A 62,450-nucleotide genomic window follows, 5' to 3' on the forward strand; every position below is an offset into this window, starting at 1 on the left:
CCTGATATAACAGCCATGCATGACGATGTAATGTGCACGACGCTGTGTCAAAACATTATACTTTGCTCCGCTTGGTTAATCTGCTTCAAACCAAATGGAAACACCACAAATTTGAATGTCCTTTTTCACAAACTTTTAAAACTTTGCTTCAAATTAGAATTTATGTTGGATGGAAACTGGGCTAATGGTTTAACTACATGGGAACAAAATGATTTGCTCACTAGTATGAAAAGGTACTAGCAAGGAAGGACATAGAGGATTAGAGGAGAGTGGCGGCCTAGTGATTAGGGCGTACAGCTTGGAATCCTGAGGTCCTGAGTTCAAGACTGCCACTCTGGGTCCCTGAGCAAGACCCTTAATCCCACACTGCTCCCCAGGCGCCACACAAGGAAGCCCACTGCTCCCCAAAGGGATGGGTTAAATGCAGAGAGTTCATTTTGTTGCTCTGTACTTGTGACAATGTAATGACAATAAAAGCTGGAAAATATATATATATAGCTAAGCATGAGTATAGAAATTCCCAAAGAGGCCCTTTGGAGTCATTTAATCCAGTTTCCTTGCAGCATAAGTAAAATTTTGAAAATTGCTTTAAGATTTTGCAGCAGCTGTGAATGAAGGTAAGGTAGAAAGTTGACCAATAGGACACAGAATATGGCTGCATTCACAATCAGAACCCTTAGCTTCAGATATCAAGTCTTTGTCTGTTATTCTGATCCATTTGTTTCTTCTTTGTTTTTTCTTTACCATATGAATCAAAGAACCTTTATCCCCTGGAGCTGTGTAACCGTGTGCATGGACATGATGGGGACGGGCTTAACGATTATTTGATGACCTCTTATCACTTTCCCCTGCCACACCTATCACTAATCTTTCACATGCCATTCACACCCAAACAAACATGAAAACCCCTCTATCTCTCTGGCTCCCTTTCCAATTCTAGGAATGAGGTTTTTTCACACAGAGCCCCCACCCCCCGTTCCTGCATTCCACCCCTCAGCACCTCCACATAGCCTCCGTCACAGCTGACGGCCCTTAAGCTTTTTGAGCTGCTGCCTTTGAATCATGTGTAACTATATGTAAAAGAGCGCTTCTTTGTGCCTTTCACCCACTTACATATGCCTATCCCATGACAATGCTGTCCTTAAGCACTAAAGAGACACATTACACTGAAGAAAGTGTCAAATGTGATGACAGGGGAAGAGAAGACGACGAGCCTACGCCTCGTCACCGTCCTCCACACCGTCGTCATTAGCATCACACAGAGGCAGAAGGTTCAGAAAAGAAGAAGAAAGGAGTGCTTGATCGAAGTGTTAAAAAAGAAAGAAAAAAAAAGTTAACCCTGATGGCATCTCTCCAGCTGCTCCATAACCCCCCCTCAGGCCTGAATTACCTCAGGCGTTGTGAAGAAGTCCATTCACTGCAGAAGATGGCTTGTGGAGACGGGAGGGCCTGCGTGCCTGGCATTCCTAACTGCACAGAAGACACATTATTATGACATTTACATGGCCAGCTTGATAGATACAGCGTGATTTCCGAGTTAGCAAAGATAAGTCTTCGCCATGTGACTGCAATGAGGTGAGGTTAAACCACAAGGAATCAGAAAACATACAAAAGAAGATAAAAGTAGAACATAATTAGAGCATTTTTTATTAAGCTAATTTTGCAGACAGATGATTTTCTTTTTCTCCAAAAAGAAAAAAAATGACTCATTACCGTTTGTATTGCATAATTGAAACTGAAGGATTAACAAACTTTGGTAATAATGTTTTTCTTCTCGCAAATCACTTCATGACAGTACTTCCCAAAATGATTCATGCCCTTCGTTTCTAAATTCTGTGCATTTCCTCAGGATTTTAAATAACAGTAAAAACACCAAGTGCTGCAGAATTATGACATGAAATGGAAACTATACATAGTTGTAATTTTTTTTAAAGAGAGAATACCAAACAAGTGTGCTGTCCGATGTTTTAATAGATTGTAGAAGTATCTGTTGCTACATCCAGAGACCAACATTTGTAGCAAATCTTTGTTTTAAACCGAGATCTAAACAGGGGGCAATCTTCCACATGAGCTGTTGAGATCTGCAGCACATCCAGAGACACAGTAGGGATGATGGCTGTTTCTCTAACCAATCTTCTCTTTGCCTTGTCATCTGTTTTTAAAATATTTATCAGGCATCTTAAGGTGTCTTGATACAAATCTGAAAAAAAAAATTATCAGTTTTTTTTATCTGAAGCAGATATTTCATATCAGCCCCTTTATAAATATTGTGTTACACTGTGTTGTAATTTGTTGTGAAAGGTGTGAAACACGGTATAGTTGAAATATGTATGCAAACCGACAAGCTGACACAGAGACAATGACTCCCTTTCAGAGTCATGTCATCTGCTTCTTAATCACCAGAAACTGGAATTCAGTCACTGAACCCGACCGAGAAATGGTTTCATTTACAGCTTGATGATCTTTGATGTTTTTCACCCACATCCCAGGGTTACAGGTTATTTGAGGTTAATTCCACCAACAGCTGTGAATGCATCAACCGGTTTTGTAACAAGGGTTGTGGTCAAATAGCTTCTTTCTATCTTTTCACTGTGAGGAGCTATGGAGGAACATACTTAGTGCTGCATAAAGGCACAACTATGTGATTAAAGATGCACAATAACCGATTTCAATAAACTTCTCCTTTCAATCAGAATCAAGTTAGCTATATACAACATAAAACATACAAGATACTATGTAATATAGAGTATGTAGCTATATACTATATACACAATAGGCTGTGCGTTAATGTAACGCAGGAGGTCTGGAGATGCTACGTAAGTGTAGCTTCTATTGGGAGAGGAAGAGAGGCTGTGTCAGCGTCATGGGGGTCTCTGGGGCTTGTTGATAAGGCTGGTAGCAGATGAGAAGAAACTGTTCTTGTGGCGTGAGGTTTTGGTCCTGATGCAGCCTCCTGCCAGAGGGAAGTGACAGAAATAGTTTGTGGCTGGGGTGCAACGGATCAGCCACAATCTTCCATGCATGCCTTAGAGTCCTGGAGGGGTACAGATCCTGGAGGGTTCATCCAGTTTGTTGGGCAGGGAATGTACGTTACACAGGTTTATGCTCAGTAACAGTGAGCTGAGTACATGCTGGTGACGTCCACAAGTGCATTGTACATCATCTTACTGCGGCGTCTCGCAGTGGGAGCCATGGAGAGCACAACTTTGACCAGAATGTCCAATATTTCCAGTGTCGGGAGAAGAAAAGTGGGGAATAAATCCTCTAGTGATGTCGCCCTGATGTTCATGAGCTCTTCTCTGGTGAAAAGGTTTCGGTATCATCACAAAAACAAGAGTTAAATTTAAAAAAAACACAAGAGTGTGAACCAGCACACCGACGCAGCCGTCCCTGGCACCATCTTAGAGCAGATTGTTTCGATGAAATGGATTCAAACGCCGATAACCGTTATTAAAAATACCCGATACAATCCCTGGAGGTACAATTGACTCAATAAATAATGGTGGAATTGAAAATCTTCTAGCAAGCCAACCTTTTTAAAATAAAATTCATACAAAACCATATGCAAAGTTGATATTAGATTAAATAGGACACAATACCTGTTAAAAGTAAAAGGGAATTCCCCTGTTCAGGTTTTCAGTGCATTTATTTAATTATATGATTAATATAATTTTTACATTTTTTATTTTTTACAAATATAGAAACTAAAGTAATGCAAAACGGACAACTTTGGAACTGTCTTTGCAAAAAAACAAACTGAAAAACTCCCTTTTTTACAAAAACGGAAACTAAAATAATGCAACACTGACTATTTTAGACCTCTGTGTTAAAACCAATCAAATAGACAAAAAAATGCATTCTTGAAATGACACTATAAATTAGGATCACTACTCCTCTACCGTTTAATCTGATTTTTTTTTTATGGCTTGAGGGGGTAATTTTTCTCTTCTTTTCAGAAAATAGAGCATCTCTGCCTTCTCAATTATTGAATTATAACCAAATTGTTTCCTCGTATAACAGGACATATATAACACAGCACTAAAATATCTCATATTTTAATGTTTTTATTTTACAAAAATGTTTCTCCTTTTATAACAACTTTATTTAAATGTAAGGGTGAGCATTTAATGAAAATAAAAAAAAAACACTCTTGCTATGCTGACAACCATATATCAGTGCTACATGTTGTGATATCAGACAGATAAAAATGACCTCATACTTCATCCGTTATCTTAGATTACAATGTGTGATATATTTGGCTCATTTGCTGTCTAGATGGGACTATAAATCCTCAGTCAGCTTTCTGGCAATAAAGGTAAACATGGCTTGGTCTCATCTTCAAAGGTGGGAGATGTGGAGTTGACAGGTCATCCCTATGTCATGTATTTGTTCCACCCAGCCACTGAACCAGGTGACTCTGCAGATAGGACTCACTTGGTTCAATAGCTTAGTGGAACAAATACATGACACAGAGATGACTTGTTTACTCTACATCTCCCACCTCCGCTTATCTCTTCTCGTCATTAATTTTGTCCTTGTCAATCTAAAGTTATTTTTTACTATTACGCAGTAGCAGATTGCTTAGTAGCGAAGGGTTGCCATTTTCCATTTGGGAAGCCGTGAATCAGATTCCACGCCTCCCTGGGCTCCATGTTGAAATTTCCTCAATCAAATCTCTATATCCAACATCACTTAACCTCTTATCTACAAATCAGTGTATAAATGTGTGTTTCTGCTTGTATCACTAAAGAGATTTTAAAAAGCGTCAAAGTCAAAAACACTTGTTTCTTTAAAGCAAAACTGAGCTGTACCCACCCTTTGGTGCAGCAGTGCTGTTGATGATTAACGTTTACAACCAAGTGATTTGTTTCTTACAATAGCTCATATAGCCCAAGCCAGTGAATAGTCAAACTACTGTAAAGTTGTCTGACTGAGGACCAAATAGTAAATGGTAGCAATTAAGCACCTTCTAGCATAAGTACTTAACAGTTATCGGCATACCTCTCAACATATGTGAACGGTCATACTGGTTATTGTTCAGTAGAGAGGGGGCTTGGAGGACAGTAAACTGGTTTATACACTGTCCTCTCATAAGAGGAGAACTCAGAACAACTTAGAAAAAAGTATAAAGTGCTTTTTTAATGAAAATTGTCCTGTTGTTGGGAAAAAGGCACATCTGCCCTCATTGTGTTTCTTAAAAAATTAGCATGGTTGACATAGTTTTGATAATGATTGAATATGTATCTGATGTGTAGTTGGTCCCACCGTCTTTGTATCTAGAGATGAGTTATACGTGCACCAATTTGAGTGGACTAGACACGAGCACCATAGAAGCTCTGTAGACATTTATAATAGACATGGTTGTAGGTGCAGTATCCTAGTGGGGGAGTAGCAGCCTAGTGGTTAGGGCACTGCGCTTGGGTCCTGAGTCCAAGCCCCACTCCCACAGACTGCCACTCTCTGTCCCTGAGCATAGACCCTTTACCCCAAACTGCTCCCCTGGGTGCCACACAATGGCAGCCCACTGCTCCCCAAGGGGAGAGCTCAATTTCATTATGTGTGAGTTAATTTAATTGCTCTTGTAATTGTGACAGTGTAATGGCAATAAAAGCTGAAAAAAAAGAGACAGCACTGGAAGACAATCACTGGAATTACCGTCATACTTCCAAATTGGCCATGCACGGTAATTAATAGAATCATGATGAACTGTTGGTGTGTTTGTTGCAGCTAAACAGCTATAAAAAGAATGCCAAAGACTTAGAAAAAGATGCTATGTTCTCCGTTTGCATACAGAAAGACCTGAAGATGGGTAATAGAGCATTTTCTTTTAAATAAAATTCCTAAATATGTTTCTTTGTGTCATTGTCCTTAGCTTTTAATGTGTGTGTGCATGGTTCTATGTCTTTTTTTTTGTGTTTTGCTCTAGTGACCTGTCCATGGTGTACCCAGCCTTACGCCCATAGAATGCTGGGAATAGACACCGGCCCTACTGTGACCCTAAGCAGGAAAAGATGGTTGGTTGCCACCATCAGTGTGTGAGTGTGTGCGTGAATGGGTGAATGACTGAATATAGTGTAAAGCGCTTTGGTCAGGTCTCCTGACTTGTAAAAAAGCGCTATATAAGTACATGCCATTTACCATTAAAAGAAAAAACACTTATTATGCTGATGGCTTTGCATACTATAAGTGGTTGTTTTTGACTTGATTTATCTTGTAAGTGATTGATACAGAGTGTAAAATCCTTGTTTGTACTTTTGATTGGGCCAAAAAAGTCACACCTGAAAGTATACCAGTAATTTGCATATGCCTTTTTAAGTCTACTAGAAACTTCTGGGTTATTTGAGGTCAGTACATAAGAACTTATTCAGCGAGGCTTCATTTGAATCCTTCCATTTTTTAATAAGGCTCAAGCACGCAGTTTGCAAGCCTGGGTGCCATTCCGAACTTAGTCCCGCCCACAACGTTTGAGGTCGGGAAGTTCGGTCTGGCATTGCTCAGTAGTAGCGCGAGTATGCTCGCACAATATCTGGCGGCCCAATCAAATTGTCAGGGCGGGCTTTATACGATGATGGACAGATGATCAACAGTAACGTAATCAACCACGTCACCAGAGAGCGCTTGGGTGACAACAACAATGGCTGCCGCTGGACAGTTGAGGTGTGTAGATTCTGCTATTAGGTCTGTTCTAGAAGAAATCGACAGCAAATTAATTTTAAAAGAGGAACAAAGAAACGCGATCAAGGCTCATCTTCTTATTATAGGCGTGCAACTGCACGCTTTGATTTTTGTTGACAACAACTATGCCTCGCTTAACATACGTCACGCACTCCGTTGCTCTTATTGGTTGTAGGTCTACCCAATTGAGTGCAGAGACATTTTTTTTTCCTGGTTCGTTCGAAACACGCCCCATAATCACAACTCTATGGAGAAGTATCAGACTCATATTCTGACTAGAATTGAGTAGGACTACATCAGGCTAGCAGTTTGCGCCAAGTTCCAAAAATTTGGAGGTGCACAACCTTGCACCACCGAAGCTCACCAGCCTTTAGCACAGGGGCGGGAAAAGCACCATTGAATTACCTTTGGCTTGAGCACCCTCACACCCTATTCAATGCGGGGAGTATAAACCTAGCTTTATCCACCTTGTTAGCATCCTCAGCCAGTCTTGGTCACAAAAATCTGAGATGCAAAAAAAAAAAGGATCTAAGAGACGAGTGTTTGACCCTCGTAGGCAGGAATGCAACGGCAAAATCAAATGAAGGTAAGATAATATAGAAGTGAAAATTGATAAATAAAATTCTCAATATAACAGAAATAATTGAGATTATTGTTTGCTTTTAGCTAACAAGCCTTGATGTGCATCTGGAACAGGTCATCTCTATGTCATGTATTTGTTCTGCTCAGCCACTAAAGTCCAATCTGCGCACTAAATTAACCTGTGCAGACCTCAGTGTTCACTGCTGCAAACTGATCTTCACAGATCAACAGTGAAAAAATATGTAGAAGGCCTTGCATACGTGAACTAACCACATTATAACCCACTTTTTTATATATATTTATGTCAGAATTGTAAAAAAGAAAGATATCTTTGTCAGTCATCTTCATCAAATCAAGCTTATATGCCACCTGGAAGCTGAGCGTTGGAACGGGTTGCAGACATGCATTTTACTCCTCCGAGGTCTCGCAAAATCAATTAGGCTGATTGGTTGCAGTGAAGATCAATTTGCAGCAGTGAACACTGAGGTTTTCTCCACAGTTAACTGAGGACGTATTTGGAGGAAAATGATCAGATGGAATGTGCGTGATCATCACATTGACATATTTTGCTGCTGGTATGTTGTTGACAAGCAGAGACAAACAACAAATCCAGTCATAAAGACTAGGGGAGACAGTGTGACACACTCTCTGCCCCAGTACAGGGCCTGATTTTCTGTTAGACAGTCACAGGAAGATATTTTGCCATGTTCACCAAAACTATAGGTTAGGCTCTTTTCAATGTGTTGTTTGAGAAAATCAGGTCTATCTAATCCTGTTGGTGGGGAGAGCATTGGCTTGCAGATCAAGCCAAATATCACACATTTATGTGTGAGATTTGCACATAATGCACATTCTCTATGTGCATTAGAGAATAGCTGTTGCATGGTGATCTTAGACTCTAAATGCTCGTGCATTTAAACATCTCTTTTTGCAGCTGCTTATTGAACCATGCCATTTGATTAGATTTAATAAAGCCGTCGGAATCTGCTCAGTCAGACTGAAATTAACGACATAAGTATTTTTAGGGATACTCAAACCAAGACAGAAACAAATATTTTATTGCTTATGTGACAATGGGAAGTGAAACAGTTATAGCGATGTTAAAAAGGAAACTTATCAGAGTGCAAGGAAATCGAAAATTTGGTCTTTAAGGGAAAAGCTGGCTCGGATGTGTGATTCTGTTGAAAGTTAATAAGCAGTTTTAAGGTTATAAGTAAGCTCTTTTGCTAGTTACTCATCTTGACTGAGGCCCAAACACCGAAGTATATTTTTTCTCTGTATTAAAGAAACCGCATTGTATAAAATGTTATAGTAAAGCATACCAAAACCATTTTATGAATCTTTAATCTATTTTCATGTTAGCATTGGATGGTGACTGACCATTTATATGGTTGACTATTTATATAAGAAATGGAATTAGGAATTGGTGCAACACTAATCACATTCCTGTGTGAAACATGGAATGTGCGAAGCACTTCCAGTCAGAATAACCTTCTGAACAGAGAGAAAAACAATTAAATAGAATATAGTTTAACTCTTTTTGTAATCAGACAATTACTCTGACAGAAAATATATTTTTCTGAATCATTTGTTTTAAAGGAATACGCCTAATTGTATGATTAATTTAGGTCAAAACCTTTGCAAGTGTGTGTTTTTTTTTTTTTGCGCATTGTAATTCTAATGCAAAGCAAAAAAAAGGTCTGTGTAAATAACTGTCTGAGGAAAACATGACATTGATTTAAATGTTCATAGAGTTGTGTGTTTTAACACTGGAGTTGTTAATGATGGTTGAAGCCCCTTTGGTTCTAGTGACTCTCAGGCTGTTAGTTTTAACCTCTGAGACAAACAATGAAGACAGTAATAAATGAATACATCAAAACACTCATCTTCTGGGAATAAGCTTACAAGTGCCTATGGCCTTTTAGTAGAAGCTGTCTTGGAGAACCAGTAGTTAAATCTCAGCCAAAACTGTTTTTTTTGTACAACGACATGCAGAACTTTGATATATATAATAACTTTTTCATACTCTGTAATTAGTAAGAAAGCATTATTTAATTAGTTTTTTTAATTTAATAAGTGTTTAATAGAGAACACTATCCAAGTGAAAACAGAAAGTAAATCCTGAATTGTGTTGAACTGTTTGCACATAAGGTAATGTAATTCAAAGTCAGATAAGTAAATGAGGAACTTTTTGGAAAACAAGAGAAAGAAATAAAATTCTTAAGCATCTAACCATTTGCCAAATATTGCTTTTCTATATCATTTTCATAAGTCTAATGAATATATATATATATATATATATATATATATATATATATATATATATATATATATATATATATATATATATCTATATATATATATATATATATATATATATATATATATATATATATATATATATATATATATATATATATATATATATATATCTATATATATATATATATATATAGATATATATATATATATATATATATATATATATATATATATATATATATATATATATATATATATATAGTTTATTTATGAGAAAAAAAATCGAATTGACTTGAGTTCTGGGGTTCCTGTGGTAGCGTGCGAAGAAATTAAAGTAGTTTTAAGTAATTGGTCATGTTGGCCTGACGTCCCTCTTACCAGAGCAGCGATTGGCTCGCTAGGGGTTTAGCCCCGCCCATGGGCGTGACCTGCAGCCTGTTGTATGTTGAACCGACGCGTTCTGCGAGCCACGAATCTAGAGGGTCTCAGTCCACCAGGGTGACAAGGAGGCAGGCAGCGCAAGGACGGACGGGACGTCACTGATATTTGTAAAAAAAATAAAAAATAAATACATTTCATCAAACAACCTCTGGATACCTAACTCGCCCTGGGACTGGATTAATATCAAAGCAACTTTTTTTGGTTTTTCTTTTTAATTTGCTTTGGAAGGCGAGCAGAGCAGAAGACAATGGGATCCCACTCATCCAAGGGAGAGGTGGCCGCGGAGGCGAACGCTGCTGATGCTGCAGCTGTCAAAACCAACGGACAGGTACTTACTACACCTCTTTACACCTTTCCCCTTTTTGCCGTTTTTACGGTAAATGTGGATACAAGTTGCATTTCTCTCATGAAAAGAAAACCTGTTTGTAAATATTTTTTTTACTTATTGTCGAAATGTTTGGGCAGGACAGGTGGGGGTGTGTGTGAAGGGGGGGGGGTGTCTGGCACCCCCCCCCCCCCCCCCACCTAAAATAACATTAAAAATATTTACCAGAATAAGAGAAAATGACTCATTTTAATCTACCTAGGGTTTTGAAGTTCATCTGTGCTTATTTATAATTAAAGACTAACGCACCCCCTCCTCTCTCTCTCTCCATTAACGTGTTGAGTCGGGCTGGAATGGGGGGGGGGGGTTGGATGCACGTAGAAAGTCTCCTACTCCTCCCTTTTCATATAAACCGAATCTATTTATTTGAACTAAGGCTTAATCTCAAAATAATCCATGCATGGAAGCCCATTTGCTATTTCCTCTCACACACTGTAGTTATGACTTGATTATAAATGTTAATTAAACAGGTTCAACAACCTATATGTAAAAACATCGAGCCTTAGTTGTTTATTTGTTGTTTTTTTTTATATATATATACATACATAATTTTTCTTTTGTTTTATGTCAAATGAAATGGATAAGACGATTCAGAAAGACAGTCAGTATTTATGTCTCCTTTTGTCTTTGTTGAGCCGCTGTCTGTCTGCTACAGTCGATGTCTGGTGATGCTTTGCCGCCGCCTGTCGGTAGATTAGGGTATTGCAAGGCGTCGCCTCGCAGCCATGCATGGGTTTTTTTTAATCAGGGCCAAAAAACGTAAATATATTAATCAAACAGCTTTTTTGGGACACATAAAGCTATAATTGATTAACTTTTTCCTTTAAATAAAATATTTCTCATTTATGCTCATATCTTACTATCTTGTCACCTCTAGGAGAACGGACATGTGAAAACTAATGGAGATGTCTCCACAAAACCTGATGGGGAGGCCGCCGCCACCAATGGCTCAGCTGAGGCAGCCAAGGAGCCCGAGGCCGGGGCGGAAGGCGACGCCATCGAACCTGCACCTGCCGCAGACGGGGAGGCCGCCAAACCACAAGGCGAGGCTGCTGCCAAGGAGACCCCCAAGAAGAAGAAGAAGAAGTTCTCCCTGAAGAAGTCCTTCAACCTCAAGCTGAACCTGAAGAAGAGCAAGAAGAGCGAGGCTGTAAAGGAGGAGGCCGGAGCCACCGCCGCCGCCGCTGACCCCGCCACCTCTGAGGAGAAGCCTGCCGAAAACGGGGCTGCCGCTCCAGCGGAGGAGAAGAAAGAGGAGGTGAAAGAGGAGGCTCCTGCTGCGGCCGAGGCTCCGAAGGCAGAGGAGGGGGCAGCCAAGGAGGAGGCACCTAAAGAGGAGGCTAAGGAGGCAGCTGCTCCAGCCCCTGAGGCTGCCAAACCGACAGAGGAGAGCAACTCGACCCCCGCTCCCTCTGAAAAGAAAGAGTGATTGTACCTTAAGCTCACGATGAACTGGGTGAACTGTTTTTCAAGAGAGAGAAAGAAAATTTAAGAGTATATATATATTTATATATATATGTGTATATGTATACATATGTATATGGATATATGTATATGTAAATATATACACATGTATGTGAAAGACTCCTTCGACGTGCCACTTTTTCGTCATGATAACAAGACGACAGACTAGATTCACTAGATCACCTCCCTGGTTACAGCTCAACATCTGGACGTGGACTGGGTTTTTAGGCAGTGGGTTGGTCGCCCGTTTGGAGCAACTGGATTTAACCGGCCAAAACCGCGAAGCAGGAGCCGCGTACGATGGACGCAGAAAGATGGAGCTGAGGCGTCTTTTCCTTAAACATCCACACAGCTGAAGATGCCTCCTCGATGAAGGAATCATACTGGGACACCACCACCACTTGAAATGACTGTTAAATAGAAGAAGAAGAAAAAAAATGTGAAATCAGAAAAATTAAAGAGACTCGTCAACTTTTTACATTCCTATATTTTAACCCAAATTTGAAGTATTTTGTGGTGTATTATAGAAAAACCATCTTAAAGATACAGAGAAGCTACGTCTTGTTTGTTAAAAGCAAAGAAAATAGACAGTTTTCGATTTTTACCGTACTATGGCAGAAAAAAAAAGAACACTTAAGCTTGCTATGTTCACTGTTGCGGTTTGATATGATGCAGAGTTGTTTATCTGTCGTGTGTGAGCCTGAATCTGCTTTGTCTCTGTAAATATGTTGGATTGATTTCTGTTCTTTATTTTGCTAATGTTGACAGATGTTACTGGTTTTATTGTAAAGTTGATAATGGTAAATAAATGTTGGGTACCTGCCTGTCCACGTGTCTGTACGGTTATTTACGCCAATCTCCCTACATTTTGAGGACCAGCTGCATTAATCTGAAGAGGCCTCTGATTCCTCTGAAGTTTTATAAGATCCAAAACTTTATGCAAGAAATTTGAGACCCACATGATTGGAATAAGCACATATCTATAATTTCTGCTAGTTTGATTAATTTCTGCACATGCATATATTTGAGCATAAATGCATCTAATATTCAGGATGTATTTATTGGAAACTGCTGAAGATGTATATAAAAGCTTAAAATGCCTGCCTCTTGGGTGGGAAAATCTTTGAGAGATAGGGGAGAAATCAGCAGTGTTCAGATTAATATCTAGCAATCATTGGTAATGCTATTCCTGGAATTTTTGAAATGAGAAATCTCCCTGAAAGCAAAGCCAAACTTCGAAAGTCCAGTGGATTATTTTTAACTTTTTTTGGAATGACTATGACCTGAATGACTGAGAATCTTCACCAACATATCTAGCGAAGACATGTTTTTTTTTTAGCCATAAGTGTTAAATTCTTATCCAAAAAGAAAGTTTAAATAAGCTGTAAGAAAGTAGAGAGAACAATGGTTTCAGTAAAACTATTTCTTTACACTCAATAATATCACAAGATCCCCAAGGTCTTACAAGCAGGTCCAGTTTATTATAGCACATTTTTATTGGCTAGACAATTCAAAGTGCGGTACATCAGAAAGGGGAAAAGAAAAGTACACAGCAGGAGCATAGAGGCGAGACAAATAGAGTGAGTAAAAGAGACACATTAAAACAATAAAGATAAAATGAGTGACATTAAAAAAGGCAGAGGAACAAGCCCACAGCATCATAGATTTGCTTGCAGCAAAGTGGAGCAAACTGCATTTTTAACTTTGTGCTAGTTGGAAAGAAAACTATCTGGGATTCAGGGGCGGATTTGTTCGGCTGGTTGGGGGCTGGTCCAGGAAGCCCAGCGGACGGGTGCAGGGAGCCAGGGGGAAAGGAGCAACCGAATCTGACCCAGTGACGGTAGCCTGGACACTGGCGGCCCCCTGCCTGCCTTACCGGCCCCCAGCCCCCCTCCTCCAGTAGAGGACGGGCGGCTCATGGCTCTCTGCTGAGGTCCGGTCCAGTCAGCAGCCCAGCAGTTGACAATTCATACCCCCCACACACACACACACACCTAGTATAACTGTAACACAGCCTGCAAATGCTATCAGTCTTAGAATCAGAGTTCCAATCTGTAAATATTGAAAAGTTACACACATTTTCTTGGATTGCACCAGAGCTATGTGTAGTTTTGTTGTGCATGGGCCATGTGAACGGTCATTCCTTATCCTCGGACTGAGTTCCCTCACAGAACTGTAAATGCTTGGAAGCTGAAATTGCAATCCTCCTCCTCTGTTCAGTGATGTTTTTTTCTGTTTTCACAAATATGCTTCCTTCAGCCGTATTTTAAACCATCTGTCCTCTCTGTCACCAATCTGAACACTTTGATCTTTAATCAAGGTGTGCAGATGTGTGTGGATCTCCATGCTACATAAATACGTCAGCGCTCCAACCAGAGATTGCTCTGGTGCGAGCCAACAGAACTGACAGAGACTCCAGGATAGGTGTCAAAATGTCTTTGCACTAGTACCATTCAGTTTAATTATTATACTAAGGCTTATTTTCCAATCACTGAATATAGTCAGGGGGCTGCACATTGGTGCAGTGATTAGCACTGCTTCCTTGCAGCAAGAAGGTTCCGGGTTTGATTCCCAGTGCATGGAGTTTGGATGTTCTCCCTGTACATGCATGGGTTATCTCTGGGTACTTTGACTCCCTCTCACAGTCCAAAAAAATGACTGTAAGGTCTAAATACTCCTTAGGTGTGAGAGTGTGTGGCTGCATGGTTGTTTGTCCTGTGTGTCTGTGTTGCCATGCAATGGATTGATAACCTGTCCAGGGTGGACCCTGCTTTTGCCCATTCACAGCTGGAGATAGGCACCAGCACCCCTCACGACCCCAATGGGGATAAGCATGATGGAAAACAGATGGATGGATGGATGGATGGATGGATGGATGGATGGATGGATGGATGGATGGATGGATGGATGGATGGATGGATGGATGGATGGATGGATGGATGGATGGATGGATGGATCAAAGACTTAAAAACCAACCAGACCTATTATTAAAATGAAAATAGTGCTTTGGATGAGTGACATGAAAGAATATTAAAGTCTAGGATTTACTAAACAAATGAACCAGGCTATGTTTTCTTACCACCAGAAAACCTGAGATTAAACAGGGAAGAGCCTTACTTTGAGTCAGAAGAGACTTTTCATTTTCTCAGACCCGCCTCTCTCTTGGCTGGAGGGATGATTGACGTATCTCGACCTGTCAAGACTTGGAAACTCGAGACTGGATAGGGGACTTGTCAGCAACTGACCAATCAGATATTGCAATTTGTCCCAAAGTAAAAAAAACCCTTCACTACAGGAGCAGATGCCTCTCTTTCCATCAATTGCTGAAGAATTCATGGAAGGGGAAAAAACATCTTGTCACGGCCTTGGTTCTGTTTTAGAGTTTTCAGCTTCACTTTGATCCATGTTTTTCTTTCTTTTCTCGTTTTATTGTTTTAATTCCTATTTTGTGGTGTTTTCTAGATGTATTTGAGTTCTTAGTTTTTTCTTGCTTGCCCTCGCTCACCCTAGCTCCCTTCTAGAATCCTCTGTTCACACCTGCTCCCAATCAGCTCATTAGTCCTGTCTACGTTCAGTCTCCTATATATACTCTCCCTGTGCAGTTCCTCAGTGCCGGTTCCTCATCTTTACTTGGCTCCACACCTGGGTTTTCCCCCGAAGTTGTCTGGTTTATGGTTCCCTATATTTTGTACTTTGGTTTTTGGATATTTGCCTCAGTTGATTAATTAAATCTACAAGAGCTCACCTCTGCCTCCTCACCTCTGCATTTGGGTTCTCAAAACCTCAACCAAACCCTGACACTAATAAAAGGCTAAATGTTGTTAGTGGGGAACATGTAATTCAGACATACTTACCAAGAAGTATTTAGGCAGTGGAACAAAGTTATCATATTCCCAAAACCTGAAAAGATGGACGCACACAAGAAACATATCTTTTATCAATGGGACTTTTTCAATGGCAGCAATAACTTCTTCCATTTTTGTCTTTACAACAGTGTTTGCTTATGTTTAGGATGGGAAAAAAAGTTGTGTTGGTAAATTTGTTATGGATTGGTTTGGAAAATAAACAGCATGGTCTGCAAATAACTATACACAGCCAGGCTGATTCTGTTCCTGATTATTTCCCCTCTTTCTGCAGAAAGTGTAGGCTCCATTGTGGATATTTTTCAAGTACTTACTTGAAATAAACTGTAAATTTATTAAGAAAAAAAATCCACGTTGTCTAGACCTTGATGTTTGATGATGAGGGGAAATGCCTCAGGTAGCATTTTGCTCTACTATGTTGCTGTCTCAAGTGGAGGAGTTCAAGTATCTCGGGGTCCTGTTCACGAGTGAGGGACGGATGTAGCGTGAGATCGATAGAGGGATCCATGCGGCGGCAGTGATGCGGTTTCTGTATCGGACTGTTGTGGTGAAGAGGGAGCTGAATCAGGGGGCAAAGCTGTTGATTTACAGACCGTTCCCTCCCTTGGTCTTTAGATCTGGGTAGTGACCCGAAAGGACAAGATCGCGACTACAAGCTCATGGATGGCTGGAGTTTCCTTCGCACCACCCTTCGAGATCGGTTGAGGAGCTCAGTTACCAGGGAAGACCTTGGAGTAGAGTCTTTGCTCCTCCACGTCGAAAGGAGGTGAGGTGGGAATCGGGTATCTATCTAGGGTGCCTCCTGGTCGCCTCCATCGAGAGGTGTTCCAGGAATGTCCCACTGGGAGGACATGCCTACCTCATGGAAGGCCCAGGACATGCTGGAGGGATTATGTCTCTGAGCTAGCCTAGTGTCACCTCGGGGTCCCCCCAGAGCAGCTGGAGGAGGTTTGTGTGGATCGGGAGGTCTGGGCATCTTTGCTTAGACTACTGCCTCCGCGACCTGGCCCTGGATAAAGTGGAAGAAAATGGATGGATGGATGGATGGATGGATGGATGGATGGATGGATGGATGGATGGATGGATGGATGGATGGATGGATGGATGGATGGATGGATGGATGGATGGATGGATGGATGTTAAACGCAGTTGGCATCAAGACAGTTATTTAGGTTGACCAATGTTCTCTCTCCTTTGTGGTCGTTCAGAAAAAGCGTGTCTTTTGGATGATATGTTAGTCAAAATGTTTGGTGAATTAAATCAGAAGACAGCAACCAGTCAAGCTTCTAGGTGAGAAGACATCACCAGAAGTAAACAGCCAATCAGAGTGTAACGTTGCACATCTGGTGGTAACCCCTCTGAGATTAGAAAATAAGCGACTTTTTAAAAGTTAAACAAAGGAGTTTTTATTTTTTGCATGTAGGATACTTTAACAGGAACTCAAACAAAAATTCTTCATTGTGATGCACATTGCAAAGGGTTAGGGATGCAGTCTGCGAAAGGATAACACATAAAAGTGTGACTGATGCATTAGATTCAGCATGGAGACAAGCTAATAGTTTGTGAAAGGTCAGATCTGAGGTGTTTGTGAACACTGAACACGTAAACTATGAAACAGCAGACAGTCATTTGAATGCATACTAATATTCAGATTTCGGCATAACGGTTCCCTTTTAACTTCTAATGGGCCTCTGTGTTAGGAGTACAGTTAGAATAACCAACCCTATAGTAGTGAAGAACTCTGTAAATCTTTTTAAACTGGGTCTTTTTTGGGGGGAGAGGAGATGTAGGCCTTTAATGCTAATGGTTTTAGTTCCACTGACCCATTGACTCTGTGTTTTTCCTCCCTCCCTGTGCCCAGCATCATTACCCGCTTCACATCAATGGTTCTCCTGCTTCATCTGAAGGCCAGCAGCCTCCTGAAAATAGTTGGCCGAACAGAGCAGCCTGGCTCAGGCTGGACTGACCCATTTCACATGATATGATGTACTACGATCACAGCAGCATTTAGATTCAGCTTCTGGAATAATAATGAATTATTAAAGCCGCAGCTCCCTCTGGACGTTTGTTGTTGTATCTCACACTCATATGGTAGAATATGATTATTATTCTGATATTAAACTGTTAAACCAAACAGCCGGAAGTAAAAAAAAAAAAATGCCTGATTAAACTACTTATATCTCATGTGAGCTGGGAATAAGTGTGCTGTGAATGATGAATAGGTTCTACAATAAAAAAAAAAAATTTCAGAGCTTTTTCTGTCGACATATAACTGCTCACAGGGCGTGAAAGGTGTCAGACCATCCCTTTGTACATGTTTTATTTCTCAGACAGAAGGGACAGTGTCTGGAGACATCTAGAAATAGTGTCATGAATGAGTGGACCTTCACTGCCACCTAGTGGCTTATATGTGTATGTGTTCCATTAGATTATTGAAGGTTTATGTGGATTCCATCATATATTTATATATACACTCACCGGCCACTTTATTAGGTACACCTGTCTAACTGCTCGTTAACACTTAATTTCTAAGCAGCCAATCACATGGCGGCAACTCAGTGCATTTAGGCATGTAGACATGGTCAAGACAATCTCCTGCAGTTCAAACCGAGCATCAGTATGGGGAAGAAAGGTGATTTGAGTGACTTTGAACGTGGCATGATTGTTGGTGCCAGAAGGGCTGGTCTGAGTATTTCAGAAACTGCTGATCTACTGGGATTTTCACGCACAACCATCTCTAGGGTTTACAGAGAATGGTCCGAAAAAGAAAAAACATCCAGTGTGCGGCAGTTCTGTGGGCGGAAATGCCTTGTTGATGCCAGAGGTCAGAGGAGAATGGCCAGACTGGTTCGAGCTGATAGAAGGGCAACAGTGACTCAAATAACCACCCGTTACAACCAAGGTGGGCAGAAGAGCATCTCTGAACGCACAGTACGTCGAACTTTGAGGCAGATGGGCTCCAGCAGCAGATGACCACACCGGGTGCCACTCCTTTCAGCTAAGAACAGGAAACTGAGGCTACAATTTGCACAAGCTCATCGAAATTGGACAATAGAAGATTGGAAAAACGTTGCCTGGTCTGATGAGTCTCGATTTCTGCTGCGACATTCGGATGGTAGGGTCAGAATTTGGCGCCTACAACATGAAAGCATGGATCCATCCTGCCTTGTATCAACGGTTCAGGCTGGTGGTGGTGGTGTCATGGTGTGGGGAATATTTTCTTGGCACTCTTTGGGCGCCTTGGTACTAATTGAGCATTGTTGCAACGCCACAGCCTACCTGAGTATTGTTGCTGACCATGTCCATCCCTTTATGACCACAATGTACCCAACTTCTGATGGCTACTTTCAGCAGGATAATGCGCCATGTCATAAAGCTGGAATCATCTCAGACTGGTTTCTTGAACATGACAATGAGTTCACTGTACTCAAATGGCCTCCACAGTCACCAGATCTCAATCCAATAGAACATCTTTGGGATGTGGTGGAACGGGAGATTCGCATCATGGATGTGCAGCCGACAAATCTGCGGCAACTGTGTGATGCCATCATGTCAATATGGACCAAACTCCCTGAGGAATGCTTCCAGCACCTTGTTGAATCTATGCCACCAAGAATTGAGGCAGTTCTGAAGGCAAAAGGGGGTCCAACCCGTTACTAGCATGGGATACCTAATAAAGGGGCCGGTGAGTGTATATATATATATATATATATATATATATATATATATATATATATATATATATATATATATATATATATATATATATATATATATATATATATATATATATATATATATATATATATATATATATATATATATATATATATATATATATATATATATATAGTCTTTACATATATATTCAATTCAATTTCAATTCAGTTTATTTATATAGCGCCAAATTCACAACACATGTCATCTCAAGGCACTTTACAGTTCACCAGATCATACAGTCAAATTGATACAAAGTTTTCTATCTAAGGAAAACCAGTTGATTGCATTGACTCATTGACTCAAATACAATCCCTCACACTAAGCATGCTTGTAGCGACAGTGGAGAGGAAAAACTCCCTTTTAACAGGAAGAAACCTCTGCAGAACCAGGCTCAGTGTGAGCGTCCCTCTGCTGAGGCCGACTGGGGTTCAAGGAGACAGAAGCAGATATACAAAAAGCAGCTGCAAAAGGCGGCCCCGTCCAGGAAACACACAGCCAGGCAGACGAGCTCCGAGCCAGCTCCCATGCCAGAGGACGAAGAGAGCACATCCAGTCAGTCACGGTCAGAGAAACAGGACCGCACTGGAAAACAGGCCGATCTCCAACATCTATAAACAAGAGTGTTGATGGAAGCAGCACAGCTGATGTTTCTTTCCAGGATGGCGTCACAGCCAAACAGGAACAGACGAGGCAAAGCTACTCTGAGGAAAAGCAGAGAGAGCATAACGTCAGAGATTGATAGATTGATATATAGATAGACATCAGAGACATTAGACAGATTTAATTTAGTCATTTTGTATACACAAGTGTAAACAAAAAGAAATTTCGTTAAGAACAGCTCTCTAGACTATTTCATTTTTAAAGTGCAGCCTTGATAAGGTAAGCTGCAGTAATAAAAAAAAAAACAATGTGATGGAAAAACAGTAATGTAAACAATATGACTGTATGGTTACAGTTTTTGTTTTTGTTTTTTACAAACCATTTTTTATAACCCATTTTACATAACATTCAGCATTTTAATGGGAGCAGGGAAAGTAACAGTTATGGATTCTGCTGGACCTACATTGGATGCTGCAAAGCCTCTTCCCAGAAGGCAGCAGGGAGAACAGTCCATGGTGGGGGTGTGAGGGGTCATTTATACACTGCTCAAAAAAATTAAAGAACACTTTGAAAACACATCAGATCTCAATGGGGGAAAAAATCATGCTGTTTATTTATACTGACATGAACTGGATGATGTGTTAGGAACAAAAGGCCACATCATTTGATGGAAATGAAAATGATCAACCTACAGAGGACTGAATTCAAAGACACCCCAAAAATTACAGTGAAAAAATGATGCAGCAGACTCGTCCATTTTGCTGAAATTTCATTGAAGCAAATCAAAATGGTATTCAGTAATTTGTATGCCCCCCCACGTGCGTGTATGCATGCCTGACAACGTCGGGGCATGCTCCTAATGAGACGACGGATTGCGTCCTGGGGTATCTCCTCCCAGATCTGGACCAGGGCATCACTGAGCTCCTGGACAGTCTGAGGTGCAACCTGGCGGCGTCAGATGGATGGAAACATAATATCCCAGAGGTGTTCTATTGGATTTAGGTCAGGCGAGCGTGGTGGGCCAATCAATGGTATCAATTCCTTCATCCTCCAGGAACTGCCTGCATACTCTCGCCACATGAGGCCGGGCATTGTCGTGCACCAGGAGGAACCCAGGACCCACTGCACCAGCATAGGGTCTGACAATGGGTGCAAGGATTTCACCCCGACAGCTAATGGCAGTCAGGGTGCCGCTGTCTAGCCTGTATAGTTCTGTGCGTCCCTCCATAGATATGCCTTCCCAGACCATCACTGACCCACCACCAAACCGGTCATGCTGAACGATGTTACAGGCAGCATAACGTTCTCCACAGCTTCTCCAGACCCTTTCACATCTGTCAGATATGAAAGGGTGAACCTGCTCTCATCTGTGAAAAGCACAGGGCGCCAGTGGCAGACTTGCCAATTCCGGTGTTCTGTGGAAATGCTAATCGAGCTCTACGGTGCCGGGCAGAGAGCACAGGGCCCACTAGAGGATGTCGGGCCCTCAGGCCACCCTCGTGAAGTCTGTTTCTGATTGTTTGGTCAGATACAGTCACACCAGTGGCTCTGGCAGTGCTCCTCCTGCTCCTCCTTGCACAAAGGAGCAGATACCGGTCCTGCTGATGGGTTGTAGACCTTCTATGATTGTTGTAAACCTTATATATATATATATATATATATATATATATATATATTGTGCAATCGAAATACTAATTTGTTCCCTCGAAAAGGAGCAACCACCATGATAGACGCGATACCCTGAAGGAGTTTAATTTTAGGTCTCAGATTAGCTATAAAAAGACTCTGATCTGCCGGGCTCTGCAAGGATTTCTCATTAGTGCGGCATTATTAACAGCCAGGTATGAAAGGTGACCAGATGTCCGGATGCTTGCGGGACTGTGCTGTAAAACAACAGCTGCTGCTTTCCAATCGATGTTTCTTTTGAACAATTATCGTTTCAACTCAAGTTCCAGTTGAAGGAGGAAAGGATGCAAATATGTTCATGTGATCTGTGCAAAGGGATCCAATTAAGCAGCAAATAAGTGCATTCATTGCTTTTCTCATAAGTAGTATTATGCACAGTGGCGGTTCTAGAAAAAATGTACCAGGGGGCCAGGAGGGGGCCAACGTGTTTCAATGGGGGCCCAGAAAGGCATGAAATAAAAAAAAAGGGCAAGGGATTCAAATATATTAATATAGCTTCATGAAGTAAAATTTTTATTCAATAAGGTTTTATTAAAATTCTATGTCTTATCAGGTAGATCATCTGCTTCTGTCTCCTTGAACCCCAGTCGGCCTCAGCAGATGGCCGCTCACACTGAGCCTGGTTCTGCTGGAGGTTTCTTCCTGTTAAAAGGGAGTTTTTCCTCTCCACTGTCGCTACAAGCATGCTTAGTGTGAGGGATTGCATCCGAGTCAATGAGTCAATGCAATCAAGTGGTTTTCCTCAGATAAAAATCTTTGAATCAATTTGACTGTATTATCTGGTGAACTGTACAGTGCCTTAAGATGACGTGTTGTGAATTGGCGCTATAGAAATAAACTAAATTGAATTGAATCATTCACAGCAGCAGTGATCTCTAGCTCTGACTTGACAGGGAATTATCCCTCTGTTATTATTATGCTGCACAGTTTCACATGGGGAAGGCAGGCTTTGTGTGTGGTCTTAATGGATGTATATAGACCCAATTCTAGGGCTGAATGTTTTTGCCAAATATCTAAATTACAATAATTTTTTAACCAAAATTGCAATTTTATTTTGATATTCCTTTGCACTAACCACAAGCATGTAGATGTTTCACCCAAGGCTTTCGGTTTCTGAAAGCATATAGATAAATGTCTATATCAGAACATCAACAGCTATACTACCTAAAAGTACCACAGAAAAATGTAACCCTATTTTCAACATTCTTCAAGGATGTCCAATTTCCCCATTTTTGCTTATTTTAGTTGAAGAAATGTTAAAGATCTACCTAGAAAAAAACTGTACAGACGCTGAAAAATTTAACATCTTTGGCACTTAGTTAATCATTAAACAAATGATCAATTAAGTAAACAAATAACACTACCCTTTAAAAAAAAATTAAATTAAGTTTCAATTTAAAGGAATAGTAAACCCAAAACATGATTAGCCTTCATTTTCTACTCACCCCCATGCTGAACAACACTCTGGAGTACTTTTTTGATATCTGAAATGCATCTGGAGATCTGGGAGGCTTCTTGCTGTCTGCTGACATTCAAATAATGGAGGTCTATGGCGCCCGAGGCAGAAAGGTCCATAAAAGTCCACAAAAAACGTGTCAATATTCCTCCATACTGCTCGTCCAATGTATTCCAAGTGTCCTGAGTGGGTAGCGTCCACAATTTACTCGAAACGAAGTCATTTAGAATGTTTTTAAAGCATAAACAGTAGTGTATAGGATTTCCTAAAAGCGCGTTCGCGAGTCTACGGAAACCGCGGCAGACCAAACCAGATGAAAGTGCGCATTCAGCTCGGCAAAGAACTCATGCTCTTCCTCAACACTGAAGTCCTCAGACATTTTTCTTTCGTTGTTTCTTTCTTTGCACAGGTAAACAGCACATTTCTTCTTCTACGCTTGCATTATCGGCAGAGCAGACGCTGAATGCGCACTTTCATCTGGTTTGGTCTGCTGCGGTTTCCGTAGACTCGTGAACGCGCTTTTAGGAAATCCTATACACTACTGTTTATGCTTTAAAAACATTCTAAATGACATACACATGCAAACATGCACATATATATATATATATATATATATATATATATATATATATATATATATATATATATATATATATATATATATATATATATATATATATATATATATATATATATATGTGCATGTTATTCTGTGTGAAGTACAAATGTTATCCCCTTACAGCTGAATTTAACAGATTTCTTAAAGCACTACCACTACTTAAAGCACCAACACAGTTTTTTTATCTGACTAAAATTAAATAGCTTAGCCTCATACAATCCCTCAATTAGCCACTCTAACTGTTAATGGATTTTCATTTACAGACAAAAACCCCAAATAACATCACAATTTGTAACTGTTTAAATGAAATTACCTTTCCTTGGTAAAAGTAACAAAAATAACATACCCACAAATGTGACAAAACATATATCGAAAAGTTAAGAACTCTATATCTGAATCTCTCTGTACAACCAAAAGCAAAAGAAACACTTTAATCTTAAATGCTACCGGTATTTACCCCTCCATTTACCAATTACTCATTTCAACAGAGATGGTTATAAATGGTAATTTCATGAAATACATATAGAAACAACAGACTATGTTTTCTATAAAAGCAGCAAAGCTAAAATATTTTGGAACAATTTAGAAAGATGGATTAGAAAAAAACAAAAAAAGAGTACTCTTTCTGGATTGATTTCCAGAGATACAATAAAATTTGAAAATTTTCTAAAAAACAAAAGCAGAATTGTATTTTAATTTTATATTTTGTCAGGCAAAATTCTTCATTCACCAACAGAGAGTACAAGATCGTCACCGGATTTTTGCATAGTGTTAAATATTTGTTTTTATCGGAATTTCATTTATATCTGAAATCTCTTAAACATGTTGAAAAATATGAAGATATCAATAAAATGTTAATGAAATCCCCACTAATTCCCATAAATACCATAACCAACATCTTCCTTTTTATATATATATTTTAGTGAATTTTAGTTTACTGTATTTTATTTAAATTAATGTTGTCCTTGTAACTATCAGTACCTGAGTCGGCCTCTGTCATGCATGAATTAAACTTTTTAATTGCCATACTTGGTTGAACGTGTTTTGTTATGATAAAAAATAAAATAAAAAGCACAATTTAACCTTTATCTTCTCACTGCTGCTCCCAATTGTTTTCTTAAAGCTTAATCTTTGGGAAACCTACGGTGTATCAACAATTTAAATAGTTAACTTTATGTTGTAGATAATATTTCCTCAGTTTCCCTGCGGGATTCATTTTATGACGCGTCGGACTGTACTTTTACTAGTTCTTTTAAATGTCTTTATCACGGGAAAAGCGATCATAGAAGTTTTTTTTTCTTTTTATTCTTTCCTTTAAAGGCATCTGGTCTGGTTTGTATAATAAAACGGTTTATTTTAGATTTCATTTTCAAAGGAATAAAGCATCCTTTTATGATCGGCGATCTCTCCCTATAGCTCTTTCTGCCCCATCCAATATGGCGCAGAGGAGACGCTTACGTAGCATTGTCACTGGGGTCCGCTTGGCAATGAGGACCACACCCACTATTAGGGAGCGCTGCATTATGCAAAACGACCTGAACCTGTGTCCATACGATCAAAGTAATTCTGTTTTTTAGAGAAAATTAGTACTAGCCAATAAAAACAATCACATCATTTTTTTAATGAAATTAAATTTATAATGATGACGCTTACAGATCTATGTTTCTCTAAGACTAAAAACCAGAGTGGTCCTCGGTTTGTATTCAGGCTCCTCCCGGTGATGCGGATGAGCCGCTCTGATTGGTTGAGAAGACCTGCCCCGCCCCTGTCTGACGGAGAACCCGGCAAGCTGGCGAACCAGTAAGGTAACTGGTGTAAAATGGCGCTGTCTCAAGGAACAAAGAAAAAAGTTTGCTATTATTATGACGGTAAATATTTAACTTGAACTCCTTAGGTGCATTAATTCTGAAACGTGTTTTTCAGCGTATGAAACCTTGGGATTTTATTTTTCTACATTTGGGTTTCAATGTTGCAGAGGGGTCTCACTCATGAAGCCGGTGCTGGGGAAGCTAACGTTAGCCAGCTAGCTTGATATAGGCTAACTAGCCGTTAGCCCGAATCCCGCATCCCGGATGACTGTGGTCTGCAGCTTGGGTCCAAAGCACTTTGTATAAAAGCAAACTTTTATAAATTATGAACGCATTGTATGGGGTGCTGGTTTGCATTTAAATTATATTCATAAACCACACGGTGTCCATCCAACTTGCTAACAACTTCCGAGAAGTGAGGACGGATTCATCAGTTTGGTTCATCTGCTTTTATCCGCTTCATCTTCCCAAAGGCTTTGTCGGTTAAATTAGTCTGGGATTTTTGACTTATCCATGCCTTTGTTCACATATATTTGCTCTCGTTGAAACGAGATAACTTGCTTAATTCACGCTGAAGTTATAATTATTATTGTCCAATTAAATAGTCATTTAAATCCAGCGTCCACCTAATGTTTAATGAGCTAACGAGGCTTTTTCATAACGAAACATCTGATAAATACTTCCGTTTTCTCTTCCCATTGTGTCGTCTAACCCTTTATTTGAGTCGCTCATGGATAATTATAGATTCATATCATTTAGATGTTTATTGTGTACCTAATATTCCGATTATAATTGTTTCCCTTTGCGATCTTTCCCTTTTTGTAAAATGTCATAGAAGAGAAAAAAAGCACTGTTTTACTGCCAGTTTAGTGAAATAAGCTGAAGCAGGAGAGAATGTGCAAATTGGGCATCGATGAATAAAATGAAAGGCATAAGTCATTTTTTTCAAACAATAGCTTTTCCACTGTTTTTGGTTTTAATCGGATTGGAAGTTATGTGTTCAACCAACCTTTCCTTTTGGTCATACCAACCAATCTAACTTTGGCAGTATTTTTACCTAATCTATATTTGCACTAGGAGAAACCAATACAAATTATTCACTTTACAAAGTCTGATGTGGGTCTTGATCCATCAACCTGAAGAGTGGAAGTCCACCTCTTACAGCTGATGCCACTTGTAAGAAAAATTTTGAAAGCAATACTAGTTAAAACTAGGAGTGGAACAGTTCACAAAATCCATGGTTCGGTTCATGGTTTCGTATTCATGGTTTTCAGTTCGGTATATGTTGATTGTTAGGAAAATCTATTATGTCTTGTATAGTCAGGTTAAAACTGAAAGAAAAAAAAGCAGTATGACATTTGATACATCATTGTGACAGTCTTAGGTTAAAAGTAGGTGAGATTCTGGCAATGCAAAAGAGGAGACAGTGCTAGTTCCAACATGTGCTTCATTCATTTGGCAAACAATTTGCCAACTGTCCCACTGGGATGATGTCTCCGCAGGTGAGCTGATATGTTGGTCGTGTTGCTGTTAGCATAAACAACACGTGTTGCACAATGCTTGCACACTGTTGCACTTTAATCCACAATTTTCTTTCCGCCGTCATCGTAGGTCACTCTAAATGCAAAGTGGTCCCATACAGCAGACCTATAAAGTGCTGCTGGCGCGTCTTCCAACTCCTCTTCTTTCCCACTCGCCATACCCACACAATTCTCAACAACAACTGATTTTTTTTCTGCTATACCCGGCTACGCTTATTGGCTGCTTCTTCTTGTTTACTACTGGTGGTTGGCTTTGGTCGCAGTACTGCCACCCTCTGCTCTGGAGTGTACACGCTTCGCCTATGAGAAAAAGCAGCAGCGCATGAACCGAACGCAAAACACACAAAGTGAATCGAGACAGTTGAACCGAACAGTTAGGACGGTTTTCATAAACCGTTCCATCCCTAGTTAAAACCTGTTACATCTGTAGCCAGTGGCTCGCTCAGATTTTGATAATATTTTTAATCTAACCGAACTAGTTTTAACCAACTAGATCAGTTGTTTTTCCAACCAATCTATTCTTAGAATCTATCCAAACTCTATCCAGCTGACAGCAACTCTCCGACAAACTCCCACATCTGAGGCTGTTTAAATGCCTGTCCAAGTTCTGGGCGAGCTGAACCACTTCCCAAAGCGGTCACGTGGAATGGTGGGGTGGCGAGGCTTCGGACGTCATCTGTTTTGGCTCCTGCCCCAAATGAAGCAAGCCTCGATATGTACCTCAAGGAAACGCCTCAAAGCCTCGGTTCATCTCATAACATAACTAATGTATAGCATTTTTTTCCCCTCTCGTAATAAGGGAAATATGATTTTTTGCCTGCTAACCAAAAGAGTGCAAGAATGAATCTCATTTAGATGTGTTTTTTTGTCATTAGTGATTCAGATTACTAAAAGAAAAAAAAAACATTTTCGGAGGTCTTGCTTTTTTGTGGCATTAAATGTTTTATAAAAAGAAAAACAAGGCTGACCATTTTTAGGTTATGTAACAACCAAAACCTTGATAAACGGCATATAACACATCTGTTGCCAAATGGCTACAAAATGTCACTTTGGAAAACATAAATTTGAAGGATTGTTGGTTAAAAAAATGAAACATCTTGTGCATTTTTTTTTTTCTTTTTCTTTAAAATGCTGGTTAAAAGCTGACTAAACAGTATTTTATTCTCCTTCAGGTGATGTGGGGAACTATTACTACGGCCAAGGCCATCCCATGAAACCCCACAGGATTCGTATGACACACAACCTCCTCCTCAATTATGGACTGTACAGGAAAATGGAGATCTATGTGAGTCAAATATGATTTGAGCGGCAGTTACTCTGATTTCACTTTTCATTTTTATTGGAATACTAAACCGTTTGGGTTTTTGGTTGTTTGGTGGAAGTACAATGTGGAGATCAAAGCTCTGATAACCTGTTTAACAAAGTGATGTGTTGCCAATTTTTACCCATTGGGTAAGTTGATCCTGCTCCCACATCTCGGTTGTTGGGGAAACTTCAAACAAACTGGACAGGGTTTCCGGGGGTCATTAAAAGTCATTAAATTGTATATATTTTTTTTAATTAAGGCCTTAATTGGCATTAAAATTAATTAAATACGATAATCGTGGCACTTAAAATGCTTTATTGTTTTTAAAAATTTGATTATAAAAACAATTTTGCCAGATATATTGCGATATACTTACGTGGAACTGCTTCCGGTTGATGGTAAAGCTGTATGTTCGGAAAGAAGCTCGAAGCGGCGAAAAAGCTAGCAAATCGGAAAATGCTAATTTCAACAAAAGGGGTTGGAAAACCAGGAATTCAGGATATGGCTGACAGAGATGATGGAGGATTTTGCCGTGCTTTATACATATATATGTGTGTGTGAGTCATTTGTACTTGTTGATGGCATTAAAATAATTTTTAAAAAGCATTCAATTAAAACCCTGCTGGAATATGAAGCTGTATTCCGGTTAGTTTTTATTTATTTATTTTTACTTGATCTCGGCGAACGTATTTAACTCTTCATTAGTTCACATGTTCATTTTCCTCTCGGTTGAAACACATTTCTATGTAGACAGTTTTTGAAAGGACTTTGGATTACTTTGCTTAGCATAGTTTAAACTGACACATAACTAAAGTGGCTGTGTGCTCTCTAACAACAATTAATTTTTAATGTGAAGATGTTTTTTTTAATCATTTTAAATCCAAATGTATGAAAAAAATATATCTTAATTGCTATATTAGCCCACATGTACATGTACAGCAGGGGGTGATAATCGCCTGTTTGCCAGCAGAGATGAAGAAGTGTATAGACGGTGGCTAGGCTAATGCTTAATTTTTCCATTCTGTATGTTTCTCACAACATGCTGCCGTGTTCAGAACATTCAGTGGCATCGTCAAAGAAAACAGAACCCATTTAGGACCTTCAGTTAAACTGGCATATGCCATTTTTAAGGTGGTTTTGGCAGTTTTTCAGGTGCCATATGCCACTTCTCAATAGTGGTATGCAAGATACGAGTTTTGGCTGCTGAGATAAAAAAAAACACAAAAATAAACTTAACAACAATAGCTTAAAGGATTCAATAATATTTTGCCTGAAATAAAACTACACAATTTAATTTTATGTTATCAAATGTAACAAAGACAGTAGAGGGACACAGCGGATGAAGCTGTGTGTAAATCAGCTGCAGAGAGGATCTATTTTGGTGCCACAAAACGGCTACAAATTTTAAATATATCCCGCTTTTAAACGGGGGAAGCTTTGCACATGTCTCCCTCTCTACAATCTAATTCTAAGTCATTAGAGGAGTGTAACAAGTTATTAAATATAGCAATAAAGATGGCAACAGTGAGTTTGAGACAAGTTAGGAGAATTTAAATTAATTAGATTCAATATTATCATTGCAATTGGAAAAAAAGAACCATGCGGTTTTCTGTTTATATTGAACTGTTGCATTAGGGCCACGGTGTGCCTAAGTAGGCACAGTGTGTTTTAGTGCACACTAGTGATGTATAACCAGAGCATGTGAGCGGAGCAGAAGAAATATGGCGGCGCGCAGAGCGGTTTTCAATTCAAAGTCTAGAGCGAGGATTCCGCTCCGATGCGCTCTATTTGTAAAATAACATCTATTTGATTAAAGTGAGATTTTTTTGTGTGACAATAATTAAAAGGGAAACGCGGGGTAACATGAATTAAGCGATGCGTTACGTTCACAGCTGGGAATAATTAAACAGCCAGTTAAGACACTACACATGTATCAGTGACATTACATCAAATGCCGTGTGTCTCAGGGTGTGTGTGTCTCAGAAAATGCCTTCTCTGAAGATATTTTATCATTGCCTCCATTTTATCTCCTCTTTCTTTCATATTTTCTCCTTTTTCCTCTTTTTCCTTTCCTGTTTTACTTACATTGCAGTGTCCATATAATCTTTAGTACTCGCTGCATGAATTATAATAAAGCTATTTATATGCATAAATCAAGCGGAACACTATGGCATTAGCCTTACTGCTTCACTCGTGAAGGTAAAATCTGCTGGGTCTCTTTGGCATCAAGACAATCATTCTTATTGCTAAATTGCCGGACAGGACACTGTGGGGAAAAAAGTGTTCGATTTTCAATAGATTCAACCTTTGACTTCACCCTGTTCTGAGCTTTTGGTTTTCTTGTATAATTTCAGAGACCACATAAAGCCAGCGCTGAAGAGATGACGAAGTACCACAGTGACGACTACATCAAGTTCCTGAGGTCCATCCGCCCTGACAACATGTCTGAGTACAGCAAACAGATGCAGAGATGTGCGTTCTGCTCTCTATGCTGGGGCCTCCGGCTTGCCGTATCTCACATTCTATTCAAGTCATCCTTTTTCTTCTTCCCACAGTTAACGTTGGAGAGGACTGTCCGGTTTTTGATGGTCTATTTGAGTTCTGCCAGCTGTCAACAGGCGGATCAGTCGGTCAGTTGGTTGTTTTTACATGATCCATCTTTCCCCTGATTTTAAGGAAAGAGTTAAAACTATTTTAAGTAATTCCAACTTTTGGTTTCAGCTGGAGCCGTGAAGCTGAACAAGCAGCAGACAGACATCGCCATTAACTGGGCGGGGGGGCTCCACCACGCCAAGAAGTCTGAGGCGTCTGGTTTCTGCTACGTCAACGACATCGTCCTGGCCATCCTGGAGCTGCTGAAGTACGCTAAGCATCACAATGTCGTTTATTTCCAGCTGTATTATATATTACTTCCATAACCTCTTATTTCAGCTACAGTTGGCAAATATAATATAAATTTATGTCACCTTCGGTGTATCTAAGAGAACAATTTTACTTGCTAAAAAGTGTTCTTACTTTTTTTTTTTTTTTATATTTGATTCAAACTTTCAGGATAAACAGCAAGGTGACAACACCACACTACGCTAGGAAGTAGAAAACAACAAAAGCCCCTTCATGCCGTCCCTGACCGAGATTTATTTCCAGGAGTTTTTCCACAATCTGTTCCTGGGGTGATATTTATAGGCTGAATCACATCTTTATACGTTTACACTTGCAAACCCTCAGCAGCAGTAGCAGCAGCTTCTGCTCTCTTGCCAAGTTTTTCAGCGCTGATCTGTCTGCGTAGTCATGGGCGGCTCAAGACAGGGGCCAACGGGGGCCTGTACCCCTGTAGAACATGTCATGGCCCCTCTACTGAAGATATTACCCAAAGAAATTCTGATAGTGCTGGAATAGACATGGTTACTGATGGGTCCTTTGGATCTATTTATACATATTCATACTTATTCATAGCATCTTGATTCATATTTCGCAGCTATTATACGCACCAGCTGAAATAAGAATAATTTCCTTTCCCATTGAGTTCCGTCCTAGTGTTCACAGGGATGGACATCTGTGTCTTCAGCAGGCGTAGAGCTAACAGAAATGGCAGCATTGCGAGGCAAGGGCTTAAACATGTACGGCTGTAAGTCTTCTACACCAAACCAAGCTTCTGGCGTCCTCTTCCACAGCATCTTCATCCTCGCTTTCCTCTTCTAAATAAAAAATGTATGTCGGAGGAGATTCATTCACAACCTCCGACACTAAACTCTCCTCCTCTTGCATGTTTCCGCTGTCCATAGCGTTCCTTGAAAGTGTCGTTTCTAAGTCGCCAATTTAGTGCTACTTGGTCCCAAAGTAATTTCCCATTGGGAATCTACTAGAACTAAGTTGCTAACTGGTTAGCAAGATGCTTCCGACAAACTGGCCACAACCAAAAGCTGCTTGCAAATCTTCCGCCACAACAATCCCGCCCCCTTGATAATCGACCAATCACATTTACTTTATTCACTTGTGTAAAGTCGTGAACCATTCAAGAGAATTCGGAAATGCAACGGTTGGAACAGCCGTTTCCCTACGACTTTAAATTCTAATTCAGTTTATATAGAAAACGGTCATTTTAACTTAAGTAAAAAATATGTAAAATTCCTAAATAATGAAAGTATATTGACCTAATAAGACATTAAGGGAACTGATAAGAATTGTTATTAAACCTAATTGAATAGAAATTTCACTACATGCAGATATCTTAATATATTTTAACCCTTACCCTTAAAACATGCCTGCCCCCTCCTACATTTGGTCTAGATCCACCGCAGTGCGTAGTTGCACATTTTCTGAGGTTTGCAGTGCAGAAATGATGTCCGTACTGAGAGGTGTTGAAGCCCGAAATGACAGTTTGGCTGCGCGGACGCCTCAAACATTAACCATGCTCAGTGTTTTTAATTTCACCGCCTATAAGCTGGGCTCTACTGACCGGCCAAAACACTTTAGTACTTTATAACACCAAAGCCCTTGGTTGTTTATGGTTCCTTTCTGGTAGTTTAGGGTGGAGGAAATGATTGTTTACTTCCTGTCTATCGTCCAGATACCACCAGAGGGTGCTGTACATAGACATCGACATCCACCATGGAGACGGAGTAGAAGAGGCCTTCTACACCACAGATCGGGTCATGACGGTTTCTTTCCACAAATACGGGGAATACTTCCCCGGCACTGGAGATCTGAGGGTCAGCAGCACAGCTTTTCTCCAGGAAAACTCGGCCTCCATGGTCAGGACTCCATGTTTAACCAACATTTTAAATGTGTGCAGGACATCGGCGCAGGAAAGGGCAAGTACTACGCTGTGAACTACCCTCTGAGGGACGGCATCGATGATGAATCCTATGAAGCCATCTTCAAACCGGTACCTTTCTCTGCCTTTGATCAGATTCCACATTTCAGATCAATCCCACCGCAGAGTAATGATTGTTTTTTCTGTGTTAGATCATGGCTAAAGTCATGGAGATGTACCAGCCCAGTGCGGTGGTTCTGCAGTGTGGAGCAGATTCTCTCTCTGGAGACAGACTGGGCTGCTTTAACCTCACCATTAAAGGTAAAATAAAAATGGCTCCCACCAAAAAAATAACAGCCTTTAACATCTCTTGTTTTGGTTTCCCTCTAAAGGCCATGCGAAGTGTGTCGAATACATAAAAAGCTTCAACCTTCCCCTGCTGATGCTTGGCGGAGGCGGCTACACCATTCGTAACGTAGCCCGTTGCTGGACCTTTGAAACGGCCGTCGCCCTGGACTCCTCCATCCCAAACGAGCTGCCCTACAACGATTACTTCGAATACTTCGGGCCCGACTTCAAGCTGCACATCAGCCCGTCCAACATGACCAACCAGAACACCAACGAGTACCTGGAGAAGATCAAACAGCGGCTCTTTGAGAACCTCCGCATGCTGCCTCACGCCCCAGGAGTCCAGATGCAGGCCATCCCCGAGGACGCTCCTCACCCCGACAGCGGAGACGAGGATGAGGAAGACTCCGACAAACGCGTCTCTAGTAGGAGATTTAACACAAAAGCACAGAGAGCGAGGGGCTGGGTTTGTTTCACGGAAGCTGAAAGAGGTTTTGTCTTCCAGTCCGAGCCCACGACAAGAGGATAGCGTGTGAGGAGGAGTTCTCCGACTCTGAGGACGAGGCAGAGGGCCAAGGAGGAGGCCGCAGGAACGCAGCCAACCACAAGAAGGCAAAAAGGGTGAAGAAGGAGGAAGAGAAAGAAGGAGAGGAAAAGAAAGGTAAGGGCTGCTCACATTAAAAAGGTTTATTAGCCAACAGGATGTTTTTATAACGTCCTGTTTTTTTTCTAGAAGTGAAAGAAGAAGAGAAGGAAGAGGAGAAGATGGATACGTCTGGGTAAGATCAGAGGGTGGATAGAAGCAGCCTCTTTCACATTTCTGCTGCGTTTCTGCCATTATTAAAGTATAAAACCTTCACCTAGCTGTTTTCCGCAATGTTTATAAAAACGGCCAAATACTGAAGTTGGCTTTTTGATTAAGCTGGTTTTTTTGTGTGTTTTTTTTCTCTGCATTTAAACCAGCTTAAAGCTCAGCTTTAAAGGAAAATCTTGGTCAGCATGGAATAATCAATGGATCATTATCTATGCCTAAAACTAATACATTTGCGGTGATTTAATGAATTTAGCATTAATCAGTAAAAAAATAAATAAAAATAATTTTCGTCACAATAAGTGAGTCTGGGAGCGGCCATTTTTGCCCAAATATATAACACCTCCCTCCTGCCATCTTCCGGCAGTGACATCACGGTGCGATAAGCCTAGCGCCATTCTCCCCGCTTTACAAGCAAAATCAATGGGAACTACTAGACACATCTGCAATCAACAACAATTATTGAAGATTTCCAGAGGACTTCACCATTGTAATTCACCAGAGCTATAGTGAAACTGACAATTCCCACGTGCATGGCAGTTAGATGTTGTAATACAGCGGATAAAGCCGGTCATACACTGAGATTGTTTCAATCGTTGCTCGCAGCTACAGCTCATGCTGTACGAGGAAACCACATGGTTTCTGCGTACACAGCTCACAGTGTTTGTTCTCACACTGTGCAGCACGGCGCTCTGTGATTTACCTGCTCACACCCTACATCTAAAAACCATGTCGGACTCAGCTCCGCAGTGATATGGCGCTACTCTGACTCGTCTATCTGGAAGCCAAACCAGTAGAAGCTTTTCCTGAAGCCAACACTCAATCAGTTCCTTAAATAACTTCATCAATAGGTGAATACATTGAGATGTTTCATTAGAAATGTTTTATAAATGAATCTTTCTGTTTCAGACCAAATGAGGAGATAAAGACGACCTGAAGAGCTGCTGTTGGCCCACAGCTTCCTGTTTACCTCCTGCAACAAGAGCGTCTTTTTATTGTTCCTGTTTTCCTTCGTTCCTGCAAACAAACCTGGTTTACATTGTTTTTGTTGTTTTCCACGAGACGAGCAGCAGGTGGATGGGAGCGTGCGTGCGTGTGTATTAATGATCATGTTTAAGCCCCGCCCACCTGCTGCCCACTGTTTCCATGCTGGAATATTTAGATTAAAGTCTGTGAGGCTGCGGTTCTAGATGGTTTCCCCTCACAGAAAGACTTTACTGGTAGTTTTTGTAACTATTTATGACGCATCGACACCTTGCTGTTGTTTCATCAGTGACTGCATGCTTAGAATCGCCTCTCCTTCAGCATGTACATATTTCTCAGTCCCTAAATCTGCTCCATTAAGTTATTTTAAATCAAGAAGCAGCTCATCGTCCCATAATTCTCTGCTCTGTGAACCGATTTCTTTCCTGTTTTGTTTTTTTGCATTCATGAGTGCGTGTGAACCTCTGCGGAGGAGGATGTTGCTGAGCAAATGAATTATTTTAGAGATTTTGTATCATTTTACAGAAAAAAAAAAGTAGAGAAAGCCAGGAAGTGAATGCCGGTGTGGCTGTTGTATCCTTGTGAAATGTGTATCTTTGTCATAAAAAAAATAAAGAAAAAGGATCCATCTCTGGTCTTTGCCTCTGAGGGATTGATGTCAGCAAAACCAAATCTACCATTAAGAGACTTTAGGATGACTTTTTTGTCTTTGATTGTTCTGATTCTTTAGCATCTCAGCAGATGAAGATGGTCTTAATCTGCTGAGACCTTGATCTGTGATCAGGAGCCAGTCTGAGAAAATGAAAAACTTTTAAAAGAAATGTTTGGATATAGGAATCTTTAGAGAAAAAGCAGCTTAAACATCAGAGAGGGAGGAAATGACCTCAGTGAGCATTTCTAATAACTGGGACTTCAAATATTAATGAAGCCATATGGAAAATAATGAAACATGATGCTGTTTCTGCTGCTAAATAAAATGTTAATGTGACAGGGAGCGATTCAGAGTTGGAATTAGTTTTATCCTTAACATTTATAAATAAAAGCTGCATGTCTGAAATGTGTCCCAAGATAATGATGGTGAAATAAAGCTTCATACAGCACAGAAGCGTTAAAACACTTTACAGTATGTTATCTTTTATCTCTTCACTATCGTTATTCTAAATTTTTCTAAGGTCCCTATTTATGACATTTTTTTCCATAATCTTTTCGTTGCAGTAAACACAAATTCCCCATAGTGGAACAATTAAGGGATTTTTTATTCTTTGTGCCAAAGCTTCAAGGTGCTTCATTTGCTCTATTGTGCCATCAAGTGGACAAATATAAAACCTGCAGTATGGTTATGATGACACTATGGCTTTGGGGCCTGAAGCATTGAATTAATTCATCAGTAATGTTTGTGATGCTTATACATAAATTATAAACTTATATATCGTCACCTTCTTAAAATAATCGCCTAAGTCATTTTTTGGCCAAATTGACTTTTTTGCATAACTCATGTCCTCCCCCTGCTGGCCACCTATGGTGAAATGGCCAGAACCCTCAGTTGAATTAATCATTTGGTAAAACCCATTTATGATTTATGCCTATGTCAAGAGATGTGACTTAGGCTGTAGCTATTTTGTGTTTCCTGGAAAAATGACTTATGCGATTATTTTAAATAGGTGACGATATGGTGTCTGTCTTTAGGATACAATGAAAATCATTAATTTATTTTTATTTTGGTCCAAAATACTGGATAAGCAGTGTAGCAACTTTCAAAAGCCAAGTCTGGGTCTGGAACCAATAACTGCTGGATAGAAAGGCAAACTCCTACTGCAGATACCATCGCTCACAGAAAATACTACTGAATAATACAACTGAAACCAAAGGCTTGGTTAGTTTCTGATCATCGTATTGTTTAACCAACTAGATTTTTCAACCAATTTATTTTTAGAATATGGGGAGTGTTGGCCCAGCGGTTAGAGCAGTGCGCTTGTTCTCTGAGAAAGTTGCAAGTACCCGGTTCGATCCCCATAGTCTGCACTCTGGGTTACCGAGTACGACCCTTAACCCCACTCTCCTCCCCAGGCGCTGCACATTGGAAGCCCACTGCTCCCAAAGGGGATGCATTAAATGTAAAGATGAATTTCTCCAGTTTGAGATCAATTAAGTTTCAATCAAACTCTACCAAACTGACCTCAACGCTCCTACACACTCCCACATCTTCACTGAATCCTGAGGCTGTTTAAAAGCCTGTCAGTTTATAGGCGAGCCTAACTACTTCAGAAAGCGAAATGAGGAAAAATGCAGTTTAAATATGGTTGTTACCTATCATGTTTAACCTTTACCGACTGAATTACATGACCTTTGTTAGCTCAATTCAAATATTTACAGTAAGTTCAACTTTGGTTCATGATTTAATATGAAAACAAGCAGATATGCAGATAAAATTTGTATATTTTTCGTATCCCTCACTGTGAAAGAGCTGCATAGGCTGTATTAGTAGGAAACACCATTTATCATAAAACCTAACATCTATTTAGCAGTGACTGTGAATACCATATGTTTACAGTTATGCTTTTAATGTTTATTCAAGCTTCTGTCAGAAAAATCCACTGTTTTTTTTTATTTTCAGTGTTTTCTCCTCCAGCCTCTACAGGCCCCTGCAGTGAAGGATGTTCCACTTCTGGCATCTTTCCTGTCTGATCCCAGCTGAAATGTGCAAAAGTTTTGGAATGACCCCAATAAATCCTGGACCAACCAGTTTTTTCTAAGGTTTTCTGAAATAAAAATCCAAAATAAATTCACAACTCTTTTTTTATTGGGCTTGTTTTCCCAATACAGCTTTTTAAGAATGTTGTCTTTGGTGTTTTGGGATTCAGGATGATATGAATTAGCTGTTTCTAGTGGCGTTTCAGAGGACAAACGGGCCCAGAGCATTACTGATCCTTCCCTGTACTTAATACTTAGCATTAGATTGTTTCATGCCCTCTGAAGCCGAAATTTTAAATCTTTAACCAAAGCAAACAGCTCCAGTTTCAGTCATTTAACCAAAATATAAATAAACACCCCATGTTAGAAACTGAGGTTTCTCTTCAGATTATTCCATTAAAAAAACAAAAAGTGTTTAATTTCTATCATAAAGAGCAGCACATCTTTTTCTTGACCTTCCTTCTTTTTATTGAATCAATTCAGAAATGAACAGTTAAATGTTATCACTGCTGGTAAATATTACAAATTTTAACGTAGAACTAGAGATCGGAGCAAAGCGATGGATGTTTTCCTTCCAGCTGTGTCTGTTGGCTGAAGCGGATTTTTACGCCTCCAGTTCAAAGTCAAAGTACTGTGGGTCAAAGTAATGAATTCGTACGTATCCGTCTTCTCCTCCGCTGCTGTAGCTGTAAGACACAGAAGCAGCAGGAAGCTGATAGTAAATCCAAACAGTCTGGTTCTGATTGAGATAACAGAAGGTTTAGATTTTCAGTCGTACCTTTTGCCGTCAGGATGGAACGCCACACAGTTGATGGGGCCGAAGTGACCTTTGACCCTGCCAAACTCTTCCTCATAGGCGGCATGGAAGAACCTGGTACAGAGAATGATTGGTATAACTAATAAATATTTAGAGACACGTTTTATTTCACGACTGTTAAATCCCTCGCTCACCTCGCCTCAAACTTGCCGATCCTGGTGGAGGTCGTGGTGACCTCCATGGCTTCCTGTCCGCCTCCCATCACCACCTAAAGGAAGCGTTTTATGGTCAGAGATCAGAGGCGGTAGTTTGATCTAATGTTCGGTGGTCGATTCTTACGTGGTCCATTTTAGGAGAGATGGCGGCCGAGTTCACAGGCCTCTCTGTCCGAAACGTCTTGATGTGATCCAGAGAGTTGGAGTCGAACAGCTAAAGGAAACGTCGGCGTTACTAACAGGTGACGGCGGGTGTCGGGGTAGAGAGTGTAGAGAGGCTTCTTACCTTAGAGGTGTTATCCTTGGAGGCTGTGATCACCATGGTGAGATCCACGGATGACTGGATGTCGTTGATCTGCCTGCTGTGCTCCTTTACCATCTTCAGAACGTCTCCAGACTGGAGAGAAAATAAACGATCACAACCCAGAGAACCTCCTGTAGATCCCAGCCACAGACATATATACATAGACGCCTCGTTGGGCACAGGTTTGCACGTCGACCTCACCGCCATATTGTAGGCAGAAGAAAGTAGTGAACATCGATCATCTGTGCAAGACCACATTTTTTTCAAGGTTTTTAGCTTGCATGCAGTACAGTCTTTAGATATAGATGTGCAAATATAGATGTTGAAGAATAAATAAACAGGTCTGTGGTTATATACATCTGTATAATCAAGATTGTAGATGTGTCTATATGCATCTATATACCTATATGCATGTATGCATACATACATAAGTGTTATGAATATAAAAACCAGTTGGTTAAATCTAAACATTGTGGTCTTCATTACTTCATAAAACCGAAAAAATTACTAATATGAGGGGGGAAAAAAAGTCCTAGGACAGTTTAAAAAAAAAAAAAAAAAAGAGAGAGAGAGAGAAACGGACAAAAGCGGTGAGAAAAACGTCATATGAAAGAAGTTTTTCTGTCCTGGAGTAACAGGGACAGGTTAAATTATTTCAATCAATTTGATTCTTTATAAGAATAAAGTCAGGAGAATGAAGCCAAAGGGATAGGAAAATAAACTCATAATATTACAAAAATAAAAATATTAAGAACATAAGGTATATTCTGAGATTAAAGTCCCTCTGATACTGGCCGTTTCTCAATTCACTAGGACGCGAGTACGGACTGATGTCCTCGCCAACGATGTTCTTTAGAAGAAAGCAGGAAAGTGTGGACTCTGGGAGAACGGGAGCACGCAGCAGAAATATGGGTTAATTGGAACAGAAGCGTAATGATGACATCACCGCACGCTTGGCTCCTCTGGAGCTGCATTTCACCTCCTGTTATTAGTCGTCTCAAGATAATAATAAATTCTTACTTTATTTAGTCAGATAAACACAAATCAAATGAACATTTTGCCAAATAAAACAAAAAAAGCGCCATCAGAGCCAGCGGTCCTTCACATACAGCTATGCTATGAGAGGGCTGCTGCAGACGGGCTGCCGATAGCCCTGGCTGCTGTTAGCTTTGGAGCTCTGCTGGTTGCCACGGCCCTCTCAACTTCTAAACATTTTTTTTTTTTTAATATGCATTAAATCAGTAAATGGACCATATAGTGATTCTTTAAAGTATAATGTTCTCGCCTCAAATGATCTTAAAACCTACTTTTATTAAACAACAGCAACAGAAAAGAGAACTTTTAACTTAATACCCTGAGCTCTGTTAGCGCTCCACTGGAAGCTGCTGCTGCCGCAGTGCATGCTGGGACAGCTGTCAGTCTCTGACAACAGAACAGACAAGTCTGCTCAGATGCATGCTGGGTAAATAGGGAGGGGAGAACAACATCCAGGGATTTTGTCTGTTCTCTGTCTGCTGTTCGTGTGAGTTGGAGTAGTACTAGGGCTGAGGCTGATCACGTTTCACAAGTACACGAGCACATGAGAACGCACAAGTACACATATTGAGAAACGGCCACTGTTTAAGTGTCTGATTCTAACAGCAGATTTGCCACATTCAACATGGCGGATGCTCTGACTCATTGGCAGCATAGGCAGACCCCGTCCAATGAGGGGTTTATGTTTATAATGTGTACAATTCCAGCCCTGTGGCGTTAGCCGCCGACCTTAGCGCTGAACTGGTTGATCTCTCCGTTCTCATGGCCAGCGATAACGAACTCCCCCAGAGGTCCCCACACGGCGCTGGTTATCTTGTGCTCGCTGCAGGGGATGGACAGGTAGGGGTTGTTGTCCTCTGCAGAGAGAGAGACAGCTGAGTTACTGGTGAGAAGAACGGAAACAAAAACAAAGCCTGCAGGAAAATAAAAGCAACAAAGCTGGAAGAAGGAAGATGACACGTTCTTTTACAAAGACAAATAATATAGAAAACATCCATCAGTGGACGATTACAGCTTATTTGGCTTATTTCCTGGGAATAGATTAACTAAACCAAACTAAATGAAGCTTATGATTAGGGCTGCAACAACGAATCGATAAAAATCGACTTTTAAAAGCGTTGGCAACGAATTTCATCATCGATTAGTTGTGTCGCGCGATTAATGCGTCATCCGCCGCCGTCGGCAACTGCTGCCGTGGGGCGCCTCCCCCATCCCAACCCAGTTCTCCCTCTCCCGCAGGAGTCCCTCTCAGCGCTGCAGTCAGAGCTGCAGGATGTTTACCCTCAGCGTCCAGACTGCAAATGAAGCGCGCATGCGCCGGGATTGACGGCACAAATTAATCACAATAATTAAAATAGCCTGCGCTTTGTAAAGGGAAAAAAGTCGTAACATGCAACTTTTGTAAAAACAAATGAACATGGCACGGAAGCACCACTGTTATGACGCAGCACCTGAAAAGAAAACACGTTGGAGCCTTCGATGGCAGTGAAGAGAGCTGATCAGAAGGATGAGTAACCATGTTTGTTTCGTTCTAAAGTGGGGAAACGTAACGTTATTTTCTCAGGTAGCTCATCTGATGCTTTCCTTACCGTGTTAGTAGGTTACAGACAGTGATAAGGTTGGCTACTTATTTTACTTATTAGCTTAAGCAGCGTTTATATTTTCTTTATAAATAAATTAACTTGCAAATTATGAGGGCAAGGCTTTTAAAGTTTAAATCTTCTGGCAAAGATAAAGAAGATCCTGCAATTTATGGAAGTAAAGCAGAATAAAATCCAGCAAGATCATTAATATGTCAATTAATTATCTGCCACATTCCCATGTAAATATCTGTCTTTGGAGGATGTGTTTTTTAGCACCCCTAGTTCTCTCATTTTTATTCCAAATACAATTTATAATTTGAATCACAGGGCAATTTTTTATCTCTATGGTTCAGTATTTTCTCAAGTAGCAACTTTAACTTCTATACTTTCCTGTCTTAAAAGGCAGCCCTCTTCTAGTCTAAAGCTCATAATGTTTGCAGTCAGACTATGGGATCCAAAACACAAAGTTTGAAGTGAAAAAAATTGTTTAAAAAAAAATAGCCCATCTTTCTAATATTTATAATCTATAGTTATTGGTTTTGTAAAATATATTCGTTATTGTTGTCATTTAAAAATATAATAAAAAAAAAGTTAGATATGTAAGGAATGGCTGATTTGGTAAATAATAGCTATAGCAGACATTTAAGTCGCTTCTTTTTGTTTGTTTTCCCTAAACATGTCAATAATGGAGTTTTTTCTACCTATCTGCTGTGGATCCCTCAGGTCGAAGAAGTTCAGGAAGCACTGGTAACCCATCTGCTTGTCTGTGGAAAACATGATGATGTTTCCGCTGAAGTCGAAGCCGCACGTCCTGACAGCCGAGTTGGTGTTGAGCAGAGCCAACTGTTTACCTGGGGAGAGACGGGGACGACTTTTAACAGACCAGAGCGACACGTCGCATCAGGAAACAAGACGTTCATACGCCCCTCCTCTGTTGATATTTAGGCTATTTTTTTCCTAAATGCTTCCCTTGTTCCATTTTTCTGTCCCAGAGGAAAATGGAAATAACTCACCGGTCTCACAGTCCCACAGTCGACAGCTGTTGTCTGCTGATCCTGTCAACACGTTCTTGGTGTCCCCTGATGAGAAGCTTGTTAAGAAAACCACCTGAACAGCACATCCAGCATAATATTAATTTAACCTTTTTGATCTCAAATTGGAGAAATTTACCTCAACATTTAACTCATCCCCCGGGGGAGCAGGGGGCTGCCATTTTGCGGCGCCCAGGGAGCAGTGTGGGGTTAAGGGTCTTGCTCAGAGACAGAGGCCGTTTCTCAAACTTGTTTCCACTACTTTTAATCAGCTTTTTACAAACCATACAGCTTGCCTTTGTTTCATTTACATTATTAAAATACAGTCAAACGCTGCTTATTTCCCTCCTCATGTTTTTCTGCTCCGCTGCAGAACAGTTGTATGTGTCGAGTGGAGAGAGAGCTGAGCGGACCGGGCCATACTGATCCTGCATGCTGAGCCGATGCAAGAGGGGGGAGCAGCAAAGCGACGTAACAGAGGAGGGCAGACTGGTCAATCTGCTGCAGTTAGTGCGTGCAGGAGAGAAGAAAAGTATTGATCTTGTTTAACCAATATTGTTTAATATCAATACCAAAGTCGGATCCTAGCATCGATCCACCCACCTCTACTCAGAACCTCAGGATTCAGAGCTGTTAGGATAATCATTATTGAAGATTTGTGAGTTTATTACACCTTGGTATTGGCTGCCTGTTGCACGTCAGAACAAATGTATTAATCTAATTAAGACAGTTCCTCTGTCTGGATATACAGTTATAATCTTCATTCTGTACGTGACAAAGATTTGGGGAATGAAATGAGAGCGGAGTTTATGAACAAAGTGTAATATTTTGATAAAGCCGGACATACACTGTGCCATTAAAAAGAAAAGCCAGAACATATTTGGAAAAAAGACATGGCTGAGCAAACGTGGCTGCTGCGGTCTATCTATGTTACAGACAGAACTGCATTTCACTAATTGCATCCCTGCCATGCTGCTGTGTTTACATCTGAGAGGAAGAAGAAAAAGAAGAACACTTGTTTGCACCCTGAGCGATTTGCCTACGACGGTCGGGAGAAAATCAAACATGGACGATTCCTGATCAGGAGGTGGCCGTGAAAGGCTGATCGCCCCTCGTTACCCCATGTATACTACATGACGTAGGACCAGGCTGAAAAGTCGGCCCGATTGAAAGATTCTCACACAACTGGAAAAATCACACAGTGTACGTCCGGCTTAAAGGAATAGTACACCCAAAACATGATTAGCCTTCATTTTCTCAAATGCATCTGGAGATCTGGGAGGCTTCTTGCTGTCTGCTGACATTCAAATAATGGAGGTCTATGGCGCCCGAGACAGAAAGGTCCATAAAAGTCCACAAAAAACGTGTCAATATTCCTCCATACTGCTCGTCCAATGTATTCCAAGTGTCCTGAGTGGGTAGCATCCAGAATTTACTCGAAACGAAGTCATTTAGAATGTTTTTAGAGCATAAACAGTAGTGTATAGGATTTCCTGAAAGCGCGTTCATGAGTCTACGGAAACCGCGGCAGACCAACCCAGACGAAAGTGCGCATTCAGCTCAGCAAAGAACTCATGCTCTTCCTCAACACTGAAGTCCTCAGACATTTTTCTTTCGTTGTTTCTTTCTTTGCACAGGTAAACAGCACATTTCTTCTTCTACGCTTGCATTATCGGCAGAGCAGACGCTGAATGCGCACTTTCATCTGGTTTGGTCTGCCGGCTTCCGTAGCATCGTGAGCGCGCATGTGTGCGCTTTCAGGAAATCCTATACACTACTGTTTATGCTCCAAAAACATTCTAAATGACTTCGTTTCGAGTAAATTCTGGATGCTACCCACTCAGGACACTTGGAATACATTGGACGAGCAGTATTGAGGAATATTGACACGTTTTTTGTGGACTTTTATGGACCTTTCTGCCTCGGGCACAATAGACCTCCATTATTTGAATGTCGGCAGACAGCAAGAAGCCTCCCAGATCTCCAGATGCATTTGAGATATCAAAAAAGTACTCCAGGGTGTTGTTCAGCATGGGGGTGAGTAGAAAATGAAGGCTAATCATGTTTTGGGTGTACTATTCCTTTAAGGCTGGAGCCATGGATGTCTCATCATCTGCTAACGTGTATGATGTAAAATATGATGAAGTGGCAGACAGGAGACCTATAAAATGCCTTTTTAACTGTTAATCAGGGCCACTTCCTGAGAGGTGAGCAGCTGCCTTCTGTAACTAAGAGATTTCTCTGATCTTACAATAATTTTCCATCAGAAAATGCTGTTATGTCTCCTGGTTATTTAATACATATAAGTAATGAAGTGTTACTTAAAGAGTTTGTCCCGAGTGATTTATTTTCAGGGAAGCGAATGAGATAGAGCATCAAGGTGCAGACACAGAGCTCTATGCCCTAACCACTAAGCCGCCCCTCCTCTTTCAAATCCCTAATATGATCCAGCAGAGCCTCTGAGTCCTGATGATGAAGGATACAGTCACAGTCCACACACCACACAGCTCCTGTGTGTCCATTGTAGGTACCCAGCCTCTCCCCGTTCACTGAGTACCAGACGTTTGCTACCTGAGGTGGGAAATGAAACGAGCAGATAGAGGCAGTTAGCTCCTAACCGTTAGCTGGGTTAATGGTGGATGATGTTTCTGAACTCACCGTGTCTTTGGCCACAGAGAACAGCAGGTCTCCTTCTCTGTTGTACTTTATCTGAGTGATGGACCTCTCATGGCCCTGCAGCAGGATGGGTTTCTAAGGATGCAGACAGCTCGGTTTGGTATTTAAATTACCACTTTAAAACTCGGCGAGAGTGTTATAGAGCAGATACATGCTAATTTATCACGCTGTATTCCTGTAGCGTTTTATTATTATGTTTAATAACATTATTATCAGACTGTAATCACTTCAGCTAGCATATATCATAAAGCCGCTAGCGCTAAAGCTAAGCTAACCGACCTTACGCTAAAGAACAGATAATTACAAAGTAATAATTAACTGAAAACCGGAATATGCTCTTTCATAAATATACTCACCATTTTTGTCAACTAAGCGCTATGAGTCCGTTCGGTTTGTTCACAAATCCACACGTCAACAGTGAAAAGATGAACACTCGTGTACGAGGCGCCGGAGCCGCGGCGGAAAAGGAAGTAGCTTCTTACTTGTGTGTCAATAATCAAGATGGCGTCACAGCGCCCCCTAGCGTCACTTTCTTTGGGCGCTGCTTTTAAAGCAAGTCATTCTAAAAGTCATCTTAGATTTTTGTGCTTTTCATGGTAGTAGTGATCGATTGTAGTGCTTAGACGACAAAGAAAGCCGAAAAAAAAAAACGTAAATAGTTGTGAAATCTGCAGAAAAGTATCTTGAAGTTAGAGATTTAAACTGGAAAAGGTTGAAAGTATGAAGGAAAAACGAGTAGGACCATCAGAAACTGGCAGTGATGATAACTTGAAGATTAATTAGAAATAATGGTCACGAATTTGATTTATTATGTTGGGTTAAATAAAATATGATTTTTTTTTTTTTTTTTCTGGGGATGAGTCTTGCTTCCTATTCCCACCAGTAGGGGGCGGTAATGCGCATTAAGTTGTTTGCCAACCGCCATAAAACCCCACAAGAAGAAGAATAAGAACATCGTCTTACTATTTAGTTGCAGATTTCTTGTTATCAGAATTTGCCTTTTTAGTTACTAATCAGTATTTTTCTTTCATAGTGATGTAAATTGGCACTTTACATACTTTTTTTAATTTTATATGCTTCCTGGTTGGTTGTTGTCATAGCAACCAGTAACACTGATCTCTTTCCCTTTTATCTGTTGCTGTTTGTTACTGTGGCATCTATTAAAATCAGCACAGTGTTTTCATTACAAATACTATATTTAAACATTTTTTAGGTAAATCTAAATAGCTTCAGGTTTAATTCAGCCATGTTCCAAAATAACTGTTAGAATAATAAATGTCCATTTCAGCTGTTAAATTGTTTGCACTGCTCTTTTAAAGCCATTCATCTGTAGTCTGTGTTGCATTTTATTCAATCTATGGGGGCAGATGCTGGAAACCATAAACTGTATGATAATCTTTAGATTTTTCCCCCAGCTTTATTCTCATTACACTGTCACAGAGCAACTAAATAAACTCCCTGCTTTTAAACCCATCCCAATGGGAAGCAGTGGGCTGCCATTGTGTGGTTTCAAGGAGTACAGGTGCTGGTCATAAAATTAGAATATCATGAAAAAGTAGATTGATTTCAGTAATTCCATTTAAAAAGTGAAACTTGTATATTATATTCATACATTACATACAAACTCATATATTTCAGATGTTTATTTTGTTTAATTTTGATGATTACAAATGACAACAAATGAAAATCTCAAATTCATCATATCAGAAAATTAGAATATTACTGAAGACCAATAAAAACAAAGGATTTATAGAAATGTTGGCCAACTGAAAAGTATGAACATGAAAAGTATGAGCATGTACAGCACTCAGTATTTAGTTGGGCCTCCTTTGGCCTGTATTACTGCAGCAATGCGGCGTGGCATGGAGTCGATCAGTCTGTGGCACTGCTCAGGTGTTATGATAGCCCAGGTTGCTCTAATAGTGGCTTTTAGCTCTTCTGAATTGTTGGGTCTGGTGTATTGCATCTTCTTCTTCACAATACCCCATAGATTTTCTATGGGGTTAAGGTCAGGAGAGTTTGCTGGCCAATTAAGAACAGGGATACCATGGTCCTTCAACCAGGTACTGGTAGCTTTGGCACTGTGTGCAGGTGCCAAGTCCTGTTGGAAAATGAAATCTGCATCTCCAAAAAGTTGGTCAGCTGCAGGAAGCATGAAGTGCTCTAAAACTTCCTGGTATGTGGCTGTGTTGACCCTGGACCTCAGAAAACACAATGGACCAACACCAGCAGATGACATGGCACCCCAAACCATCACTGACTGTGGAAACTTTACACTGGACTTCAAGCAACGTGGATGAAGTGCCTCTCTTCTTTTCCTCCAGACTCTGGGACCTTGATTTCCAAAGGAAATGCAAAATTTACTTTCATCAGAGAACATGACTTTGGACCACTCACCAGCAGTCCAGTCCTGTTTCTCTTTAGCCCAGGCAAGACGCTTCTGACGCTGTCTGTGGTTCAAGAGTGGCTTGACACAAGGAATGCGACAGCAGAAACCCATGTCTTTCATACGTCTGTGTGTGGTGGTTCTTGAAGCACTCACTCCAGCTGCAGTCCACTCTTTGTGAATCTCCCCCACATTTTTGAATGGGTTTTGTTTCACAATCCTCTCCAGGGTGCGGTTATCTCTCTTGCTTGTACACTTTTTTCGACCACATCTTTTCCTTCCCTTCGCCTCTCTATTAATGTGCTTGGACACTGAGCTCTGTGAACAGCCAGCCTCTTTAGCGATGACCTTTTGTGTCTTGCCCTCCTTGTGCAAGGTGTCGATGGTCGTCTTTTGGACAACTGTCAAGTCAGCAGTCTTCCCCATGATTGTGTAGCCTATAGAACTAGACTGAAAGACCATTTAAAGGCTTTTGCAGGTGGTTTGAGTTAATTAGCTGATTAGAGTGTGGCACCAGGGGCCATCAATTTTGAACCTTTTCACAATATTCTAATTTTCTGATATGATGAATTTGAGATTTTCATTTGTTGTCATTTGTAATCATCAAAATTAAACAAAATAAACATCTGAAATATATGAGTTTGTATGTAATGTATGAATATAATATACAAGTTTCACTTTTTAAATGGAATTACTGAAATCAATCAACTTTTTCATGATATTCTAATTTTATGACCAGCACCTGTAGTGTGGTTCAGGGTGTTGCTCAGAGAGCCATTTGGCAGTGGGTTTTGAACTCATAACCTCTGGATTCCATACACAATGCCTTAAACACTAGGAGGCACTCCCCCAGTGTCAATTATGCATGTATAATCCCTTTCTTTTACCACTGCATGTGTATCCATATTTATTTTAAGACTAGTTATGTAGATTATTGATTAAAATTTGTTTAAAAAAAACACTATAATAACAGTCTCCTTCCAATCTCCTTCCCTTATTCTGTTGCTGTGGGACAGCAGCTGCCAACCATCAACTCCTTGGTTGTTATATATGCATATGTAATACAATATCCATCTGTGTGTGATTATTTGTATATGTCCAACGCCGACACTTTGCTACTGAAACAAGAGATTTGCATGATACAGGATAATTCTACTCTATTCCCTTCAATTTACCATATAGTCCTTTTTTTCCCTTCCAAAAAGGAACGGGAGTTTTAAATTAGAGCCGAAGTCATTCCCGATCAATGTTTGATGACGGGTAAACAGAACACAACTTGTTAGTTTGTCCCATTCAGGTCTAATCATCTACCGGATGTATATGAAGAAAATCAACAGCTAATGGTGCTCATTACCCTAAATATGCTTGTATATGAATATAATTAGATTGTTAAATGTAAATCTGTTAAATCAATATTTAAAGCTAATATCCTGTTAAATAGCAAACTCCCCCAATTTATGTCCTATCTTCAGCTCCCTCTCCCTCCTTCAGGGTCCATCGGCTTCTCTTAATGCTCTCTCTCATCTCCACTTGTCTTGCGTCCAATCGAGGTTTTGAAGCAACTCACCGGTTCCACCAATCCTTTGTTTTAAACACGTATCCATTTTTACTCTAAGATCGACTACAGCTCCACATGCTTACCTCATCCCTCTAGAATTCAATGTAGTCTGAAAACATTCATGTGTTAAATTCATGTTTAAAACTGGTACTTCTTAAGGCCATAAGATAGACTGCATTAAACGAAACATACACAGCTTTTTATTGAACAAAAAAAATAATATATATATATTTATAGGGTCAGTTAAAAGTACTGCAAAAGACAAAAAGGAAACATCTTTGGTTCCTTCTTATGCCCAAATGAACTAGAAAACAATGAATGTGTCCGTCGGGACCATGGAAGAGACTAAGTTTAGACATTTCTGTTTCAAGTGTCACCGCTTTACCGAAGCTACATATTCAACCATTCAGACAAGAAGCAGATATGTTAGTGAGTGAAACATTTCAGAAGTTTAAAACAAAAATCGCTCCATTTTCCCCCACTTGGCTCAGTCGCTGCACCAACTTAGAACTCCAAGCCGAACAATAAGAGCAGCTCTATATTATTGGTCCCCCCCCCTACATTTCCCACAAGAAGGCATTCCGCTGTGAGACATCGAGTCTATTTTTAAAGTATATACATCCATAAATGAACATACATTCAAGCTAAGTGCTCGTCTCACGATAAAACCAAGATGCAAGCGTTGCATAGAGGTACTTGAACATTCTCCTGCAATAAAACCTGATTCCAAACCACTGCTGTCATGATGGAGAGAACAACAGAAAATACATCTTAGAGGAGGAATGGAAAACGCAGCTGAAGAGGACTTTAGTGGTTTATATTTTAAGCAAACTTAAATGACATGAATCAGGAGGTGGATGGTTTTCTCAGCATTAGAGAACAAATTAAATATGTTTTAGAACGTTTTATAAGGCCAGTAAATACTCTAAATGAAAAGTAGGGTTCAGAGGAGGAAAAGATGTCTGCGACCCGAGGAAAGAAGGAGCAGAATGGTAACCTGTAGCCAGAAAGAAAAACACTAAATTCCCTTAATAATCACATGGAATCATCAGCTTTGCTGTTAGCATTCATATTAGAAATTCACTAAAGTCAATATGCTAAAAAAAAAAAAAAAAAAAGAATGTGACCCTTTCCTTTAGTCACCACCATTTAAACAAACATCCGCACCAATAACCTCAAACTTCTGTTGACCCAAACGGCTCATTGAAACCTGCTGTTTCTATCAGATTACCACTTCCTGTGTTCCTCAAGTGTTAAATAAATCACAGTAGTTTCATTTCTGCAGGAAATCAAACTCTATTAAATGCTTTGCTGAATCCTTTCAGGAGGGATTGCTGATTCAGTCTGTGTGTAAAGTGGAAAGCCCGTTCTCTGCCGCTAACGCCTGGTGTCCCTCCTGAGGAGGAGGAGGAGGAGCGGCGTGCGAGCTGGTGGTTTGAACGTGGAGGCGAGGGAGGAAAGAGGGAGTGGCTCTGCTTCATTCCTGAGCAGGAACAGGCGGAGAGTTTGCGTCTCCCTGTAGGGCGTCTGTGTCCAGCTGTGGGCTGCAGTGGAAGCAGGAAGTGGCGTCGGGGGCAGGACAGCTGCTGGGCTCCTCCAGCAGAGAGTCTGTGGGTGAGGGTGAGGGAGACTCGGTCCCGGGATCTGACCCAGGAGCTCCAGGGATGCCGGCGGTATCCCCGCTCAGGTTCTGGACCTTCTTCTTCAGCTCGTTTCGCTCCACTTTCAGCGCCCGGCGCAGCTTGTCGAGCCGCTGGACTTTACCCTGAAGGGCCTCGAAGTCCCGATCCCGCACAGCTTTCTGCAGACAAACAAGAAAAAGACTTTAGTCAAAAACAGCTTTTGTTCCTCTGAGCTCAGCCTGGAATTCTGAAGCAGCAGACGCCTCGAGGGACCCTGAATCTTTCACCAAATGTTTTCCTAAAATAAGCAAAAATCAGAACAAAATACATCAGTATCCTGAAAATACAGCAAACCAGATGCATCTTAAGGCTTCTCTACTTTCCAGAGTTCAACTGTTATAACTTCAGTCTGAGGCGATAGAAAAATAATTGGTATTTTTGATGATGTATCAGGAGATTTTTTTAATCGGCTTGTTTTTGAGACACCAACAAACCAACATTATTGCTTTTTCTAGAAGCAATACACTGGAAAAAATCTAAATCTAGATCAGTCATTTTTTCTTAAAATAAGTGCATTTTTTCTTGATTTGAGGAGATAAGAGACATTTTTTCAATGATGATTTAGATTTAAAATAAGAAAACACAATTGCATTTAGGGATGCCCGATATAATCGGCCCCCTATCGGTATCGGCCTGTATCGGCCTTAAAACTGAATATTGGACATCGGCCACCACACCGATATTTAACCCGATATTTGATCAGCTTCTGATCAAATAAAAAAAAAAATATACTACTTCTTCTTCCTCAAAAACTTCTTTTTTACAGACTTAAAAACTTCTAAAGACGAGGGAAAAATTATTTATACATTAAAATATCCCAATATCTTCATATGCTGATATATTGCCATTTAAAAACACCATATCAATCTCTTTTACTAATGAAATATTGCTATATGTCATCGTTACGCTACGAAATCCCCCGAAAATTCACGAAATTTTGCCATATTTTTATATGTTGATATATTGACGCGGTATCGATCTATTTTACTAACAAAATCTCACAAGAATTTGGAAAATATTACGAGAGTTTGTAACAGAACGATAAAATTTCATGAGATTTTGAAAGTAAAATAGATCGATACCGCGTTTTTAAAAAATCTATTTGATATCAGCATATGAAAATATATTTGAGTATATTATTTTTCAAAGTGTCAGAAAACTGCAGGCACCAGAATAATAAAAGCGAACTTGTGTCTGTTTCCCTGCCAGCTAGTAAATCAGCATCTCTGATTGGTTGACTGCTTGTGAAATTTGGAAAATTTCGATGAAGTTTCAAAGGGAGAAACTTCCCAGGGCGTACAATGTAAACCCTAAAACCACCATCAGACATTATCTGGGCCTCAGAGCGCAGTGATCCTTCAGCTTCTTTTCATTGTTCTGGAGGTAAGGATAAGGTTTGATAAGAATAATGCAACAAAGACAGAGCTTTACCTCCTCAGCCATCTCTAGCAGAGCCTTGTTGCTGCTCTCCCACCTCGAGCGGTACATCGCCGTTTCCTTCTCCAGCTTTTTTATCTTTTTGGTCATCTGTGAGCACGGAGAAAAGCAAAGATGTCAGAGAAAGGCGAAGCCGACCCAGACAGTGCGTCCACTAACACCGCCCACCTTCTCCATCTCCTGTTTGAAGGTGGTGAAGACTTCGTTGCTTTTGGACAGCGTCGTCTGAAACTCCTCAAACTTCTCTGTGTATAAAGACAGCTAAAAAAATAAAAAATACAGATACAGATACAACCGTCATTTTAGGAGGATCACAAAGTTTTACTGCAACCAGTTTGAGCTGAAAATGTGAAAAGCCAACCTGCTGTTTGAGGTGGACCTCCTGCTGCTTCATCAACTCGCACATCCTCTGAGACTCCACAGCTTCTTTCAGCAGCTGCAGAGGGAAAAACAAGAGAGGAGGAGCAGTTTAACATCTGGGAGAACCATCTGAACGGGTTCCGTCTCGATGCTTACAAAGTCCTTCTCTCTGTCGTGCCGTTCCTCCGACTCCTTCAGCAGCTCCTGCGCCTGGTGCAGCTTTGCATCCACCAGCTGTTGCTGCAGGTCTTTATGCTTCACCACTTTGTCTATGTGCTGTTTGATGTCACACAAACATAGAGGAAATTCATTTTAGTAAAATGGAGTAATGCTAGGTTCACACCGGACGCGCTTTGGGCAGCAAAAGAAGCACCTGCTGCTTCATTTTTGATGCTTTTTCACATTAAGGTCAGACACACCTCAAGAGCATCTTAGATGCTCCTGAAGCGCGTCCAGTAAAGTGTCCAGAAGCGCCTGATGCTTCTGTATTCAATAGCAGAGAGCGGCTTTGCTATATTTGCTTGGATAAGCTGGTAAAAGTTCGTTTTAACGTGTTTTTATGCAGAAACTAACAAATCAAAACATGATCTGTGCAGTCAGTTCATCAAGATTACGATCTTGTCTTAAAATATTCTATTGCTGTCGGAGGTGCTCAGAACGTCACATACCCGTTACCGGGAATCCCCAGTGGCTGGGTTACCTCTTGGGGGTTTTCCCCTACTGATGGCTGTGGGGGCTGAACATTTTAAGTTAATTGAGGCGTTAAACTGTTTTAGGTGAGTGATCATAGTTCTCTGCATCAGCAGTGCTGCGTCTGTCTCCCTGCCAGCTCCCAGATCAGCTTCTCTGGTTGGTAATAGAGCAGCAAAAGTTTACTTTCTCCAACCCTGACACCTGCTGCCTGTGAGGCGTGTCCCACACCTTAGATGCTCAGATGCATCAAGATGCGCTGCTTCTGCTGCTCTAGCCGCACCGCAGGACCTTTTGATGCGCGTCAACCATCGACTTTGCATGTAAACCAGCTGCTTGTGCTGCTTCTATTGCGTGCGGTGTGAACGTAGGATAATTCCAATAAATGTTGGTATAAGGGGGAGTTCCCGCTCACCTCTTCCCGTAGTTTGTACTGCTCGTAAAGCTTCTTGAGTTTGTCTCCCAGTTCGGCGTTCTCCTGCCGGAGGCTGGAGTTCCTCTCGTTGTGCTGCTCCATCTGAGCCTGGATGTCATTCAGGGTTGACTGGAAGTGAGACGTCACCTCCTTCCTTTTCTCCTCCTCTAATCTGGTTCTCTGGATTCCTTCCTCCTGCGGTGGGGAACATTTCAGCCCATAATGACACACATCTGCGTTTCAGATCAAGTGGTTTCAGCAGGTCGACGCGGTTCGTACCTTCAGGGTGCGGTTGTGTCTCTGCAGCTCCCTGCAGAGGCTCTCCAGCTTGCTGCGGGCCAGGATGGCCTTGCTGTGTTCGTTCCTCAGGTTGTCCTTCTCTTGCACCAGCTGGTTCTGCTTCTTCTGGAGCGCCCTCATCTGTTTCTGAGTTGTGCGGTGCTCCTCCACCTAAAGGAGGAAAACAGAAACCAGCTTTGGGGTCAGTTATTGTGACATACAGGTTTTCATTAATGCTGCTGCAACTGGCTTATAATTAAAGACAAATTAAACCCCCCAACCCACCTGACATCTTGTCACCTTAGAAGCACGACTACAATGTTTCACTGGAATTGAAGGGTTTATGATCTACATATTTTTTAAGCTGGTGAGGTCATAGTCATTACAAAAATGTTTAAAAAAAAACAGTCCACTGGACTTTGTTTCCAAGTTTGCAGATGTTTTGCTTTCCATCCTGGAAGCTTTTTCCATTTAAAATGTCAGAAATAGCATTGACTTCGAGGCTTATAGAGTGGCCCAAAACAAAGTGTTGTTTAGGCTTAGAAAATGTGCAAATTGAACCGGATGAATGTGTCCACATGGCCATCCCATATGTTGCTGGAGTCTCTGAAAAACTCATTTTCTCGGGGTTTATACAGGAATGAGTAACTCTTATTTAATGCTTTTTAATGCTCTTAGAAATCATTTTAAAATACATATATATATATATATATATATATTTAAAAAAATGCTTCTTCATCTTTACCGTCGACGGGCTGCAGCAATGTCCTGGTTTCCTCTTTTCCAGCCACTTTTGTTGAAATTAGCATTTCCCCATTCTCTAGCCTTTTCTCTGCATCAAGCTTCTTTTCCGAACACACGGTTTTACGAACAACTGAAAGCAGTTCAGCGCAAACACTCGGAACCATTTATATCTGAAGAAACTAAAGCATTTTAAATGCCACGATAATCACATTTAATGAATTTTTATGCCAATTAAGACCTTACAGGGTTCCTACAGCATAAGGCAAGTTAAATTCAAGACTTTTTAATGCCACTTGAAATAAAAATTTAAGACCAAATTCACAAGAAACACTAGAAAAACCTGCTTGCAATAACTTAACCCAAAGGTTTATTTTAACATAAACCACTGCACTAATGTTTCAAATTTTGAAAAGCTTCCCATACAGGAAGAAAGCTAAAAACACACAAATGACAGATATATTTTAACAATTATTTAACTGAATTCACAAACTTTGTTTTAGCAGAGAACAAAAGACATCAGTTTTAAAGCCACAACATAACCAGTGCTAAGTCTTTTTTGCAGCTATTTTTCTTTGTATCGTTTTCTTAGTATGTTTGATTTGGTGATAAGTGGAGGCGTTGCAGAGACAAGGGTGGAACTAAACTGAGAAATACCGGCTGTTTCTCTGTAACTCCATTTTGATGCTTTGTGTTTCGCATGTGTGAATCAACTGCCTCAATTCCCATCGTTCCGAGCTTGAATGACTTCTTTCACAAAATCCACTGTGCCTCATGTATGTTCCCTGGTTTTAGCCATGGAGAAAACTCTTGGCTGGATAGACAAATTTGGTTACATTTACAGTTGCTCGTATTTTCCAGACAAAAAGTCAATGGCGCATCTCCCATAAGTCCAGGCCGCAACAACGCTTTTATTGGTTCCACTATCGGGACGGAACCAATAATGGCGAGCCGTTATTTTTTATTTTTAAAAAAATGTCAATTTTAACGTTTTTTTTAGATTTCAAAAATATATCGTAATAAAAATAATCCTATTTATGATGTTTTAAAAATTAAGACCTACGAAAGACTGATTTAAGACATTTTAATACCAATTAAGGCCTCAGTTTTATTTTGAAGAATTCAATGCCTTTTAAGACTTTTTAAGGACCCGCGGGAACCCTGCCTTAATTAAAAAAATTATTTAATAACTTTTAATGATTTTCAATGACCTGCAGAAACCCAGTTTATCAGTGATGTAGTGAGGAATGGGGGGGTGGAAAAATTATATAATGCCCATACTTATATAGCTGTAGAGCTTTATGCTACATTCAGTCATTCACAGACACTCACATTGATGCTGCCGTACACTGGTGCCACCATGCCCTCTGACCACCATCAGTAGGCAATGTGGCAATAAGGACACAACGGCACTGAAAGCTGACGCTGAGGATTCAACCCACAACCCTCCGGTTGCAGGACAAACTTCTGCATCCGACGCCACTAAATAATATAGTATATTTTGCGACTCTGCTAATGAAGCCCAGAATGACCCAGTGATGCACTGCTGCATCGGAGAAAGAGAAAGATAAAAACATTGACTGGCCGGTTCAGCCTGTTAGGAATCCTTCTGTTACTGGATCCCAAACGAAAAACAAAGCAACAAAGACCGAAGGAAAGCCTGAAAATCCTGTTGATGTATCATTGGTTCCTTATATTAATTACATTTGCAAAGAAAAAATTTTTTCCAATAGTGTCGGCTGTAATTGTCTGGAGACTAATCAACTCGCCTGCTGGTTCAGATCAGATTTCTGCAAAGAGAAGCTGAAGTTAACAGCAGTAGGAATCACTCACCAGGTCGGCGTACTTTTTGCAGAGGCCTGCGAGCTTCTCGTCAGGCGTGCTCAGCGTGTTCAGCGTCTGCATGAGGAGTGTGATCTCTTTGCCTGCGTAAAACCCAAAAAAGAAAAGTCTGCTAGATGATGGAAACAAATAAATCCCTTTGACTTGTTGAGAACTTGATGGGTTTCCTACCCAGGCCCTTCAATTTCTTCTTCTCCTGAGTCTTCTTCTGCTCCTTCTCGGCTCCGTTAACTTTGCTCTCCTCTGACTTGTCGTCTTCCTTCTCGCCGATCAATCCGTTGAACTCCGGGCTGTGTGACTGGCCGTTGAGCAAGGCACCGGCATCGTCCTGCAGACTCTCCCGGTAGTAGGTGCTGAGGATGTCCTCCAGCTGCCGGCTCAGCTCCTCCGCCATGTCGCACTGAGACTGAGCAGCTGAACACAGAGCAAACAAAGAGCTGTTTACCAGTGAAGAGTGGATCACCGCTCAGAGCCATGGAGCAGGGAATTTTTCTGTTTTCTATCAGCAGCTTCATCACGGGTAAAGTCAGCAAAGTAACGTCTTTTTCCCCCTGATTTACTCTGTAGGACATGATTTTACCAAAACATTTGGAGAAGATGTAAAAACAGCATCAGACTGAGTTCATACTTTCACTTCTTTGAAAATCCCTACATGGAGATGTTGATCAAATCTGACCTTTCATCTTAAAAACAAACAAAACAGTTTAAATGAAACATTTTTTAAACATTTAGTAATTGATGACTTGGGTCATTTCTTTGATCTACTGGTTGCTAGGCAGAAATATTGTAGTATCTCTGCTTCTTTTTGTATCTCTGCTTCTGTCTCCTTGAACACCGGTCGGCCTCAGAAGATGGCCGCTCACACAGAGTCTGGACGGGTCATATAAAGCAAACACTCATTGGTTAGCTAAAGGAAATCATCAGAAGCAAGCAGGTGTTCTTCAAACTGCAAACGTGAATTGTCTATGCCATGCTACAATGTAGGATTTAGAAAAAGATGTTGAAATGTCAGAAAGGTCGGACACAGGCGAGAGCGTATCGGGAGATGGAGACCAACAAGACCTCCCTCATCCTTGGCCCTATCTGGGTTGAAGAGGCTGACATGGTTGAAGCAGCAGTGGTGCCATCGCCAGGTTTAGCAGCAACAGACGATGCTGGAGAAGGTGTAGAAGCCGGAGGGGGCCGGGAGGAGCCGACTGGGGATGGTTCAGCATTTGGCAGGGAAGCATCTAGAGTGCTCTCCTCATTTTCACCTGCAGAGGGCTGTGCTTCCCCTCTGCTGAAGGTTGCCTGGGAACAGTCTCAGTGGAGCCTCCATTCACACAGAACTCTTTGTTTCTATCGCCACGGTACAGCAAAGCTCTTCAGCTTCGCAGTACCCCCCCTCTGCAGCCTCGCTTTCTCCGTCTCGTGCATCTCTTCCTCCGTCCGTTATTTTCCGCTGTGTTCTTGTTGACATCCATCCGTAGCACCCCGCAGCTTTTTAAAAGGTAAATAATGTCCGTATTTAAAACATTTTGTGACCATAGCTCCAGCAGGCGTTGGCGATCATAGATGCAGGTTTGATGTCTAGTTTGTATCGTTCTATATATTTTGTGAAATTGTCCAGAGGAGCTGCTCTAGGTCGCTGCCATGGTAACCCATCTGTAGGTCCACTTATGATTCAACAGAAGAGCAATTTTCCAATCCAATAATTACAAGCAAGGTTTCTTACATAAGATTTTTTTTTTTTTATAATAATAAAAAAATATAGGGTGGAAACTGTAATAATTAAACACTTTATCACATCACAACCTTAGGGTGCCAATAAAAAGAAGGAAGTTTCAGGCTACATGGACACTCACCTTCATTTCCCCCCTCGCCGCTTGGCGGAGGGCTTTCTGAGGATGGGCTCTGTGATTCGGTCTGTTCGAGGCTGTTTCTATCCGATCCGCCTCCAGCTGCCTCCGCTGCAGGTTGGCCAGCAGCAGGTGGAGGTGACTCCGAGCCTGAAGCCGTGGGTGGAGCATCCTCACTGCCAGGACTGCTGGGACACTCTTCCGTGTCTTGCTTTTTCATGACTAATCAAAGAAACGAAACTATGAAAAAAATAAAAAAAACCATCAGCAAATTTTATCGGTGTACAACAACATCAAATCGGTTTCCTCGATAGAGATGCGAATAAAATGTTATTAAAAACGTCAAATTCTTTAATTTTTAAGTACAACATACTTTTACCAAACTAAAAAACAACGTACAAACAGGATTATTATTTCCGGGCAATTCTAGTCACCATTAGGCTCTTTCAGTTTCCGTTAAAGCACAGGCTAACCCTGCTTAGCAGCTAAAATTGGCGTTAGCTTAAGACAGGTGCGACAAACCGTTTAAAAAAAGAAACACCATCAACATAGAGGGCTTTACACACTCACAGCCCGTCTATAAACTTTAATATACGCTTCATTACCTGAATACCCCAGAGAGAAACTGCTCATGTGTCTGTGGAGAAACAGGTTTCGTTACCAGCGTGAGGTTGTGTGGAAAAAAAAAAACGGACTTCCGGTCATAACTTTAGATTTCTCTTCCTGTTCCCGACTGAAAACACTTCAGTAGAATGTTTGTCGCCCTCTAGAGGACAGTGTTATGAACTGCCCTGCGGAATTATTATTTCTGTGTATATACTGTTAATAAAAACGATTAAAACTCACAAATTACTTGAAAACGAAACATTACATACATAAAAAAACAATAATTAAACCTATAAAATAATCAAAACATTTTTATTTATTATAAATAATAAATAACAAACCTAAAGAAATTCATCTTCCTAGCTAACACAGCTATGATGTGCTTTTGAACAAAAAAGTCAACATAGTGTGTTTCACAGCCCTGAAACTGTAATTAGAACAGTATGTTTGAAATTTATGAGAACATTTTCCTATTTTAAAATACTTTTTTTTTATCCATCTTTTTATCAATCAGATTTTGTAACAAGTTCCTTGGTGGGAGGATTGGCTTGTTCTTTAATTACATTCTTAGATTACTTTAATGTGTTTAATCCTTCTGGCTGATTAAATAATTATATGAATGGCGCATTTGGACAAAAAGAAAATGAAAATATTAAAAGTGGACGTATGAAAAATAAAAAAAACCCTGAGCAAAACAGATTTTAAGTTACTTAGATTTAAGTAAGTTTACTATTTTTTTTTATTAAATTAGCATTCAAATCAAATATAACTTCATATGTACATAAATACCTTTTTTTTTTTCCAGAAACATTTTTATCATATGCTCTTCAGGTGCATGAATTCCTGTAACAGGAGGGCACCAAAGACATAGCAAGATAAAAGGAATGCCTCTTGAAAAGGGAACAGCTGATCGTTGAGCTGAAGGAATCCAGTTATGATGATTGCTTTTCTTAAACGCATGAGAGAATTTAATAATAAATTATCAGTTAAAGAAAAAAACAACATTGGATTCTGGAATGACCCACATGTTGATTACGACATGATGAAACAGATGCAACAGATGCAACAATACGAAGAGAATTAAAATAATTTTTTTCCAGGGTCCAGAGGAAGGAGAGACCTTCACCCCACTGAGGGCCCAGAGATGAGCAGCACCCAGGCAGCTGCAGCCAGCCACCATCCTCAGGCCTTCTACAGGAGTATTTTTTCATGCATATGTAAAAATGTTCGAGATCTGCCTGTTTTTCAGTGTAGTCCTGTTTCTCTGACTGTGACTGGCTGGATGTGCTCTCTTCGTCCTCTGGCATGGGAGCTGCCTTGGAGCTCGTCTGCCTGGCTGTGTGTTTCCTGGACGGGGCCGCCTTTTACAGCTGCTTTTTGTATCTCTCCTTCTGTCTCCTTGAACCCCAGTCGGCCTCAGCAGATGGCCGCTCACACTGAGCCTGGTTCTGCTGGAGGTTTCTTCCTGTTAAAAGGGAGTTTTTCCTCTCTACTGTCGCTACAAGCATGCATAGTGTGAGGGATTGCATTCGAGTCAATGAGTCGATGCAATCAACTAGTTTTCCTTAGACAGAAAACTTTGAATCAATCTGACTTTTTGATCTGGTTGAACTGTAAAGTGCCTTGAGATGACATGTTGTGAATTGGTGCTATATAAATAAACTGAATTAAATTAAATTAATATCTTTATTCTTTTTTTCTTTTCAGTAAACAAACATGCCAACTTACACATAGATATACCACAGACAAAAAAAGAAAAACAAACACAGGGAAGAATAAAAAAACTTTTGTTTCACCACTAGACTTTTTAAGCTCTCTTGCCATATGTTGAGTTTAATGTCATTTTTGACCAGCTAAACATAAAGGCTTCCCAGATTACCAAAAATTGATCAAGCTTGATCTTATTAAAGTAACTTATTAAGTGCAAAGTAAAAACTCGTTCCTTCAATCGCGCGTGAGATTCCTCAAAGATGCAAGACAGTGTTTAGCTTTCAAAAAGCAAATGTTAATTTTTTTTTTATAAGCAAAGTCTTCAAGGTAACCTAGGTTTCAGATAACTCAAGTTAAAATTAATTTAAGATAGTATAAGTTCCACATCTTAGGATTTACAGGAACCTCTACCAATCATCTAAATACAGCCAACAAATTCCCACCAAAAAATCAAATCAAGTATCTTTAGCAAGAATGCATCTAATGGCAGCATTCTTTGGCACGCATGGCCCCTGTCCAAGGTCACCCCCTGATTCTATGTGATGAACAGTTTGTACTGAAACTGAAATCTCGATTACGGTGCAAATTGTAGTTGACAATAAAGATTTATTGATTGATCTGTATTCTAAGGGTTTGGAGTTTTTGTTGGCAGACTGAGTCCTTATTTGATACAGTTCCTCACAGATCTTTTACTCATGTTTGAAAAATACTGACTGAAGATTTCTTAGATTAGTTGACAAAAATGGACTGAAGCAGAGAGACCAGAGGCCTGTAGCACGAAGCAGGACTCCTGGGTTAGTTGACAACTTCAGGTTTAACCAAGTTTTTGGTACAGCAGAGGCTGGTCACCATGGTAACATACTATAAACGGAAAACCTGCTCCAGGCAGGCTATCGTTCAGGATTGATGTGAATCCAAGAAAACGATCCACCCGGCAGCCAATCAGCTGTTCGGGAAACAATGACCTGTCCTTTCATTAAAAACCCAAATTAATTCAGAGCAAAACGAAGTAAACTAAACAATTTCCCAAGAAATAACTTGAAAATAAAACAGCAGTTAAAACAAAATTTGTTCTTGACAAAATGCACAGTTCTCAATTCTTTCATAAATGACTTTTTTCCCTCTTTTTTGACATATCAACCTTTTATATTTGTTCTCTCCTGTATAATGTCCTCATACACCCCTGGCACTCACTGCTATCCTCTATAAATTATATATGAAGCTAAATAAAAAAGCAAAATAATAATAAAAATCAGAGCTCAAATATTGAGAAGATCCTTTCACTGCGACACTTATTTCAGACACACATG

General features: G+C 40.4%; 4 protein-coding genes across 5 annotated transcripts; 2 read left to right on the forward strand and 2 right to left on the reverse strand.

The window, feature by feature from the left end:
• The first annotated feature begins 9,981 nt into the window (after window positions 1-9,981).
• marcksl1b (MARCKS-like 1b) lies at window positions 9,982-12,635 on the forward strand. Its single transcript, XM_038290593.1, has 2 exons — window positions 9,982-10,288; window positions 11,223-12,635. Exons 1-2 carry the CDS (start codon window positions 10,208-10,210, stop codon window positions 11,772-11,774), a joined length of 633 nt encoding a protein of 210 aa, XP_038146521.1. The 5' UTR covers window positions 9,982-10,207; the 3' UTR covers window positions 11,775-12,635.
• A 12,830-nt stretch (window positions 12,636-25,465) lies between these two features.
• On the forward strand, window positions 25,466-35,939 carry LOC119786975 (probable histone deacetylase 1-B). Its single transcript, XM_038290591.1, has 12 exons — window positions 25,466-25,621; window positions 28,275-28,387; window positions 30,763-30,880; window positions 30,964-31,038; window positions 31,130-31,268; window positions 32,976-33,117; window positions 33,201-33,293; window positions 33,374-33,482; window positions 33,554-33,934; window positions 34,015-34,170; window positions 34,243-34,288; window positions 35,230-35,939. The coding sequence occupies exons 1-12, from the start codon at window positions 25,573-25,575 to the stop codon at window positions 35,255-35,257; spliced, it is 1,449 nt and encodes a 482-aa protein (XP_038146519.1). The 5' UTR covers window positions 25,466-25,572; the 3' UTR covers window positions 35,258-35,939.
• A 2,500-nt stretch (window positions 35,940-38,439) lies between these two features.
• eif3i (eukaryotic translation initiation factor 3, subunit I) lies at window positions 38,440-46,094 on the reverse strand. Its single transcript, XM_038290592.1, has 11 exons — window positions 45,953-46,094; window positions 45,579-45,671; window positions 45,404-45,491; window positions 42,903-42,968; window positions 42,591-42,740; window positions 41,036-41,163; window positions 39,254-39,364; window positions 39,092-39,181; window positions 38,947-39,020; window positions 38,774-38,866; window positions 38,440-38,681 (listed from the first exon to the last, which is right to left on the reverse strand). Exons 1-11 carry the CDS (start codon window positions 45,953-45,955, stop codon window positions 38,600-38,602), a joined length of 978 nt encoding a protein of 325 aa, XP_038146520.1. The 5' UTR covers window positions 45,956-46,094; the 3' UTR covers window positions 38,440-38,599.
• Window positions 46,095-49,717: 3,623 nt separating this feature from the next.
• Window positions 49,718-59,525, reverse strand: txlna (taxilin alpha). 2 transcript variants are annotated; one of them, XM_038290595.1, is made up of 11 exons: window positions 59,430-59,525; window positions 58,831-59,064; window positions 57,158-57,400; window positions 56,978-57,069; window positions 54,404-54,574; window positions 54,125-54,319; window positions 53,176-53,295; window positions 53,021-53,095; window positions 52,828-52,920; window positions 52,654-52,749; window positions 49,718-51,341 (listed from the first exon to the last, which is right to left on the reverse strand). In XM_038290595.1, the coding sequence occupies exons 2-11, from the start codon at window positions 59,042-59,044 to the stop codon at window positions 51,018-51,020; spliced, it is 1,623 nt and encodes a 540-aa protein (XP_038146523.1). In that variant the 5' UTR covers window positions 59,045-59,064; window positions 59,430-59,525; the 3' UTR covers window positions 49,718-51,017. The 2 variants fall into 2 exon arrangements, with proteins under 2 accessions (XP_038146523.1, XP_038146522.1); XM_038290594.1 differs by having other exon boundaries at window positions 58,831-59,046; window positions 59,430-59,519.
• Window positions 59,526-62,450: the final 2,925 nt, after the last annotated feature.

The sequence above is a fragment of the Cyprinodon tularosa genome, unplaced genomic scaffold (genome assembly GCF_016077235.1).
Source record: "Cyprinodon tularosa strain WSP-4 unplaced genomic scaffold, ASM1607723v1 ctg284, whole genome shotgun sequence".
Classification (NCBI taxonomy): domain Eukaryota; kingdom Metazoa; phylum Chordata; class Actinopteri; order Cyprinodontiformes; family Cyprinodontidae; genus Cyprinodon; species Cyprinodon tularosa.

What these genes read in the sequence shown, in the direction of transcription:
- LOC119786975 (XM_038290591.1), top strand. Translation starts at nt 25,573, where the DNA reads ATGGCGCTGTCTCAAGGAACAAAGAAAAAAGTTTGCTATTATTATGAC. An exon ending in GTCAACAGGCGGATCAGTCG is followed by an intron (nt 31,039 to 31,129) that starts GTCAGTTGGTTG and finishes TTTTGGTTTCAG; the next exon opens with CTGGAGCCGTGAAGCTGAAC. An exon ending in CTCCGACAAACGCGTCTCTA is followed by an intron (nt 33,935 to 34,014) that starts GTAGGAGATTTA and finishes TTTGTCTTCCAG; the next exon opens with TCCGAGCCCACGACAAGAGG.
- eif3i (XM_038290592.1), bottom strand. An exon ending in CCAAGGATAACACCTCTAAG is followed by an intron (nt 39,182 to 39,253) that starts GTAAGAAGCCTC and finishes CGTTTCCTTTAG; the next exon opens with CTGTTCGACTCCAACTCTCT. An exon ending in TTCCATCCTGACGGCAAAAG is followed by an intron (nt 38,682 to 38,773) that starts GTACGACTGAAA and finishes TGTGTCTTACAG; the next exon opens with CTACAGCAGCGGAGGAGAAG.
- txlna (XM_038290594.1), bottom strand. Translation starts at nt 59,457, where the DNA reads ATGAGCAGTTTCTCTCTGGGGTATTCAG. An exon ending in GCAAAAAGTACGCCGACCTG is followed by an intron (nt 54,575 to 56,977) that starts GTGAGTGATTCC and finishes TTCCTCCTTTAG; the next exon opens with GTGGAGGAGCACCGCACAAC. An exon ending in AGTACAAACTACGGGAAGAG is followed by an intron (nt 53,296 to 54,124) that starts GTGAGCGGGAAC and finishes GACATCAAACAG; the next exon opens with CACATAGACAAAGTGGTGAA.
- marcksl1b (XM_038290593.1), top strand. Translation starts at nt 10,208, where the DNA reads ATGGGATCCCACTCATCCAAGGGAGAGGTGGCCGCGGAGGCGAACGCT. An exon ending in CTGTCAAAACCAACGGACAG is followed by an intron (nt 10,289 to 11,222) that starts GTACTTACTACA and finishes TGTCACCTCTAG; the next exon opens with GAGAACGGACATGTGAAAAC.